Below are 72089 nucleotides of genomic sequence, written 5' to 3' on the forward strand. Positions count from 1 at the left end.
CAAATCTGTTGTGTGGTTCCACCGCAGAGATTCCGGGTTAAATGTAGTTGGGGTGATGAACAGGCACATAGTGACACAGGTATGCAACGTCATTACAAGACAGTGAACAAAGGACCAACATGGAACACCTTGTTGCCGCGCTGCTGAGGCATCCAAGCAAAACCATGAACCTCCGTTCTCTGTGATACAGTTTGAAAGACTTTTTCATTCAGGAAACAGCAGTGTCAGCACCGCGTCGGCACACCAGGCGGCAGTGGAGAGTTCACATTTCAATAAATCCAGTTACTGTAACAAAATAACCAGTGTCTGCAAAGCAGTGGATGTGAACAACACCAGGAGGGTTTTATATGGCCAATGCCCTATTTAAATATGGTGGGCTTGTCGAGAGTGACTATCATCACTGTCAATCAACAGATGATTGTGTTGAAGCTTCATCTTCAGGAACCATATCCATGTTCTCGGTACCTCAATGAAGGGGTCACAAATAACGGTTGGGTACAGTACTTTAGGGACCATCCACAACTTTTGGCAGTTAAAAAACATGAAAGCCCATACCGTATGGTACGGTACCGTACTGTACTGTAACGTACTGTGCAGTGGATACAAGACTCTATACAAGAAGTTAGGAAAGAAGCTTGTTCTCACCTTGTCTGAAGTTTTATTATTCCCAAAGGATCACCAGAGAATCAGCCCATTTCCTGAGAAAGGATTCACACACATTAAATGTTGCTGCTGATGGTTGTTGACTGCACAGCCTTTTCAGCTGATTAGATGAGTGCTTTGTCCAAACATTCTGAGGTCACGAGGTCTTTTTAGAAAGCACTCTCCAAATTCTAATTCTTTGCGCCTGTTATGATAAGAGCAAGATAGTCTATTCTCATGGCACTTCTTCCCAGTCAACCATGTGGTTTGGAGATATACTACCACGAAAGAGTCCTCGGCAAACCTTTGGGGTTTTGTCCCAGTTTGTTTCATCTGGTGCAGTTCCAAAAAGATGCAACCAGGAAATGAGATGCCTAAACCGCAATTACTGGATCCATGTGAAGTGGATCTTTGTAAATCCACCAGAACTGTTCTGTCAGGCCACTTGTCTTGTGAAAAAAGAAAAACTCCTGTGGTTGTGATTCAAAGTTTGCGAGGTAGGGATGGCGACCGACCACCTTGACAAGTCATCATTAAATACTGAGGGTAGCAAAATCCTATACTAACACATTTTAAACAGAAAACTGTCATTGGGTTTTGGGGGACTGTTTACATGACAACAGTACTTGGTCCCACTAAAAATGCAACTCAAGGTGGAACTTTTCGAAAACGCTCCTATTCTATGTCTGTGGAAATGAGGAAAAATGCAACTTTTTAAAATGTTGCGATGGCGCATGCGCCATGTTTTCACTTGAAAATGTTGTCATGTCGACGGGGCCTGACTTATGAGAAAAAGAAATAAAAGCCAAACAAGGGAAACAAGCCATTGTCAAAATGACAAAACGGCAGTCCAATATTACACACGTAACAGTGTTGCAAAGACGGACAAATAAAGTGGAATTTTTGTAACAAACTTTCACGTTATCATTATTCTGCTTTAAGTGAAGATGAGGGTGTGAATCAAGAGGTTTGTGTAGTCACTATAATTGTATGTTTCCACTTTTATTGTGGACACACTTGAAAGACATTAATACAAAAATAAAAACCCCACAATTGAGCAGCAGATGGAAAGCTCAGAATGAAATTATGCACCAATCATCTAAACAAATATTGATGGTACAAGAGTTACACAGCGGCACCTCACGTTTATAAGGCATCCTCTAAACACAACTCTACTAGATTACTTGTCTTTTGTCATTTTGCCACATTTGGAACACTATATATTTTAATTCCACCCACTTCCAGTCTTCATGTATATGAATTTTGAGCAGAACCCTAGCAAACAATGGCTCAACCTGCCCATGGCGTCATTGGGTAACGATTCTAGAAGTCAAATTTTATCCTTGCCTTCAGTTTCATGGCAATCAGTACACAGAAAGTTTTTTTTTTCTGAGACTCAAGAACACCTTGATTTTTTTGTCTTTTAATGTATTATGAATCTGGCTACAAGGCAAACTGTGACTCATGATTATATTCTGCAGAACGTATAAGCAAAAATCAAGAAAAATCCAACCTCTCTGGCTGCTTCCTGTCCAAATATGGCCAGTGTCATGAGTCAGTATATTGGAGGGTGCACTCACAAAGCTTCAGGTGCACCACGATGGAGGGAGGATGTTCTGTATTTATCCACCCTTCATCCCTCCTCCCCCCTTTGTACATCCCTGTGTTCTGGCATGTTATTAAAAACAAACAGCTCTATACTCCTTGGACTAACATGGTCCTTGCTGCTGCTGCTCCCCCCACTGCTGTCGGCTGTACATGTGTATGCATCAACACACACACACACACACACACACACACACACACACACACTCACACACTCACACACACATACACATGCATCACGTAAAACCGGTCACAGTAGCAGTCTGGGAAACAAAATCTAATCGGGGAATTTCATGACAATATGAAGGTACTTAACACAGCTGACACGGGCGAGTCTGCAGCTCTTGAAGGTAAAATAATGTGTTTATGTTCGAAGTTCTTCCTTTGACTTTGACAGCATGAGAATTTGACCTAAACTTTAAAGAAAACCAGTGAACCGATGAAGGAATTATGAGCCCGATTGCCTCTCGTAGAGTTAAAAAGAAAAAACACACACACACTGAGTTTAACGACTGTTAAAATTGTCATACATGTGAACTTAAACAGCAGCTTTTTGTTGAAATTATTCTATTCCTCTTTATCATTCACCTTAATTTGTTGGATCAGGTTTTTGTAATTTGACATCGGCTCAATCATCTTACTGGTCATTGCTGAGTCACAAAAAGTGACACAAGAGATCAGTTGGTCATGTTTCATCTGAACACTCAACTTTCAACTCATCCAGAAAAGAATGTTGAAGGTACATTGCCAAATCTTTGCCTGGCGAGAAAGAACAAGCAAAGGGTATAATAGACGTAGTTGGACTACGGTAAGCCTGTGTTCAGCTTTGTTCCACCCAAGCATCAATTACAAAGCAGGTGGAGAAGTAAAAAGTCCAATGCACTTTCAGGTTGTAGACGTCATCCTGCAGAAATGTTTTTCCAGTCCACTCACAGCAACAATTACACAATGGGATTCTAAATGCAGGCGTAATCCATCCATCCATCCATCCATCAATCACCCATTCAGGCCTCCACGTGGCCTTGATTTTCATTTTTGTCACACAGCAAGCGAGGCATTCACTCAAACTCATCCCAGAAATGCGACGAGTAAATCTGTCAGATTTAAGACTCCCATCATCCTAAATGTAGACCAGGATGCTGGTTTTGGTGCTTCCTTTCCTGCTTTGCATGTGGTGAATCCGACAATAGGAAGATTTAAGTTGCCCACCTATTAAAGTATGACCACTTAACACAGGGATTTCTTCCAGTCCCCCAACATCTTAAAGTGTGACTGATTGGCTAATGGAAGAAGTGGCTGCAGTTCTCTGGCCCCCACTTTGGGCCCTTTCTGCCTGTTCTTTATGCATTAGACCAGAGCACTCAGGACAGCTCATGCTAATTCTCTCCCTGAAGAAAGCAATTAGACCGGCGCACTTATCTAATGCTCAGAGGAGGAGGAGGAGGAAGAGGTGGGAGGGAGAGAGATTGAGGAAGGGTAAGGTGGGTGGGTGGAAGAAACTCAGGGACACTGGTGAAAGAAAGAAGCAAGTGATGCTCAGTCGGCTGCTACATTTCCAAAGCCCATTCATTCCTCATCCAATTATAAACGGTAATAATGATTTCATCAAGGTTTGCTCCTTAAAAACTGTTGGTCCTGTATAATGAGGGCACAATTATTTGACTCAAAGTACAGGGAATTGAGTCTAATGGTGAACTGTGTGGGAACAGAGTGTCCAAGCGGAGGCGAGCGATGCAGTGGCTTCAGTATTGTTGTGACACTTCTGGATTTATAATTATCACGTCAAGCCGGAGCCGGGTTAACCTGACTCCTCTTCAGATTGGAAACTGACAACATTGGAGCAGGATAGCGGTGCTGGATGAGATCACTGGACATTCTTACTGTGAGCTGCTTCTGGGATTTGCTCTCAAACACCTTTTTGGCCAGTAAACATTTTCAATTGCAACAGGAAACAAGGTACAGGTGGAATGATGGCAGGTCAGTGCCAATAAATGCTCCATTAAGCCAAGACAGTGCGGCAGGGCGTCTATAAGGAGTCAGATAACTGTCATTGCTACAATTGTGCTTTTTCTGCTGCTGTGCTTCAAAATGTCTAGAGAGGGTAGATTTAATAAGAACCTCAGCACGGTTCAACAAAGATTTAAACTGATCATGCTGCCAAACTCGCCCTTACAAATTTCTATTACTTTTATCATAGCTCCTTTCCAGCTCACAACGTATGTATTTGGTTTGGTTTCTAACCAGAGTAGCACTCCTTCCTTTTATATATTTATATACATTTGTAGACATTTTATGAATTCCCTTCTATTTTTCATGTGCTTGTAGTTCTGTGCTCCTATATTTCGAAGTATTTGCAGATTTTATGTATTGGATGGTTTTATTTTTAGTGTTCATATTCTCATGGATCAGGTTTTGTTTCTCGTGTTTGTTTGTGAGATTCTGGGACCATTCACACAGCAACGACTTCAAGTGAATATACAAAACCTTCGCTGTTTTGGGTGTCAGTTTACACAACAACGGTCCCCAGTCACTGAGAATGCCGCTTTTTGACAACAGCTCCCAATTTGGGTTTGCTATGCACACAGAAGCTGTATTCTTAGTTCCATTTATGTTTGATAATTAGAATGATTTTTTTTGATTTTGGCATTTTTTAATTGTTTTAGTTGTTTTGAGGTGTTTTGACACAATTTTTTTTCTTTTTTTATGATTTCTCAAGGGTTACACTTTTTGATACACGAGACATTTTAGCGTCTGAGGGGTTAGTTTACACAGCAATGGCACTCAGACCCACTGAAAACACAACTTTCTTGGAACGGCTCCCAAGATGGAACTTTTTGAAAACGCTCTCATTCCGTCTCCATGGTAACGAGGGAAAACTGAACTTTTCTGAAACACTGCTGCTCCGTGGCCGAAGTAACTCGTTGTTCTGCACATGCTCAGTAGATAGCAACAAGAACAGAGTTTCCTCCGTCGTGCCATGACTCCCAGTCCACATTCTCCTGGGACTTGATAGTTTTAAAGTTGCTAATTGCCATAATAACAATTTAACTGGGTCGTCTGTCCACTAGAATGTTCATGTTCTCCCATAGCATCAACCAATTTTGTTATTAGTGGTTTTAAATATTTGGTATCAAAAAGTGTACCCATACCTGCTTTTAGCTTCCCAATAATCTTCATGGCCTGTATGAACCAGTGGACTATTTTTAATATCTTGTAATATGAGATGCACCACAATGAAGCTTGATGAGTAGGTATTAAAAAAAAAATCCCCATCATGTGTTTGTCGAATCTGTTGCTGAACGAGCTGCTGAGAATCTGTTTGAATCTCGTGGTCAACATTTTTTTGCAAACTCACACGGCTGCAGGCATAAATCGTTCCAATGCAAAATATTCACCCATCAGTGTTTCCTTGTTCTGTGGCATAAGAAATAAAATCTTTTAAAGGTCAGAGAGGTCTGAGCAGGCCTGACAAGCTCCAGTTTCCTCATGAAACTGGAAAAAAAATTGAGTGACCCACACTGACAACCCTCATGCTGGAGTGATTTTAAAAAGTCTTCCCTCAACACTTGCAGAAAAGTGTGAAAACACACCGCATTGTAACTGCAGTAAATAAATTAAAGTAGAACTGTAAGAAGAAAATACATAAATATTCACAACCCAAGTTTTCTCATACGTGACCCAAAGTGTCGAAAAGAAGGAGAAACCCAGCACTTTCCCAGGATTTTAATATGCTGCAAGAATTACCAAGAAGTAAAATACCTGTGTTTAACATTTCCACTGAAGCAATAAAACAGTTTACTCATTAAGTCCTTCAGTGTCAAATCCCATAAAAGAGACTCTGAAAATGCTTTTTTCTGCCTTCTTGTTATGCTGTTGTGTGTTTTGTCTTCAGCATGTTAAGGCAGAATTGTCGGACTTCCTTAATGAGTTAATGGATTTCTGAACTATTAACATCGCTGAGTCCAAACACGCCACTTATGAAGATTGCGGATGCTTTCAAGGTGATGACTGAACCTGTGGTGTGAACTGAGCTCTTTCAATACACACAACCTCTCCTTTTTGTTGACAAAAAGAAAACAATCCACTAAATCCACTTTCTTTCTTTAACACACTCAAGGTCACTTGCTTGATTCCTTGGGCTTGATGAGCGATGAGTCATGTCATTTCCAAACGGAAGTATTCGCCTTCTATAAAGTTCTAGGTAATACTTTATTTCTATTTTCTACCACCGCTGCAGAGCTCCATTTTAATCCATGATTTTTATCAGCACCAGAAGTAGAGCACATGTGCATGTAGGTCGTGTCAATGTCACAGTAGCATCCAGCGAGTCCACCAGCTCATCCTCCACCTTCATGAAAAGGATGTTTAATAGCAGAATCCTGTGATTTCTACAGCGCGGGATGTTATGAAGTCTCCTGACCGTGATCCAGAAGCCAACTCAGGAAATAATGACAGGAGTGGAAAGAAAAAGTGCTTTAAAAGGCTGATTCCCATGTCCTCGCCACAGTGCTGGTAGACCTGCTTCTTTCACTGGAGACTTTCTCTTCCTCTTCATGTCTGATGTGATGTAATTCCCACAGTGGAATAACTGTCAGGATGGCCGAGCGGTCTAAGGCGCTGCGTTCAGGTCGCAGTCTCCCCTGGAGGCGTGGGTTCGAATCCCACTTCTGACATCACGTTTAGTAAATTTCTCCACTGTGATATCAATAAAGGCATATCTTATCTTAATGAGAGCAGTAAAAATGTTATTTTACTCACAACTCAATCCGATAATTGCTTTGTCTTGATATCTCTGAAAAGATTGTGAACATTTTAGTCATTGCACTGGATGCCTTGACTTGAAAGGAACATAAAAAGAACCCCACATCATCCATCTATCTTCTATAACACCTTTGTCTGTCTGTCTGTCTGTCTGTCTGTCTGTCTATTTGTTTGTTTGCGTCCATCGTGTATGATCAGATGAATATTTGGATGGAATGCAGAACCACAAACGCGACATGACAGGAAGTGAAGATCCCATCATGTGATTCTCTCTCTGTTTGTGCTGCATGCATGTGCCCATAATGAAGTAAGCAAAGTATTTGTTGGTGTCCTGCATCTTTCTTGTATCCCCCTGACCCATATCAAACCTGATTTGTGACCGTGTAAAAGCTAAAACCCCCATGTTTTCACACCACACCCAGGCCTCGATCGTATGTGGCACCAATTTGGATATTTTTCTACATGCGACTTCTTCGTCATTGACGTGTGACTGACGTCTCGGAAAAGCGCTGGAGGAAGCGGCTTCGCCAAAATGTTGGCGGAGCCACTGAGCTGTGCTCTCTTTTTTCTTAGTTCTCCTTCTTTCCCTCCTCATTTTGTCTAGATTCTGTCAGCTGGTATTAAACACCTATTCATCCATCCTTCTTCTATCCCACATGTCCTGTTCAGGGTGGTGAGGCGGTGCTGATCCCAGGGAAGTGTAGCCGAGGGCAGGGTACACATGGACAGATCTCCAGTCTGTCACAGGAGACATATAGACAGACAGACAATCACACACACTCACATACACATTTAGGGGCAATTTATGCATTTTTTTTAATGCAATTTATTTGCATGTGAGGTCACCAATTGACCTCATATGCATGTTTTTGGACTGTGGGAGGAAACCGGATCACCCAGAGGTAACCCACACACACACACCGGGAGAACATGCAAGCTTTGCATTGAAAGACCCCGGGCCATACTTGAACCCACGACCTTCTCGCTGTGAGCCAAAAGAGCTAACCACTGTGACACCATATTTAAAAACCACTTGAAAATCAATCTCCATGCCAGATATGGCAACACAGATCGGTCTCAATTTGGTCTCCCTCAATTGGGCAGCCACACTTAACTTACTTTTTGACTTTGTTTATTTTATGTATTTGTGTATTTATGTTGTGTTCTTTATCACACATATAATAGTTATACAGTTTTAATTCCCACACAGACTGAGATTTTTGCTGGTTTTTACTGAGGTCTGTGTGTTTGACGTTATTTGGGCTATTTGGGCTTCACGCCATGCCATGACTGTGCCATGGCCATGCCATACATATTTAATTCTACCAACAGCCTCTTCTGCACATGTGCTGTGGGGCCCGAACCTCTTGGGTTCAATCATGTTAACACAGCAGACTGATAGAGGTCACGTTTAAAATGTAATTTGAATGATCGTGCAGAAAAATTGGATACCAGAAAAAAAATCGGAATTAAGCATCAAGACCTGCACTAAGATCCCTGCCACCATTTTCATTCAAAATGCAATTTGGGAAATAAAAGTACTAATATGTGAAATAATGAAGCAGTACTTTACTGCAAATGATATCACTGAAGAAGATACAAAAACAAGTCCATATGTCTCAGTGTGGTAGTAGCACAAATTGTTGAACTTTACCTAAAAGAAAAATCCCAATCGAGAATTCTCAAATGTAAAGAACTGTCAATCTGCAGGATGTAAACAGTGATCTGGAAATGAAGGGTAAAGATAAGCATGCAAACATCAATAAGTTCCTGGAAAGCTGCGTGCTGGGCTGCAGGCTCTGAGGTCGGGCGACAGGAACTCCCTGTCCTGATGTTTGTTTGTTGGGTGGGGGGGGAGAGAGCGCTGGCCCTGAACCTTGATCACTCCAGGACCTGTCATTTCATTGTGTTCTGTTTACTGATGGATTGAAAATGATGGGATAAGATGGGAATGTGTGTGTTTGGCTTGCAATGTGCCCCCTCGGTGCCTCCTGTGTGTACTGGGGGTTGCGCTGGGTTGCAGCTGTCATCTCCTATTATTTCCTGACTGACATGGTGCTGGTACTGTAGGCAAAGGTAGAAAACACCCCAACAAAGACAATGGCAGGAGGCTGCAGAGCTCAGATGACTAAATCTATGGTTACTTGGATTTCATTGAGATATATTGGCGATATCATGAATCTCATTGTTTTAGCATTTATCAATGAATGATGATGTGCTAAAAGGTTGCTGCTACAAACCAAACACAGCAGTGATAACTTACGCCAGAGTCAAATCATCTCCTAAGGATGCTAAATCTTCCCGGGTCACCGAGTTGATTGAGCTGTTTCCTCTTTGTATTGCTTCAATCGTGCCTTCCTTTTTTTTTTTTTTTCATTTCATCTCCTCCTCGCGGAACAGCTGTTATTAACAACTGACGCCAAACGCTTTCCCGCATTTCCTCTCTGCCACATGCTGAGGAGGAACGATGCCGAGCTCACTTGGGTGAATAAGCAGTGGGAGGCCCGTGAAATATGAGTTTTGAGATGCTGCTGGTAAATAATCTAGATTAACAACGCTCCGATGTGACAGCCTAAATGGAAACGAGCGCTGTAAACAACTGCAGAGGGCCGACCAAATAACAAGAATGACAACAGATGTCAGAATATGAAAAAGAAAAAAAAAAGCTTTGAGTTATTGAACATCATAAAAGACATGTTCTGTAATTTACAGCAAAGTTTAGAGTTCTTGAACTTCATGTTTGCCGATCAACTTCAAAGTGTATTTTGGGGCAATATTATGTCAGTATATGAATATTTTACCCGTTGGGATTGTTTTCATGCTATTCCTGGATGGTGGAGTGAAATCACGAGATCTATAGGCTGTCACGTCTGTCCCATCCTGTTAGTGAGATTCGATTCTTCAGTTTGATTGCGTCTTTTGGGGCTCAGCTGTTGGGAAGTTTGTCACATCTTTAAGATATTTTAGTTTTTTCTGCTAAAGCTTATAGAGAGACAGAGAGAGAGAGAGAGAGAGAGGACAAAATATCTTACAGCTTCATCATCATCCCAATATCAACAGCTTTGAAAGGAAAGGTCAATAAATATTTTTTAACAGATTAACTCACATTTTCAGAGTATTAAAAACAAGGACGGCCATATTTAAAGAATCAGTGCAATGACTGAATGAATGATTGTGAGTTTTGCCTGGGTTCTTCCACTGTTGTTCTGGGCTTTTAGTGTTTTTTGTGGATTTTGTTGTGGATGTTCAAATCTGATATGTGACCATAACAGTCCAGAAGTCAGAAGCACAGAAACACTAAAAACTAAAACGTTAACGCATTGTTCTGAAACATTGCTGCTTGAATCTGCAGACACCCACGATCAAAAAAAAAAGAAGAAGAAAAACAATTCGACCTGGTTTAAATGGAGCAAAAAGAGGAAGAGCAATGTTATTTAGAAATACAAATCCACAGGCAAAAAATAACTTTGGGACGTAGCTTTGCTTTGTCGCTCGTTAGCGGGGATCACCTCCAGCGCCTCGCTGGCTGAAGCGCTGCAGAAGATGAATGGATGAACGCAGCTCTGATGCTTCCACCTCCCGACGCACTCGTATTGCAGATATTGCAATTGGCCATTGGACTGTTTTCGCTTGGTAATTAGATATATTTCCACACCATTTAGCATTTCAGCCACTGGGGTTGTTTCATGGCTGTTTACTCAAATTCTGCTCAGTTTTCAGCAGCTGAGCTGATTGATGTTTGTGATGATGGGAGTCTGGTAACGTCAACAATAACAAAAACTTTTTCCCCAATGCACCTTTCCTGTTGCCTTTCTTCCTCCACTAGCTATTGTTTCTAAGTTTGGTTATTCTCTCCTCTGCTTTTCTTTGTATTTGTCCTCTAACCTCCAACCAGAACATCAGAAAGTCTCACCTCTGGTCTGGTTCTGGACCATGTCTCCACTTTTGAATTGGGTTCGGCAGGTTTCTTCATTTCCACCGTCTCTCCTCCTTGTTCAGGTTGAATTGTTGGTTTTTTTTTTGTTAAATTCTCTTGAAATGATTGTATTTATTTGGCGCAACAGAAATAAAACAGAATTATTGCAGCATTGTGAGTGGGGGGTTGCCACTCAACATTAAGATCCGATGGACGCATGCATCATGACTCCTAAAACGCAAGTTCTGCAGCTGAATCTTGGTCAAACTAATCAAAATGAATCACAATTATCAGCAGAGGAAGAAAGCAAGATCTTCTCCATCAGCGAGAGACGCCGAGCGGTAATTTGCGCTGCCATCAGAGCCGACTGGCCTTGACTCAAACCAAACACATCGCCGGCGCTTCTCCCTCGCCCTCGTCGCCGCAGCCGGCGAGCAAAACAAAATGCTCTTATCGAGCAGAGAAGAGGAGGAGGAGGAGGATGACGAGGTTATTAGCGCTCTCTGATGAGTCTGCTGGCCTCGGCCTGAGCTCCTCCGGCTGATTCAATTACAACGGGCCAAGTGCGGTGCTCCAGGTGGTGTGGGGAAATGTAAAAACTCAAAGGTGGTTATATTGTTTGCTCCAGGTGATGACAGCGTATAGAAGACGGGCACGGCAATGCACGGCGCGACCGCATCTGTGGGGGGGGGGGCGGGGGGCAACTACACAATCAAGTGAACTCTGCAGCGTCGGCGCGGTGATAAACAGGCAGCCAGGACGGGTGAGGGTCGGCTACTTGTGAGGGAGGTCAAACCCCACCACATATTCACGGCGCCGCCACTTTCTCCTCCTCGATGAAACACGCATAGCCCGTGTGACGCTCTATAAATAATAGCGTGCTGTCAAGCTGTCAGGTGGATTAGCGCACGGCAAGCATACGAGATGGCCTCGGGGTGCCCCTGGAGACTAACTCACCATTCACTTACAAACGCGCTTTGCCTGCGAGATGCATTATATTACAATCAAATCCACTGATTTTCAGCATCATTTAATTTGAAAAAAAAAGAGAAAAATCCCTCTAATTTCTTTACCTTAACAACAACAGTGATTTGTGACTTCACCGTCCTTAGAGAATTTCTTTTCAAAATGCGAGATGTGCCTGTTCAGCAGAGAACAAGAAGGTATAAAAGAAAAGTGTTGACAAGCAGTGTTTTAGAAACACGGTGAAAAGGATTTCATATCCAAAGGAGCATTTCTTTTCGCTAATCTCACTTCGGAGATCTTTGCCAGCAACAGTGACGATTATGTTAACTGAAAAGTGTCACCGCAAGTGTCTTTTCTTTTTTTTTTTTAATCACGGTGTGTAGTATTTCTGGCACAAATATCGAAAGTTGTTTCTGCACTTCAAACGTATCTCATTTGTCTGTCGGTGAGTTTCCTTCTGTTCCTTTCTGCAAACTATTTTTATTTTCCTTTACAGACGGCAGAGCTACTTCTGCTCAACCTCGTGAAAAAAACCCCCAGAAAAGCTTATTTGTCAAACATGAGCAATGTAACAGCAATAAAATATCAGATCTACATGCTCTTGACCAAGGTAAAAAAAAGAAAATGCTGTCATCGTCATAAGAGTGTTCAAAAATAATCTCACTTTTACACGGGGGCAAAAAAAAAATCTGTTTTTTGAAATAACCTCAATGTAATTTAATGTCACTGACTTAAAGCAAATTGATAGTTTTGACATCAATCTGTGAAATTTGACCAAAACAAAACAAAACAGTTTAACAGATCAGGCAATATACAAAGAGACATATCTTTGAAACAGTCATATTTAGAATGAATTGGAAATTAATTACTATTAAGAAAGACCCCATTTACATGACAATGTTCCCAGCGAATGCGCAAAGTGTCTGTGTTTTTGTGTCTGAAAGTTTTGCGTTTACATGGAAAAGTATTGAAAACAATGCCTAGTTCCTACGGCCGAGCATGATTGCAGAAAAGTTGTGTTTTCCCCTGTTTCACTATTGGCTTCATGGAGATTCAAAGTTGTTTTGTGCAGCAGCTGAATAGCAAACAACAAAAAAAACAAATAAATAAGGCAAATAAGGTACACATACGTCAAGAACTCCACATGGCAGTTTGTTTTTATTGACATACACATAAAATGTACAAGAATAAAAGAGCAATTACTGATTTGTGCACTGGCTATTGTCATATGCTGTCCTCCTGACTTCATATGTGTAAAAATGAAATAGTGTCTATTTATCCATAAAAATTATCTAATTTATTCCAAGGTGCATGACATGGTCTAAGAACCAAATATGCATGGGTAAATATCTAATGATTTGTGTAATATTTGTGTGTCTGCTTCCGGGTGACAGCAGAATGGCCACTACCAGCTATTGATTTCTGGATCAAGAAATTGATATAAATAATTAGGGAAGACCTTACGTTTGGATTTATCCTGATGGTTTACTTGCCTACAATCTCCAAAAAAGACACAGATCTTCCAGAACAGGTCTCTCAGCTTGTGAAAGAGCTGTGATTGCAGCAGAGGTCACATCGGCATCGACCTCTGGGGGTGACGAAAAGTTTCATTTTATTTGTTATTTTTTTATAGAACAGTAAAAACAACAAAAAAGGAATCTCCCAATTAATACAATTTCAAACATTCTTTCTAAACGTTGCTAACCTTAACGACTGTTAATATTAAGCCTGAAGCTGCATCGTCCCGGTGATATGTTACAATATATATGATAATTATGGGAAATAAACCTTCAGGCGAAGCGCTTGTGCGCTGAATTCCTCCCGGGAGCCATTTTCAGCGTAATATTCTGAAAGTGCAACAGTGTCCGAAAGGATCATTGAGCTTGTGAGGGCAGATCATGAGCACGCTAATGCGCACGCTCACATGCACACGGCGCGCCGACACACGGCAGCACACGGCTGCCCACACAAGCAGGCAACAAGCACACTCTTGTACAGTGTTTAGACTTGACATTGGAAATCGATGTGGCCGGATCGATGCTCTCAGCTCCCTTGAACTCTCACACACACACACGCACGCACGCACACACACACACACACCCATCTCTTAAGACAACGCCATCGGCACAGATGGAAGTTTTGTGTGATTTTTTTTGGAACGCTTTCAAAAACTCTTTCACAAATCAGTGTTAGAGAGTCTATATTTGAGTCCTACCTGGGCACTCGCCACTGTGTGTTTTACCCCCCCCCCCCCCACCCCATCGTCTGCTCCATGGTGAGCTACTTTCTTTCTCTCCGTCACTGTATCCCGAGCGCGCCACGGCCGCCACCCAGGGCTGCATCTATCAAAGCAGTCAAGGCACCACAGCCAATTGATTCCCTAATCGAATACCATTATTACCAGCAATTAGTGTACACTACAGATTCACTTAAAATCGCTAATTAAGAAACGAGGGGCTGCGGCGTGCAGCCGGGACGTCGAGAAGACATCTCGCGGAAACGTGACATATTTAGGAGCTCCTATTAATCATTTCACCGTTGATCCGCGTGGCGACAGGGGCCCACCTGTTTGTGTTTGATGCTCGCTCAGCAGATGGCCCACCCAAGGCGTGGTGCGGGCTAATTACTGTTGATTCATACACATAATTCAACATGTTTGTTTAGTGGAGACGTGTACTCTTTATTGCTGACAGACAGGATTGGGGTCACCTGCAAGATTTTTGAGGCTTTTACAGTAATTAGTACAATTTAGTGGGCGAATGATACAATTATGAGTGTAACCCACTTCAAGGTATGTACACGTCTGGACCTCTAGGTTCGTAGGAGCTAAGAATATAGCAATAACCACCGCACACAAGTCATTTAGTTAAATATGAACTTCGGTTCAAAAAACTGAAAAAGTGCACATACATTTTTAAATCACAACCTATGGGCCCAAACTGAGAAAATAAAAGTGTCTCTGGCGGAAGAAAGTTCTTCCCGGAACTTGTTGTGTCCATTCAATGTTCAAGTCAAATATAGTCAGGGGAAATAGTCAAGTCAGGGAATGTGACTCTTGAATGTTGAAGAGTCTTGTTGGTGTCGGTCAGTGGGACTGACACAATCCTACCACAGCAGCCGCAGGACTGGGCGGTAGAGCTCAACATTCGACTGGGAGACTCGCCATCGATGTTTCGATTCCACTCCTCAACCTTGTTGGACTCCAAAGTTGAGACTTCTAGGTATCACGGCCTCAAACAAAAAAAGACCTGACCTGTATTTACAAAACAGGTTTTACAGTACAAATTCTTGTTGTAGTGTTGTACAACATATGTATATTCCTTCAAAAATAAAAATATAGTTAAATATACGTAATTACTGTTACATCCAAATAAAAGTGTTATTTAGTCAAAATGTATCATTTTAAGCCATGAAATGTCAATGAATTGTAATAATACAATCACATTTTACCACTGGATTTACTTATCGATGGAAAATACACTAACTTGGGTAGTATAATGTATAGAACATATTTTCTTAAGCATATTATCTCATTGCAACCCTATTTAACAAAGGATTTTTGATAGTACGGTAAATAAAATAAATGAAATACATCATTTTTCATAACAAAATTACAGCTTTTACCCTTTTTAAATAACTTTAAATGAAATGTATCTTGAAATAGCTTATTTATCTGACCCACATTCACATTCCATGAGTGTGACTAGTACAGTGTAATACATCCATATTGCACTTATTTCAATGACACAGTGTGTATCACCATGAATTTACAAATCAAGTAACCTAATAAACATTTCTTTTAACTTTATAGCCTTCAAAAATGTACTTACAAGTAACGAGAACGATACGCTAGCATGACCACAAGATGGCGGCGGCGTATATACAAGTCTATAGGAACGCGTGGTTGCTCGCTTACCAGGATTCTCTTCAGGAAATTCGGGACAATAAAAGCGCTTCCTCAACGTTTCTCCAACCTGTAAACGGGAGTTATAACCACATTAGATCAATAACTTCACGATTTATACTTCTCAATACATTCAGATTCGATTTTCATACCTTTTAAAGTGTTTTTCAACCAGCACGTGAGAAGAAACAGTGCTCCATGCGTTAATGAGCAAAGTAATGCTAGTTGCGTTTTCGCATGTTACTTCCGGTACCGCAACAAAATAAACTTCCATTTTTCAAAATAAAAATAAAACAGCGTTTCAACACGAATAATAATATTAAGCCTTTTAACCAGGCGGGTTACATCAGTACAGACATGACAATATCGTGTTGTATTTGTATTTTCAGTCACACTGGCCTACTATACCAAATTATGAACACTGCCTTTGGATATTAATATAATAATCTCCAATTGAAAGCCGACTTGCGCCACCAACTGCGCCACAGGTGCTTCCTGGTTCAACATACAATGAAAAAAAAATGTATTTCACTCTCTGAATCTGTTAAAGATCTCAAATCTTGTCTGAAATTGTGTTTCTTTCTCGGCTAGTGTTTGTCAATTTTTAGGCTTCTCAGTATCTGCAACAACATCATCATCACTATAGCTGTGATGAAGCATGTCTTACCAACGTCTGGCCTCAGCTTTGAGTCTTATGTTCAGTGTTAGGCTTTCATATTTGGAATTAGCGGGTTTTAATCTTTCCTTTAACTATAAAAACAAGCTTGAGCTCAACTATTATGTACAAAGCAAATGCATATTTTCTTGGCAGTGCATCTTTAAACTGCAAATAAAGAGTTTATTATCCAACATTCTACAGTCTAAGTTGTTTTAATTTCTTTATCCACTTCTTTGAAAGCCTCCAACCTTAACATCTTTTTTTTTCTTTTTTCAAGATCACTCCTAATTTCACAAAAATTAAGCACAAATGAAATAATAATTTCATCATTTTGTCAAGTCTGGATATGAATTCATCTCACCTCGGATAATTGTGCGAATAGTGAAGCTGAAGAGATGCTCCGTTGACCATTTATATTTTGTGTACACACACACACACACACAAACACACACAAATAAAGTACATCTACGGGAGGCAAAAGATGGCAGTGACCTCCATAATTTGTGTTGAGTCAAATGTCAGTGGAGTGGGGTGGTGTGGGTGGTGGTGGTGGTGGTGGGGGGGTGGGGGGCTTTTAGCTCCGCGACGGTGGTCCGAGATGGAGGTTGGAGAGCGGTCGCGGCCGGTGGGGGTCCACTGAGGTCTTTGTTAAAGCCCCTTTTCTCCATGACTGCGGGAGGAAACGGAGAGAGTCGAAGGCTGGCCGAGGAGACGGAGGGGAAATCAATGGAGCTGCTGGAGACCATCCTCTCACTCGGCACGACACTCACACTCACACGGCTCTCACGGCTTTCTGCCGCTCTCTATACCGCAGCTTGACCCTCTCTTTCCTTTTTCTCCCCCCATTTTGCTCCTCTCCAGCTGATAGCCTTCCTTGGCTTCTGTTGTCCTGAGCCCGTCTGCCTCTATTTGAGTTTTTTTCTTTACCGTTTTTGAAAGGCGTGCTAGTGACAATGCACACGGGATGATCAGCTGTTGAGATTTACAAATTTGTGGCTTTGTGCAAATGCAAATGCAAAGCTGGCGGATGGTTTGTGTTCTATGTCTGCACGACAACTGATATGAAAGCTTCAAATGGCCTTTTTACTTCCATGTGCCTGATTCATTGAAATTAACATTTGTCATTCACTTGACCGGAGGTGCCACTGTGTGTCACCATACAGGCCAAACACCAAGACGGATGGTTCTCTTAAAGTGAGGACAAGAATGACGGAAGTCAACAACAACCATTGAGGTGACTGCTGGAGGAAGCCCCAATATTGAGAAAGAGGCACAGTGAGATGAAGTTCTGGTTGTGAGGCTGTCAAACAGCTCCAGATGCTTTTCAGGATCTTTAGTGTTGTTTGGTTCTTTTTGGGGTTGACCTGCTCCTCAAGACAGTGTGAGGTTAGTTTGTGGGTCTAATGTTCTCCATGATTTCGCAGATAAAATAGTTGAAAACAAATCAATTCCTCAAAGGTATCCATGTCAGGTCTTAAGCAGCATTCCCACTGTATATGCCAGAATGTCATGGTATGGTACGGGTTTTTGTGCGTTTCCACAGGCGGAAGTTGTGGATAACACCTAAAGTACCATACCCAACCGCTACTATTTACCATAAGCACTCCACTGACGTACCAAGATCATCGGTATGGTTCCATAAGGAGGAACAACAATGCAGCCACTCTCGACAAACCCACAGCATTTAAACAGCTCACCGGCTTTATTAAACCTCCTGTTGCTTGCATATGCCGCTTTGTGCACACTGCTTGTGGATAGATTGGAATGTTGGCACTACGCTGCCCCCTGGTGTTCCATCAAGGTGCTGACGCTCCTCTCCGTAACAGGAGAGGAGGAGATTCAGCGGGAATGAAAAGGTTTTCCAAGCCGTGCCACAGAGAATGGAGGGTCAGGGCTTTGCTTGGATGCCTGAGCAGCGCCACAACAAATGTGTTCCGTGGTGGTCCCACGTTCGCTGTCGCATAATGACGTCACTTACCTGCATTCACAACCTCGCCTACTTTCCAACCATACTTGGATGGAACCACACGCACTTGGGTGTAGGTGTGCGTCGCCTTACTGCACCTTGCCATGCCATAAAAGGAAAGGAAGGCTTCCTTGGCCACTAGTCTCAACACTGCTCACTTAAAGAAACTGAGAATATTTCTCAATTTGCGTCAATTTCATCCATGTACAGTAGCTGTGGCCCGACATAGACCAGAGTACCGACAAATTGCTGTGTGTGTGCATCTGTGTTTGTATCGAACGTTGAGCATAAGCAAGCCTTTATAAAGAACACCAAATGATTAATAATGACCTCGGCAATAACATGCGCCTGCAGCCATCATCCATTGTTTTAGATTTTAAATTGGAAACAGAAAAGCGACCGACCCACGCTCCAGCCAACACACACACACAAGGTGCTTTCAGTCCCCTGGAGATCTCACCAAGATACATTTAACAATCTCTTCCCACCTCCATGGGGGAAGCAGGCCGCTCCACCACCATCTGTCTCCTTCACCCCCCCCCCCCTCCCCAAACGCCCAACCCAGGAGACGTCAGACTTTTCTCTTCGATTAACATGGTGTGGGCCACTAAGCACTGCTCCCTGCTAAAGACTGACCACTGCTTATCTGACTGAATATCAATAACAACACAACTTTTTTATTCGCTCTGCTTCCTTGAATTTCAGCCCATTAATCTGGATGGAGCGTTGGAGTAAACAGTGGGGAGAAAAGAAGGAAAACACAGAAATGCCTGAAGGTTTCATACAATGTCTTTGCCCCTTTGTGCCATAACTTGTTGAGAATAATGCATGAAGGTGCAAAGTGCATTCAATATCAGTTTCTCCGGGAGACCGAAGAGCTCCATCTCCACTTGATATAATAAGCGTTCGTGGAGTGAGAAAAAGCAGGAGGTACCTCGAATCAATGTGTTATTTAAAGAAATAGACCTGGGAGGATTTTCTATAACGCTCCACGTGCTCCAGCACCAGCACAAGCAGCACTGCCATAAATTAAATGAATTGTGGAAGCTGTGTGTTTATATTAAACCGTACATTCTTTCTACAAATGTCCGAGAACTCGATTTAAATCATTTAAAACCAAACGACTGATTTACAGCCATGAACTTCTCCTCTCCTCACCTGTTGGATAATGTGCAGTGTAGTTTATGATGCACTTCAGACGTGTTTGCGATGCTGTGGTATTTCAATGACATGAGCTGTCACTTAATAACAGGAGAGAACAACAATGGCAGAGTTGTTTGAGTGAGTCAAATAACCTTTAAGAGCTACGAAAACATTAAAAAAATTTCTAAAATATTGGAAAAATGCATTTTGAGTCAAACTGGGATTTCTGACTTTTACAACTTTTCCTGGAGCACAACGAGAACCAATTTCCAGACAAAGTTTATGTTTAGTTAATTTATATTTCTATCGGGAGTTTAAAAGATATAAGGACATTCACAAATGCTCAAAATCATATTGGTTGGTGGTTTTTCACATTTTGAAACAATATTCCAAAACATATCTGCTTTTCACAGTCATAGAAGTCAAGGACACTGTCTCAATCAGGGGTGTCAAACATAAGGCCTGTGGGCCAATCCGGCCAAACCACGAAGAAAATTGTAAAAACTTCCAAGAAAACAATTCTTTTAAAGAAAACGAGTGCAACACAACACTGAGACCAGAGCTGAGATATCGTGATGCTGCTGCCATTAAAGATAATGCAAACTAGCGTTAGCTCCAAGGCCATGCTGTCATGGTGAGCTTGTAAAAACACCATAAGGCAACAGCGATAGAGGTTTCCTGGACATGTCACTGTATTTTGCACCAGAAGGCTTCATTAAAATTGGATTCATGATGAGATTGTAGCCATTTTGAGTAGTTTTTGTTTGGTTTTGGTTTTTGTGATTCATCCTCACGTAAGCTCTATGCCACAAGAAAGAAAAAACTTCACTGTGCAAATTTAAAGGGTTGTTATGGCACTATTTTACCAGTCCACCCCACTGAAGATGAACTTGGGCTGTGGCCATGGAACAAAATTGTGTCGCCTCTGAACTAGAAGGAAAAACTAATGGCATTAAAATGACACAGTCTGAATTTGCTTGCAAGTGCGTGCGATGGTGTAATGACAGCTTTGATGGGGTTGTTTCTCCCGGCTAACGATGTATTCTCTGATGACAAGGCTATCGCACAGTGGTATGCTGATAAAGAACATAACTGCTTTAAGTGGAGTTATAGGGATTAGCCCATTAGGTTAAATCAGCTAATTACATGGAAATTCTGTTCCCGTTTCTTCAGCTAATTAATGGGAATGACTACCACCACTGTGTTGACAAAATGAGTCTCCTCACAGCAGAGGAGATGAAAAAACATCAGCGTGTGCACCTGAGAAGACATAAGGTTTATATCCTCTCAGATCTTCTTATTACAGGAAGGTAGGCAGGAAAAACACCACCTCCTCCACCAACTAATTTTCAGCCGACAAAAAGAGTAAAAGAAACACAAGAAGAAAATGTTTTATTCTCTAGTGTTTAATTTCACAACTCCATGTAGAAAAGAAGTGATTCGAGCACAAGAAAAGTTCTAAGTACTACAAACTTCATAATACAAAGAAGTTTGATCAGTATTTTTAACCACCAATGTTAGAGGACAGGACACAGGACAAACTTGTACATATAACTGAAAGACATATTATATCATTAGAACAGATTCCAGTGTGATTGTAGTTTTGCCCCACATGGATGGAAAGTAAACTTTAAAAAAAAAAAGAACATTTTCTCAACATTTCATAAATAGTAAGCATTGCTGGCAGATGATATTCAGTCGATGATGTGGTAATAATAAAATAATACAAATAAAAAAAATTAAAAAAACAATTCAATAAAGGGGTCACAATATCCAGCTTTTCAAACTTTTCACATGGTCTCATTGTTCACAAAATGTATTCAAACATTAATGCCCCAAATCCAGCTTTTCCTTGATTTTCCGCCATTAGAATATTGGATCAGGAGCTGCATTCAGAATCTGCTGCGTCTGTGTGAGCTGGACTGGCTCCGCCCACACACGCCCATCTATGGGAAGAGGAGGAAGTCCTTACTCTAATGGTGCCATGCGCCAGAGCAGAGCTGCCTGATTGTGGGAGGAGTCAAAGGGGAGGAGCCTACCTGGATTGTGATTGGCTAAACCCCCAATGACACTATAGGGTTTGATTTCTTATTGGCTGGTTGGAGCAACACACTTTTTAAAAAATGTAAACAAACCAGGGAGAGAGAGGACAAAGCTTTCCTCACTTTTGGGGACCTTGTCCGTTCTATAAATCTGATCCACAGATGTTGCAAACAAAGCAGATAAACGATTCTGTCTGCATCCGCTCTCAGAGTAACCTCTAAGATTAAACTTCGATGCTCATGTTTTACAGTCCGTTTCAGACCGGAGACCATTTCTGTTGCGCCACCAGCTACTAAAACCCAACATTGGCACTTTGTGCGAAACGCCATTTTCTCGATTAGAGGTTGCACCTGCGCTGAAGCCAATTATGCATCATACACTCCACCAACAAACGAGTCATTACCACATGCAGTGGGGCCAAAAACCCAATGTATTCAAGTGTTAACTGTTAACCTGGCTCTGTCGCCTGAAACAGCAGAGTAAATGTAGTGTATTTGATTCATCTAGGAAAGGTTTTAGGTTTGGAAGGAGAAATGAACTACTCTAGAAAGAGAGTGCAATTGTATTTCTGCAGTGCTGGGTTCATTACAGCCTCTTCCTGACCTGCTGAATCGTGGCCTGCGTGAGCCAGGTGTAGCCGTAACACTCTCACTCTCACAGCCTGGAAAGTGCCTGCAACCTTGAAGGCACTCATGCCGTAAATTGACAGTCAAAACACTGCCTGCTTCTAAGTAGAACCTTGTCTGGTCAGTTTGTTTAAACTTGTGCAAGACCAACAAAGATAAAAATGCAATAAACTGTACAGACAAGGGGAAAACAAAAATCAAGAAGTCCAGATTGAACTGGAAGAGTCAAGCAGATGGATGAAGGGATGAAAAGACCAAAACAGTTGGATGGACAAATGAAGAGAAATGACAGGAGGACAGTGTGTCGGAGACGTATAGAATGTGTAGCACAAGGTAATGGAATCATGATGAAAGCAGAAGGGGGATGTTTTCCAAGTCAGTGGAATTAAAGAGGGTAAAAATTAAACGATAAACCGGAAAGTCAAAGTCATGTTAGTCCACATACAGACCAAAAATGTCTGTCCATGCGAATGTCTGTTTAATCCCACTGTTAACGTTTATAGCTTATTGTTCTCAGCTGCATGTTTGTAGTTCCTTTACAAAAACAACTAACTCGTGGCCCAACGTAACTACATTGTTTTCGGTATCTGTGCTGTTTCCATGGAAACAGATATCATTTTCAGAACTTTGCCAAGACAAAAACAATGCGTTTTGACTTGAAATGTTATGGTAAAAACGAGCCTTAATGACAAATACTGTCCAATGAAATGTATGGTTACATCACACTAAGATACTTTTAATTGACCACAATCAGTCGTCCATGCTATTGGACGCATCAAGACCAGAATTCTGTGCCCCCGGGCAATGTGTGCTGTTCACCCTCTTCCAATAAAGTGCACATTTATGACACCACCGTCTGGGTCACACGTGGCGTTTCTTGCCTGTGCTACTTCCCCTTGGGTCCTGTGCCGTGTTGAACACGTAGATAGAGGCTGTTGGAATCAACGCCAAAGCTGTCCGGAGGTGGTTTGCAACAATGCATGACCTTCACATATCGTCTACGTGTAGACGATAACTCATGTCGCAGAAAGCAACTGAAGTTAAATACGGAATATAGAAAATACGGTACCTGTCACTGGGGCAGTGCTCAAAGCTGGACTTCCCGTCGCTTTGGATGATCTTATGCAGACGACTCACACATCTTTTCTTTGTTATCTGACTCATTGCGAGAACCAGCTGGATCCCCATCACAGATTCTCTCAGGTCTCTTTGTAAAACGTCTCGAATTAAGTTCAGTAGAAGGTACAGCTTCACAGTTGTGAAAGGTCCATAAATCAGGAGTAACTAGTCATTAATCATGTCGTTTTCAATCACAATACATACATCTGTTTGATTTAGTAAGTTGAATTAGTTTAGAGTGTCTAAATCTATTTCCCTGCACAGAGAATGAAGCTACATCATCAGACCGTACAGACATGTGAGTTCTCAAGCAATGAACAAATTAGAACCTTGCTGTTTATTTTTGCTACATTGTACTACGATGACGATTCTAAAACTAAAACATGAATTCGTGATGCTCTGCGATTCAATTTCTATTTATTTTATCTCACATTTGATCTTGGATGTAATTTTCTTTCATCTTGCCATAAATGTACATACGTATGGATGTAAATATGGAGAAATACATTGAGATGAAGAGGTAACTGTGCCTGTAGGTGTGCAAACATATGACTTAGAGATCATATCTGTGGAGATGTGCTGCGAGAAAAATACAATATGATTAGTTAAAATGACATAAACGGACTCCCACAGCTGATTCATGTCCTTGAGCTGGAAAAACTGATGGACTATAAACATGCAGATGGATGCAGAGATGGTGTGATGGTGTACAAATGTAAATAGAAGAAAGTTGTGAAGAAAGATGTGTCATAGATGTATTGTCACAGTGTGCAGAGCGACATGCAGGCAGGATGGATGAATGGATGGTTGGATGGATAGATGGATGGATTGATAGATAGATAGATAGATAGATAGATAGATAGATAGATAGATAGATAGATAGATAGATAGATAGATAGATAGATAGATAGATAGATAGATAGATAGATAGATAGATAGATAGATAGATAGATAGATAGACAAAGTGAGTTATTTCCAACTCAGACTTGTTCACAGGTGGAGGTGGAGGAGGAAAGACTGTGGGAGAGGAGGAAAAAAAATTGAAATGTCTGAGTTTTCACACCGTTAATTTAGCAGTGCAGAGCCACATCGCACCATTCTCTCACTCTTCCTCGCTCCTGTCGGAAACATGCTAATTAGGGGAGCCGGCTGACGTGAGCGAGGTTTAAAGGGTAATTAGCATAAAAATCCTACATGCTGTATTTTTACTTTCTCTAATCAACAACCTCACACGTACACGTTTTTCAGATGTGAGGAAAAGTGGTTTGACGCAATTAAAATGAAAATTAGCATCCAGAAGGAGGGAGGAAACGAAAAGGGTGGGTCTCTCTCTCTCTCACACACACACACACACACACACACACACACACACACACACACACACACACACACACACACACACACACACACACACACACACACACACACACACACACAAAGAAAAGAAAACTGTGTTCTCCTATTCCCGTTTTGTTGTTTTGATCTGTTGTTGAAAAACGTATAATAATGTTTTGTTTTTTTTAAATGGCAGGCATGTTGAGCGGCGGGGATGCAGAGTGCTCCACCTACCTTCTATCTCCTTCTCTGTCGTTCACTGATAATATTATCGTCGCCTCTCAGGAACGTGTATTCACTGCCATCATCACGGTGTGATAAAATATGTTTCTTTCTTCTGGAGTCTCTCGTGTCGTCTTTGTGCAACACAAATGTTGACTTACTCTTCACTGTAAGTGGTGCTTAGAAGGCATCAACACATAATTGTGATGGTCAATGAAACACGAATGTCAGAGGTCTGAAAACATCGACGTGTTATTATAGAGCATCTTCCTCCACTAACTGATGTTAAATCCGCGTCTACGTAAATGCACAATACAAAAGCCATTTTCTTTTGCTTCTGAAGATGATTACGTTGGCGGAGCCTCATATCTGTTTGCTTCTTCACCACAACGAAGTTCACGCTGAGTCCGAATCAATCAGCCAGCTCTGTCCTCCTCTGGGTTTTCCTGTTTGGGGGTCATTCTGCCTTCAACTATGCAATTCTGTCACAAGGGTTTTACCGCTGTTACCTCTAGTTTGTTTGAGATAGGGGGGAAAAGAAGAAGAAACAGCCTTTTTTGGAGCTCTGTCAAGCAGTTCACAAAAGGTCTCTGCAGGGTCAGTGAAAGACAAGCTGTGCTCCGGGTGAAAACAGTTAGTCTCCACCATTTCGGCAACTCCGGGCTCCGTGGTGGAGTGTGCAGAATGAAGTTTTGATCAGACCTGACGGTTTGCGGAGTGATGCTCTTCTCCAGGTTGGAACTATGTCTGAGCTCACAAGAAACAGCAGCCACAAAGTCGAATCCAGACAAATAGGATCATCTCTTCAATTAAACCAGAGGTGTCAAACATAAGGACCGTGGGCCAAAACCAGCCCTCAAGACGCTTCAATCCAGCCAGTCAAATACACCGAGAAAATAACCAACATTTCAAGGAAGTGCAGCACACACAACACTGAGACCTGAAATTGTAAAAGCATGCATCTTTATTTGACACCAAAAGGTTTCATTAAAATTACATTCATGTTCAGGTTGTAGTAATTTTTTTTTAAAGTAATTGTTTAGTTTTGTATAAATAAAGACATTTTCAGCACATATTCTCTTCGCCACAACAAAGGCTTTAAAACTTTAAAGTTTACATTTACGAGTTTACTGGTCTGATGATGTCAAGATGAAATTGAGCTGCTTGTGGCCCCGAACCTAAAGTGAGTTTGATGTCTCTGAATTAAATAGCAGGTTGGAAACTGGAAGCATTTTTCTTCACATTTTAAAAAAGACCTCTAAATAGGGCTATTAAAAATAGCTAATTGGAAACAAAAAGTTAGAAAATACAGATTTCTTTTCCCCCTATTCTTTCATTGTTCAGCTTTAGAAGTAGATTCAGACCAGCTGTCAAATAGCTTCTCATCAACCCAAATTTAATTTGAATCAACCGAGGAATTGTTGCAATATCTCAGGAGCCAGAAAAGTGATCAGACTACAGGATTTTGTAACATTTTGTGTTCTCGTTCTTCCTGCAGACAGGAGGAGGAGGAGCAGCTCCTGAGACCTCCTTCTCCAAGCACCATATTGGCCGACACCTGGGAGGCCCAGGGGGACGGGAGCACCCGTTGGCTGAGACAGCAAGACGATGGGCCCGGGTGAGGGTGTGGGAGTGGGAGTGGGAGGGGTGGGGGGTGGGAGGCACCCTGCAATGCCTTCAGGGATCCATATGCTCAGCTGACCCAAGCCACTGACACAGATAACTGCTATTGGTCGAGAGACAGTCCAAACTGGGTCATGTCATCTCGAAGATAAGCTGTTTCTTGGAGCAAAGGCTGCATTTCAAGTTTTATTGTATTCATTTCAGAAAAGTTTTGCATTTTCACAGCAAGTTTTGAAAATGATGTCTGCTCACATAGAAATGTTGCAAATGCTGAAAGTGATGTCGTTTTCATGTTGGGCCAGGAGTTGGTGCTTTTGGTCATTTTTGGAATGAAGCCACACACATGCAGCAGAGAACAATCTGCTCTAAACATTAACAAGGAGAACACAGACATTCGAGTGGACAGACGACCATGTTGGATTGTTAATTCAGTGACTGTCAAGATAAAACTACCAAGTTCAGGAGAATCTGGACTTGGAGTCACGACACGACGGAGGAAACATTGTTCTGATTGTCCAGCGACTGAGCATGTGCAGAACTACTAGTTATTATGACTGAGGTGGGCATGCGCAGTTGCAGCAAGTGGTTAGACAAAACTATACTGATATATATATATAACTTGATAAATATGCTAACAGAGATGTGGAAAGAGTCTGTTGTTTATCACTTATGTAGAATGTTTTTTCATGAGTTCACAGATGTGAGCCCCACCTGATGTGCAGGAGTCAGCCTAACGGTCTTATGACTGCAGCTCAAGGTGCTGATGACGCTCGTGCCAACACAACGCCGAGCAGCAGTTGCCAAGACAATTATCACCCCTCGCACCGGCGTCGGAAGTGTTGGACCCGCCCCGCTCTTCCCCACCGCGACTTAACGCGCAGGCCTCAAAGCCTTGCGGAGCTCGGAGAGGGTGGCTGCTTGTTCTTGTGCCCCCACCCTGCACACACACACACACACACACACACACACACACACACACACACACACACACACACACCCTTCTTCTAAATGCCACCAGCTTCTCCCCCACTGTCCCCAGTCCTTCTCGTCACCCCATGCCATCTCCCTCGGAGCTGAACGCCATCTGTGCTCCAAGAAATGCTCCCCATTTGTTTTTTCTTTGGATATTCCTCTGTCTTCCCACTTCTAGGGCGTTGCCTTGGGGGGGGGGGGGGGGGGGGGGTACTTTGACTCTTTCCTTTGAGAACCTGAATTCCATCCAAGGTGGCCATATGGGAAGATCTTTGTTGATTCAGTGTCAAGTTCCCCCACCGCGCTGTACATAGATGGATGGAAACTGTGATTACTCCCTTATATTTTCTCTAACTGGGGTCATTTCAGTTAAATTGAATTATAGTGAACTTTTTTTTTCTTTAAGGGGCTCCGAGGAGCCATTTGAAGGAGCCCGGGGGATCCCAGAACTCCACTTACAAAACCGGCTGCAGCTGTGTAGAGAGCGCGTGAGACAAGAGAGAGAGTTGCAACCTAAAACTAATGTTCCTTCTCTCCGAAGGGCGCAATGTAATAATAAGTCCTCGGGCATTTCTCTGCAGCTGTCAGAAAGATCAAGTTACAGCCGTGTGTGTGTGTGTGTGTGTGTGTGTGTGTGTGTGTGTGTGTGCGCGCGTGCGTGCGTGTGTGTGTGTCTGCTTAACATGCTGAATTACCATCTGCATATGTCTATTTATCTAATTTGGCAGATCCAATGAGGCGGCGGCACGATGAGCACAGGGTATCAGTAGAAATCAAATCCTCATCTTTCTCCTTACTTATCTTTACCCTTAATCTCCATCATATTTCATCCTTAACTAACGTGTTTCCCTTTCCCACTTGTCATTTTTAAAAAATCTCATCTCTATCCTTTGTCTCGTCTTTTCAATCACTCCCTTCTCTTTATCACTTCTCCAATGCCATCTTTACGGTTATCTGTGTCTTATCTGTTTTTTTATCCTCGTCTTGTTATCGTCTCCTGGGACGATGTGAAGGCTTTCACTTACATTTTGAGTGAAGGTGGACCCAGCGTGGGTTTGGATATCTTCCCTCAGTCACAAGTAAACAAGTGGAATAGACAAACACTCAACTAACAGCTCAGTGAGGCTGAATTTAATCACACTGTATCTGTCATGGTTCACGTTTAGTTTCTTATGTTGTTTTAAGATTCTGGCTCCGGATCTCTTGTTTCAGGCTCTTGGTTTCTCCTCCACGTGTCTGATTGGTTCTCCCCACCCTGATGTGTTTCACCTGTACTGAGTGTGTGGTCATCTTCACCCAGTGGCAGCTCTTTATGTCAGGGCTTTTCTTGTATGTCTTGTTTGATGGCTCCTCTGCTGGTTGTGTTCCTGTGATTTCTACATTCCTTGTCCTCCCTCAGTTCGAATGTTTTGTCTCGATGGCATGACTTTGAAAGTAAAGCAAGCTCCTCTGACTCAAACAACCTAATGCTGACCCCTGACATCTCTATGCAGATATTAAAACCAAAAAAAACAATAAAACAAAGCTATATCTTTAAGGTTTAGCTTTCTTATGTTGTTAAAACAAACCTAATTCTTGCAAATGTACTGATGTGATTGAATGGAAACATGAAGCTGAGACACCAGCTACAGTGCTGATGCTAATGCCAACTACATTGGCCTTTGGGAAAATTGGATGATTTTTAATCCAGTTACATCTTTAACTCAAGCAAGATCACGGAACAGAACTTGACTTGTGTAAAGTCTCTACAACTTCCTGATTTATAAGAAATGACGTTTCTTCTATGCCAGTGAGTGGTGTCAAACACATTCATGTTCAGGGGCCACATACAGACCAATATCACCTTGAGTGCGCTGGGCCGGGGAAATAGTGCCATGATAACCATGACATTACATTTGCTGTGGTGCAGAGTATATGTGATGAAATTGTCCATAGTCATGTTAAAATCAAACAATTACTAGTCAAATTGGCTATAATCTTAAAGTAAAGTCAATTGTGATGAACCTTTCTGGTGCAAAATACAGAGAAATGTGACTTATTGTTTAATATGGTTTTACAAATTAAACCTGACAGCATGGCTCTGAGGCTAATGCGAGTTGTATGGCAGCTTCACCGAAATCTCAGCTCATGTCTCAGTGTTGTGTTAGGTCATTACTCTTCTAATTGTGTTTAGTGAAATCTATGATTTTGTTTTGTTTTTTCACCACTTTGCTGGAATTTGCCGGGATTGTTTGACACCCCTGTTCTAAGCCATATGTAAAGTCAAGTTGCCTTCATGAAATAATTAAATGTTTCTAAAGGCGGTGTACAATAGAGATCAGCTTGTACCTTTATAAGTGGATTAATTTCATAAATTTAGAAAGATCTTCCACCTTCGACATTCACAACAGACATTAGCGATGTTACGAGCTAAATTTGATTAAAATATGACTGATAGGGATTAGCGAGCTGGAGCACGCATGCACAGCACACGTCAGTGCCGAAGTTTTGGCAGTGTGGCACCTACACAGTTTGGCCAGGACGGTTGGCACTGCTGAAACCAATTTGTTCGGCCAAAAGGAGCTCGCCGAAAGAAATTATGTAATTTTGTTTGGCAGGAATCTGCACTGCCAAACTTTTGTCTTGTTCTTATGGAGTATGAAGTGGCCTTTAGAATATGATTAATTAAAAAAAAAAAAAAAAAGGAAAGATACTGTCATCTTGGTGGATTTGGCATTCATGTACCCTTGAAACAAGTTATTGTATGAATTACTATAGAAATAAAGTGATGCAGGTCAATAGTTGTCAACACATTTAACCTCACTGCATGCGTGCGAACAACTTAAGGCCTTGTCTACACAGCGTTTCAAGAGAAAATGCATCGTTTCAGAAAGGCTTCTCATTCACACTGCAATGTTTTGAAAACTATGCTCGTCTGCATGGAAACAACAGAAACTTTCCAAACAGTTCCACCTTGCAGTTCCAAAAACGTTACATTTTCAGTTTTCCCCAAGTACCACTGTCACAAAGGAACCCGTAAACACTATTGAAGTTTCAATTAAAATAGCTAAGGCATGTGTGAAACAGCAAAATGTTGTCATGCGTCTCAAAAATTTTAAACCTTGACAAAATGAAAAAAAGAACAAAAGAGGTTAACACAGCTACAAAGACTAAAGCAGTTAAAACAATCAAAAAGGCTAAAATATAAAATAAAGTTAGAATTCCAAAGAATTGATTCTCATCATCAAAAAGTATAAAGGCAATGCAACATACAGCTTCTGCGTAAATATAAAACCTTAAAATCCAACTTTATATGCTGCGTTATCCTCAGAACAGAAACGGGCCAAATCATGATAAAGCACAGGGGGGAGCAGACTGAGACAGAATACTGTTAACTGAAATTAAATATGAATGCAAATTAACACACTATAATTTATTTACTGCAGCAGCGGTTGCATTCGGAGTAGCAGCGTTTTTTGAAATGTTGTGTTTTCAGTTGCTCCAACTTACGTTGTCGTATAAACGGACCCCCTAAAGAGCGACAAAGTGTTTTTTTTCACTTGATTCCTCACCCTGTAAAACCCTCAATGTAGTCACAGACAATTGAGAAAGAAAAAAAAACTCGACACTCAAATGCAGACCTAAAAATGTCCGACTGAGAGCGTGGAGCGGACTGATGCAAGGTCTGCTCTCACTCCTCTGTTAAATGACCAAAATGACACTTTCTCCCTTTTACCATTCAGCCATCAAGCTCACCTCCATCTTATCTTGTGCAAATGTGCTGCATGCGTGAATGCACAGGGGAAGAAAAGAAGGCTGAGCCATAAACATCACAGGGTGTACCGGGCCAAGCAAACATCAGAGTTATGAGATCCCATCCACTTACTGTAACTCTGTTCCTTAAGGACAGACGGCCTCATTCAAGTGCCGTCACTTCTACTCCGTCTATTCCTCTGATGCTCAGAGCAACGGCCAGTTAAATAGCCGGTAATGCCTTTTAGCCTGTTAGTGCTGGATGCTTGTGAGCCCAGACAGACTGGGACGGACATATGGAGGGAGTCTGGCAGCAGACTGATGCCAGCTCCTCTGAAACATCCACGCACGCTCGCCAGCGCACGCCGCCCACACGCCGCGCACACATCGGCCCTCCCTCGTATCCGTTGTCCAGAGCTCGGCCTCCCAGTGTCCGATTATCTCAGAACCCACTCCACCGGAGCGTCGTGGGAATTTTGGAAGCTCGCGGGCTTCACGTCGTTCCTCTTGAACCGAGGGCGGGCGTCCAGGACGACGGCAGGACGACTGGGATGGGGGGGGGGGGTGGGGGATAAAGGAGAAGGCGGCGGCAAGAGCAGAGCTTTGTTTCAAAGAACAGTCCGGCGCGGATCCCATCCCCTCCTCTCCTCCCGGCTTCGCTCTGCACGTCTACAGACTTGCGTCGCCGTGTGTCATCTGGAGCCCAGGACGACAGCTGGGATACAAATCCCTTCCAAGAGTCACAGGTTGCGTTCTGTGTGAAACAGAGACGCATTATTTGGAGACCAGTAAACCAGCAGTGAAACCGCTCGCTGTGCCGTGTTTCCATCACGCAATCGCACAAATGCAGGAAAGCTCTGTTTGGCGGATCAGTCGGCTGCAGCCCCGCACTCCGTTGTTCCATATAGACGTGGTGTCATTACAGCAAGTACGTGTTTTAGTTGAAGCTTTTAGTCAAATTGACATAATATAAAAAAAAAAAAAGAGAAGAAAAGAAAAGATAAGTAAAAATTCAATCCAACGTCACTTCAGCGCCATCTCAGGTTTGAAGCTTTATTTCTGAAACATTTCAACATTAATAAATCCTCATCATGTGACTTTTCAGAAATGATTTTGTTTACCTTTGAAAAATTCTCTCACTCGATGTCACTCGATCTGATTTAGAGGCGAGGGAGGGACAGAGCCCACACACTGACACACAGGGAGACTTCTGGATGGGAAAATGCAGGTAATTATTCACTTCTCATCTGGAAATTTAAAGTACAGATTTACTGCATCTCGTAGCAATTATGCAACAGAGAGAAAAAAATTTTTTTTTTTTAAATGAATGTTAAATGTATCAAACATTCATTGTTAATTTGTACCAACATTAAAAATGTAATCAAAATACATTATGTTTAAATTATTTTTCCCCAATATTCTGAAAAAAATAAATAAAAAAATAAATAAAAAAATAAAAAAATTATATATATATATATATATATATATTATTTTATTTTAATTATACATATATATATATATATATATATATATATAGTTGGGATTTTGTTGGGATTTATGGTTATGGTTATTAGCATTAAAATTACTGGAAGTAATTTATGAATTTTTTTTATTATTAATAGAAGTAAAAAGTAATTCACTCATTAACAACTCCTAGAGTAATTGAATAATTACTCAAAAGTTAATAAATTATCAAACATTATTTTTCAATGAAAAATTATTGATTTTAATAAATTGATTATTTATCAAATAATAATGAAATTGGGGCACCAGCAGCTAAACTTGAAATAGCTAATACCAAAATATCAGTCTCATTTGTAAAAAGGTTATTTAAGTGACTTAACATTCCTGTGCAAAATATAACAATCTTAAATAACAGGGAAGGTGTGAGATTCGAGCACATACTGTTACAGACCAGTGAATTGTCAACAATAAATACACACGAATTACCAGTAAATCGATCAAGTCAGATTTATTGTTTATTTACAAAAATGCATTAATTCATAAATAATTCTGAAATTATTTTATTAACCAACACAATCAAGTAACAAACGTCATCTAACACGGAGATCGAATCTACTAAAGAGCAAACACTATGTACAAAGAAAGGGTGTGTGTGTGTGTGTGTGTGTGTGTGTGTCTTGGGAGTCTGAGTGGGGATGTAATGACCATTAGTGTCCACCAGGTGGCGGTGGACCTTGGAGGGTCATCGTGAGTGGGTGTAATGATCTCGAATGGATGCCAGAGGGCGAGCGTCTAGTTCGGGGCGGTGACCGTGACGGAGCGCGGAAGGAGAGTCCAATGACTCGATGTGACCACCAGGTGGGCATAAAGAGAGATTGCGATGACCCACGCAGCCACTAGGGGCATTTGACTCACTCTTTCTGGGGACACAGTGGTTGCTCGGCGACCAGATAAACAAGCCGGCTGTTGTGGGGGACACTCAGAGCAAGAGGTCTCACCAAGGCTGAATCATTACTGTAACGCTGTAGTTTGACTCGATGTTGAGACATGCAGTCAAACTCCGGTGACGATACGGAGGTATCACGCTGGCACAAGTTAGCGGTTCGGATGCTAAATGTGGCTATGTGGAGAGCTTATCTCGATCAGTTAACACACGTGGCGGTGGGATACGCACGGGCCGCACGTGCACACGAGGGGTTAATGAAGGAGAGAGAGAGAGAGAGAGAGAGGAAACGGGAGAAAGTTCTGGCGAGGCTCGGTTCTCCACCCAGAGATCTCAGAACAGGATTTCTGAAGGGGAAAACCCGAGTCCCGAGCTTGCGATGATGCACGTGAACACACATGAAGCGGCACATGAAACATAATTGCGGGTTAGCTTCAGGCTAATGCGTTGTGTGGTGCAGCGTGGGCACGGCCTAGTCTTTCTGCCGGTCTGTGGAGCGCGTTGCAGCTGGGGGAAGGTGGGGGGGGGGGGATGTACCTTCGCGTCTGGCTCCCAGGATCCACAAAAAGAAAGAGGGAAAAGAGAAAAGGGATAGTACAAACAGTGTGTTCTGCTCGCCAGCGGCCTGAACCGTGGTTTGGTCCTTGTGATCCACTTTGTGTTCTCTTGATTATCCCGGTTGATGCAGAGAAGTGCTCTCTGCTTGGAGACCAGGTTGAGAAGTTGGTTGCGGGCTGGGCTTGACCAAGTTGCATTTCGGACACCTGTGGTACTGGGTCGGCTTGACCAATGATGGGGCTTTTCCAACCTGGCGCTTGTGGCCCTCTCCTCTCCCCCTGCTGTTTTATTACCTTCCTATTGTTCTCTTGGGGGAGAACTGCTTGGGGGAGAGCATGGACACCTGGCCCAACAATAGATATGAACTGATTGAGCTCCCTATTGGAACAAATCTGGCAATATTGGCTAAGAAATAGTACTAGAGTATGTCTGTAGTACGTAGCCTTGTGTAATCCTGTCATTCCTGGAAGTCCTGTGTCAAGTTCGTACGACTCGCAAAGTAGTTCACCACCATAACACTCGGGGCGCAGAAGGAACAGTGGAAACTGTGTGGAAGCGGACCAATCACAGCTGTTGTCGATAGAGAAAGTTGAAGGTTTGCATGGCGTCAACACTGAGGCTATGTGGAGGCGGTTTGGGGAAACACATTGCCTTCATTATCATATGGAGTAAGCTTACTTATTTTCAATTACTTTCTTAAGCCTAATTTTAAGACAAATAAAGACGACTTATGATGCCTTTTTGACAGACGTGACAAGTAGTACAGAAAATACGGTATCTGTCCTCAGCATATCATTTGGGGTATAATTTTGGCTTAATTCACACAAAAGCACAACTAATATATTTCTCACATCATCAGGGGACAAAGAAAAGCTGAAAACAGAAAAGAGAAGGAGAAATATCGCCTCCAGCTAGCTACCCAGCTAAAGTCAGCAGTAAGCAACGAGAAAATCAATAAAAGAAGAGGGGAGCAGAAGTGGTGTAACTTCACATGTACAGCAGGTCATTAGCCGCTGGAATGAATTTCACCTCCTTCCTTTTCTTCTGAGTCACGTCAGATCGAATTTAATCATCAGCTGTGTTTGTTTAATAATGAAAACGGCTCCCACGACCACATGCTAGCTCCGCCTTTGGAAGCAGCATTGTTAGGGCTGAGGGACTACTACTGGACAGGATGACACTGTGCAGCACTGAGCTTGTCTGAATCCCCCCTCAACTCCTGAATCTGTTGCACCAACACCTGTTTATGGGCAAAAAAGCAGTAAAAATCTGCCTCCATGGCTCCATCCAATGCCGGTGTACCCCCCCCCCCCACCCCCCACCCCCCCACCACCACCCACCCCCCCACCACCACCACCCCACCCCCCAGAGGCAGCAGCAGCAGATGGGGCCCGTTCCTCAATGAATAATGCATCCTTCTGGATATTGCGCAATAGCTGCAAAAATCTGTTTTTAACACCTACTTTTCAAAATAGTGACACTAATTTGATGCGACTGGACCTGCGGACGAACTGTCATTCACCCGTCATTGGCAGCCAGTGAAATCCATTGTTGTGTGGTGAGGGAGAGGCAGGAGGCAGGGGAGAGGGAGGGCTGGGCTCCCTGAAGGTTAGAGAGCAATGGGGGCCCTGCACAGCACGAAGGGGCACACATAAACATACAAAAGCACATGAATAAAGTCAGAAAAACACACAATCGTCCACTGCACTGGATGCGTCCACACATCACTGTCTCCATCAAATCACATCACCGTCTCAAGAAACAACCCAGAGTTTTCTTCATGGCTGACATGTCTGATCATGTCTCTTAATATGTAGGTTAAGATGAGGAAAATAGACTTTCATTAAATGGAAATATCATGAGGCTTTTTGTCGTCTAAATGGAGGCAAATCACTGACGTGAGCCCAGTGAGGATGATGGCTGCACAAGACGAGCCTGTCGGCCCCCTGGTGGCTGCACAGAGTAATGCTCCCACAGCTTCAAGCCTTTACTGTTTATAGAACAGCAGACTATATTTGTTATCATTAGTTAGAAATATGAAACCATGAGATTTACAATTTGGATTGAATTTTTCAAAATGAAGAACCTCAGCTGTTCTGTTTCCTAAAATGATGTCAATTGTCAACACACAATTGACATTTTCTCTTTGTTGAGCCTGTTAAAACTGCAGAGTATATTCAAATATGTATTTATAAATGTAACATTAAAGCATTAATACTATGGACGGGTGAATCCAGATCCCCTTAATTTGGAAAAAATGGAAACATCCCCCTCTTTGTCTGCATTTAAAGAAATTAAACTATTTTAAATGATACAATACTGTTAACCGAAAGCAAATATAAAAGCAGCCGAACACATTTATAACTGGACTGAGCACAAAAGTTACGAGCTTGAAAAACTAAGGTTTGTTGCGATATGATGCTTTATTTTCTCCCTTGATGCAGTTGTTATGTGCAGCTTGTGAGGTTTTTTTTTTTTTTTTTTTTTTTTTTCATCCCATCCTCACTCAGTCGTCTTTGGCAGAAGAGTGTTGTAATTCTAATGAGATTAGAGCTTTATCGGAGCACACATAAGGTGACAGACTCTTTATTATCCACTCAGAATAGACCTAATTTAATGACATTGATTTGAAGTCTGTTAGAAGCTCTGAGCCTGGCGAGGAGGTGCAGCGAACGTGGGCGTGAGGTCTGCGTGTAGGAGGATGTGTAACACTGACAAGTGTCTACTTTTATTGAATATTTCATTATTAAAGAAGAGATTGATTAGCTATACTGGAGGGTTTGTGCCGTGGAATATTTTTAGTGATAATAAGTTTGAGCACACACGCAGAGGCTCCGTGTTAATAAACTTAAATTAATCACATCAGAGTTCGGAGTACAGACTTCAATGGGAGGAAGCAGGGAAGGTGGAAATCTTCATCCAAGTCTTAATCAGTTTTTGATTTTATTAGTTTTCTTTCGAGTATGCTAGTTACCTAATGTCTTCATGATGGGCACAATCATTCACGTTGATATTGAGGAGACAATTTATGACCAGAATAGAACACAATGGAATATATAATACAAATAGAAAAGAATAGAACAGACAGAGCCTTAATGTAAAAGAACCCAATGTGGCTGAAGAGGGTGGAGAGCAACAGAACAGAGTAGAAAGGATCAGAATGCAGTCGACTTGACTGCAATCAGATCAAAGAGCATAAAATCAAACCAACAGAACCTAACTGAAAGCAGTCGAACACAATGGAAGATAGCTAGCAGAACATGCTAGAAAATAACAGAAGGGCCTGGAAAGCAAAATAGCAATATAGTAAATAGCATAAAAACAATACAATAGAACCAAATGATGTCAAAGAGAATAGACCAGGGGTGTTCTGCCTCTTGAGCCACATGTGGCTCTTCAGCCGTTCTGCAGCAGCATCTTCAAGCTTTCATAACATTATATCTCAAGAAACACTTTAGCTTATTTTTAGCTTATTTACCCTCCAGTTGGTTTGAAATGGACCCTTTACTCCTGATTTTACAAACATAACTGAAAAAATTGCTAAAACCACCACAAATAGGGGGGGGGGGGGAGTAAAATAGCTTGACTGAACTCGATTTACCAAAAGAAAATAAAGCTTCAAAATCTTTTAAAGGAGAGTCAAAATTGTAAAAAAAAAAAAAAAAAAAATTATAAAAATCTAAATAGTTAAAAAAATGCTAATAAAAAATATTTCCCACCTAGTATTTCAAAATTCATGAATGCTAATTTTTATACGTACATCAAAAGTACACCTGGAACGTTAAGCTGCATGAAGCTCATTTAACCGTTTTGGGGCTCCACTTAAACTTCATTTGGTGTAAAGTGATAAAAACAGCTCTTTTGGTCTAAAAGGTTGCAGACTCTTGGAATCGAAAAATGTAGAGAAGAATCCTAATGGGAGAGACCAGAGAGCAACAAGAGAACAATGTAGGACAGAAGACACAACAGAACTGAACAATTAACTCTTCTGCACAGGCTCGTAGACCGACAATAACAACAATGTTTCCTTAGGTTTAAAGCATTTGTTTGTGTGGCTTCATTACAAAAACAGACAACAGCACCAACTAGTGGCCCCATATGAAAACTACATAATTTCCAGCTTTTCTACTGCTTCTGTGTAATTAATCTGTAATCTGAAAAAAAAAAGCCAGAAATGTAACATTTTCATGGAACTCTGTGGTTTTGATTTTGGGGTCGGTTCCTCACGCAGTCATCTGGACACTCCTCCAGAGGATGCTGAGGAAGAGAAAGAACCATTAGTGTGAAAATTCCAGAAGTTGTTGGAGAACAGTCGGATCAGGTGAAAGTGACAGAACAGGAAAAGTGAAAAGAGAGAAATGTTTCTGAGAAGGAACATTTGTTCCAATCAGATGCATTTCATTCCCCGTCCTCACGCTGTAAAACCCAGTGTTGTGCAGGTGGGCGTGTTATCACGCAGTGCGGGGGTGGGGGTTTGGGGGTGGTGGTGGTGGTGGTGGGGGGGGATATATCTGGGCTCAATTAGTTGCACTGTCACGGCGGGTTGGTGTGTCGGTGGCTTGATGGTCGTCGCTCCTGGAGGCCGGCTGTAAATCAGACTGTGTTACAGGCAGTCTCCAGGGGCGTGTGTGTGTGTGTGTGTGTGTGTGTGTGTGTGTGTGTGTGTGTGAGAGCACAGCAATGGCTTCTCTGCATTTTATCAGCCGTTTGGTAATGACGGCGCAGGGTGGAATTGACGCGAGCATTTTTAATGGAGGCTGGTAATTTGTGTTAATGCTTTCAGCCGGGGCCCTTGGAGACATTCAACGAGGAATTTTATGCCTCCGAATGTGGGAAAGGTCAGGGCCTGCTTTATTCCATCGACCAGACGGGATCAATGTGGCTAATGTTCTCACCGTAACTTTGTTGTTGCGCCTAGTTGGAAAATCAAAACCGCATTTATGGTGCCCATTTACCCCCCCCCCCCCCCCCACCCCCTCTTCTCTTTTGACTACTCAAGCTATCGGATGAAAGCTGCATGTGTAGAAATCTTTTTTCATCCTCCACCATTTGAATTCCATGCTTTTTGTCACTTTTTGTCCCTATTTTCAAAGGAATATATTGAAGTGTGGGCGAACCAAAGAGCAACAGTTTGGTTTGGGTGTTATCTCTGGCAAGCCAAGCGCGGCACGGGCAATCAAAGAGCGAGCGGGGAAATAATGAGATGACAGACATCGACAGACACATCAATAAAATGAAAGGGATACTGTATGCGCCGGCCCGCGACGAGCGCCTTGAGGAAAACAGGAAGAGACCTCCTCATTTAGGAAAGGTCACGCATCCAATCAAAGCCCGGCACAATCGTCGGGTTTTGACGAGCATTAGCTGAACTGTAATTGGATGCAGATAAACAAAGGTTTGTGGTAGTTAACCGCACTCGCCGGCCACATTTCCCTGATTTATTCATTCCGAACAAATGGAGCGTCTGTGTCCTGCCCTCCGTGCACGCCGGTGTGAGACGTCTCTCTCTCCCTCACCTCTTTGGCCCGTGCGCTGATGCATGGCCGGATCTGTTGTACTCACAATTATGTGTGTTTGTGACGCAGCTGGCGGCAAGCGGCGTTGAGTGGAGGTCGAGGTGTGAAATCTGGGTGACGCTCATGTTTTTGTGTTGAATGTACATTTGTATTACAAAATGAAATAGAAAGTAAGAGATAAATAGCAGCTCGGCATGTTTTAAAAATGGCAACACAAGATAAAAACACATTTTAATCATTGATGCGGTTGACAGTTTCATATGGTGCCAGTGTTTAGATGGAACTGGAAACAAAAATAATAGAAGTCAAAATTGTGAGAAAATATTTGGATTTGTTGGCTTAAAACATCGCATCTCTTTTTAAAATTTTAACTCGTGAGAAAAATATTTTGAGTTCTGATTTTTTTTTTTTGTCTTAAACATGACATGACAACAACTAAATATTGAATTAATTCATAAAATAATCCCAGAAAAAGTCACAATTCTGTGGAAAAACTAAATTCTGAAAAAAAAAAAGTTTGAATTCTGAATCGAACCTCAGACAAAGAAAATATTCAGAGTTCTGGGACCAAAGTCAGAAATATGAGAAATAACTTGGATTTAGTCATTCTAAAATTCTGAAAAATTCAAATTCTGAGAAAAGTGTTTGAATTCTCAATTAAAAATTAAAGAAAAAAAGAATTAAAACTCATGACAAAATATTTAGAATTCTGGGGGGAAATATGAGAAATTACTCAGAATTATTACTTATTAATAAATAACTCTGTCCATAATATTATTTAAAAAAAAAAATCCACAGTAGAGTTAACCTCACAATTCTGAAGGAAATAATTTCAGAAAAAAGACTGAATTCTGGAGAGAATGAATGCTAAAATCTGATTTTATTCCTAACATTTAGAGAATTAAGTTTTTTGGGATTAAAGTCAGATTTTTTAATTTAATGACAGTCATTTATTTATTAATCTCCATGTTTAGTTTCTTGGGTTTTCCTAATCATCTTTGATTATATAAAAACTCAGCTTTTATTAATTGATTAATTTTGGACATTTTGAGCCGTCTCTTATGAGACGTATTCTCAGTTCAATGGGACAAATCAAAGACATTCATGGCTGACTGAAAAGCTTTGGAAAACCCTTTTTACAGCCATTGTGACTTTCCAGCCCACAGAGGATAACTCTTGAGTTCAATCTCATCATTCTTATAATTGATTATTCGATTGAAAGAAGGTTAATTGATCTTGATTGATCTATAAGTTATTTTTCTTTGAAAGAATTTTTCAGGTGAGAGACTCTCCAATCAGAGCTTATAAACATGGTAACATTTATGGTTATGACAGTTTGAGACATTTAAGATAGGCTTCATGGCTTGGATGAACAAAAATAAGCATTAATCAGTATTGATCAGTTCTATAAAAGAGCATGAGCTAACTGGATGATATTTTTTCCATCCATCCATCCATTGTCTACCGCTTTATCCGGGGCCGGGTCGCGGAGGCAGCAGTCTGAGCAGAGTTGCCCAGACTTCCCTCACCCCAGACACTTCCTCCAGCTCTTCTGGTGGCACCCCAAGGTGTTCCCAGGCCAGCTGAGAGACATAGTCCCTCCAGCGTGTCCTGGGTCTGCCCCAAGGCCTCCTACCGGAGGGACATGCCCAGAACACCTCCCTGGGGAGGCGTCCGGGGGGCGTCCGGAACAGATGCCCGAGTCGCCTCAGCTGGCTCCTCTCGATGTGGAGGAGCAGCATATTATTTTTTATATAACAAAAATCCATTGAGGAATAAAGGAAATGCATATGCAGAGTTCAAAAGATGCAGATCTGAAGAGGTCTGACCTTTCACGGAGACTCTTAAAACACACTTAACATTTAATACACACAAAGCAAACACAGTAGTTGACATGGTTACCACTTTCTACTTTTAGCATCTTCATTTCATCTCATTGCATTCATTATGTCTCCGCGTGTCCTTGAATCTATAATGCAAGCATCTGGAGGAGACACGTTGATGTAATGTCATTTAGATTGAAAGGAGGACAATTGATCTGTGGCAGTGGCGAGCTTCAATGGAAGCCGAGTCAAACGCCGACTGTGGCACTAAACGTGCTCGGTCAGATATCTGATGGACACGGGAGCATTAGAAACACATGGCAGCAGCAGTCAGGGATGAAAGTCAGACATCAAGGTCTGCATCAGAGGCGTACGAACCAAGGTGGACCCTGAACACAACATCGCAGAGTCACCACTTCCAGAAGCCTCAAGTTAATGCGTATGCTACATAAAAATACCACCAAATACACACAAAATGTTCAAAATATTAATCAAAATTAGACTTTATAGTGATGTGTTTGTTGCATATTGTTTCTCTTAGTATGAATTGATGGTTTGTTAGAATATTACACAAGTTCATTCTTCATTCTACTCCCTGTCATTTATAACTTTGGAAACTTTTGTTTTGCATTGAATCGTATAGTTTTGGGGTTTTATTTTCTCAATGAATGAAACATGAATGTACATACGAATGTCCGTGTTCTCCCAGTATTAATGTTTGGATCGGATTGTTCTGTACTGCATGTGTGTGTGGTTTCATTACAAACACAAACAACAGCCCAACAGGAAAACAACCTTGTTTTCAGTGTTTCTGTGGAAGCGTTTTGAAAACTGCAGTGTCAACACAAAACTATTTTGAAGTGAAAATGGAAAAAAGAAACAATGCGTTTTTACTTGAAACATTGTCGTGTGAAGTCACTACGAGCCACAACGTTAGAAGTCAAACCACCGCCGCGGAGGAAACGCATTATTTCTTCCTTGTTTGAGGAGAAAAAAATTACATTACGATTCAAATGTGTTCATTTAAAGAGGCCTTTTTAAAAACATCTCGGAGGCATCGGGAGCTGCGCGGCTCTCGGCTGTGGCAGGAAATGATAAATAATAAAAGGAGCCTTACTTCATTAGAGGGTGACATTATTTTGAGAACCGATATTGCGCTATGAGACAGAGTGTACAATAACACAATAACAACCACCGCCCGCCGCCGCCGCCTCCGTCGCCTCCCTGCTTGTTGACAACACAGGATTGGATATCTGCTGGAGTGCACTGGAGTGAGCACTGTACACAATACTGTACCGGCGTGCACAATAACACGAAAAGATATTTCCCGACATAGGCCATAATTATTTCTCCCTGCGTAATTTAATCTGCCGAGTGCATATTCAATTCCGATCCGGGTTTCTTGGTGCGCTGCGAGGTGCTCAGCCCGATTGTCTCTGAAATTGGATTATGATAACCTGTCACCGCTTTAATTCCATAAGATATTAGAGGTGCTGGTGGCGGAGCGGAGGAGCGTGGTGCGCCACAAAGGGTCATGGCGGTGGTGGTGGCGTTGGGAAAGATGTGTTTAATGCATGTTTCATTCTGCGGTTCTTTAGGGGGGGGGCCAGGGGGAAGGGGGGGGGTAATGCGTGTCTACTCCGACCCTTCAACACACTTGATTTCCTGATCTCTGCCATACCCTTTAAATGTCCAATAGCAGACACGGCGAGGGTGGAGGCAGGCCGGCGGAGGGCGCGGAGGCCCCGACAATCATCACTCGTGCTCGTTACGGAGTGTCGACGGAGGGGGGGGAACTCCTCGCGCCTTGCTAATGGACTGAGTCGGAGAGGCTTCTTCTTTTTCTGTCTCCGTCTGCAGCAGGGCGTCAAATCATTTTAGTTCAGTGTTTCACATGCGGCCTGATTTCACCTGGACTGTCCCGGACCGGTGAAACACTGACATAATAACATTTAAACTCAAGCTTTAACCTTTTTCTTGCTTGTGGCTCAGAGTGTACGTGATGGAAATGTAAATATTTTAACAGCAATTTCAACTTTCAGTGTCGGGATGTGGGAGAGAATCCCAGTGGGGTTATTTATAGCTGTAAGGCACTGAGGCCCCATTTACACGGCAACACTTCAAGTAAAAACATCACTTTTGTGTTTTCCTTTCATAAAAATGCCATGTTTACGCGACAACATTCTTTTTTTCCCACCCCTTGTCCTGTTCGGCAGCTTGGGCAGACAATATGATGTGATTGAGAGGTTTCCAATATCAGAACAGTTTTTGCTCTTGCAACAGGAAGAGACTAAGAGTCTGCCCATGTTGCTGCCTTTATTAGAAGTTGGCATGGCTGCCGTACACAAAGATTGAGAGAAGAGAGTGAGAGAGAGTGAGTGGAGGGTAGGGGGATGGGTGGGGGACAACATACAATACCCTTGTTAGTGCTACATATATTATTTACAGTAATCACACTGATCCAAATATTTTCCAACAGTTATGAGATTAAACCAACCTGAGCAGCTCTATCTATACAGTAACATGATTTTCTAGATTAAACCAGCATGAGCAGCTCTATCTATACAGTAACATCATTTTCTAGATTAAACCAACCTGAGCAGCTCTATCTATACAGTAACATCATTTTCTAGATTAAACCACCCTCTAGCTCTATCTCGACAGTAACATCATTTTCTAGATTAAACCACCCTCTAGCTCTATCTAGACCAGGGGTCGGCAACCCGCGGCACCGGAGCCGCATACCGCTCTTTGGTCCCTCCACTGCGGCTCCTCGAGCCTCCGTCCCACTGCAGTTCATCCTGGAGACGCCACCCAGAGCGCACTCCTGCTACAAACGTAGGCACAGCGATTATGCAACAATAATAGCATGAAGAACGTAGAATTGCTGGACAGCAGTTCAACTGGTACCTACAGCTGGGAGGTTCCTTTAGGTTTCACAGGAAAACTGTAGCGACAGTTCCAGGAGGTTTATTGTGAACGTGTTGAGAGTGACTCAATATATAGTGAATCACACAACAATTCAAGAACATTGAAAGCCACACCACTCACACTCATGGTTCTAAAAATCCCAGTTGACAGCTGCAATGCATTATGGGAGTTTCTGTTTGTCGTGTTTTAAATGTAATTATTGGGGGTTATATTAGATTTGTAGTGTTGGTAATAATTGTGTTGTGTTGTGTTTTTGTTGCTTAGTTCATGTAGTTTAGTTTATTAGTTGTAAGTTGGCAACAAGCAGTGAAGAAGGTTTTGTGTTTAGTCTCCTGGCGTGGTCTGCCAGTGGGACCGTCAAAATAAAAGCGTGGCTATTTGGGTGTTGCTTTCAGTGTGAAATGGGACCAAATGCCTCCTTGAGCATTAAAGGTTGCCGACCCCTGATCTAGACAGCAACATGCTTTTTTAGATTAAACCAACCTGAGCAGCTCTGTCTTGATAGTAACATGATTTTCTAGATTAAACCAACCTGAGCAGCCCTTGCTGGACAGATCCATGATTTTCCAGATTAATCCCAACCTAAGCATTCCCATCTAGACCAGGGATCGGCAACCTTTAATGCTCAAACAGCCATTTGGTCTGGTTCCCACCAAATACACTAACTAGAGAGCCACACACAATTTATTTTGACACTCCTACAGGTTGACCATGCCAGGAGGACACGACACACAAAACCTTCTTCACTGCTGGTTGACAACTTACAACTAATAAACTTAACTACATGCATTAAGCAACAACAACACAACCCAACACAATTATTACCAGCACTACAAACCTAACATAACCCCCAATAATTACATTTAAAACACGACAAACAGAAGCTCCCATAATGCATTGCCGCTATCAGCTCCTTTATTGCTACACACTATTAAAATGGAAGATAAATGTGGGAGATCTGGGATGTTTAGAACCATGAGTGTGAGTGTTGTGGCTTTCAATGTCCTTTAGTTGTTGTGTAAGTCACTATAATTTGCCGTCACTCTAAACAAGTCTGCAATGAACCTCCTGGATTTGTCAGCACTCCACAGTGCAGCAGTTTTCCTGTGAAAGATACAGGAAGCTCCCAGCTTCAGACACCAGTTGAGCCGTTCTTCATGCCATTATTGTTGCGTAATGACGTCACATCGCTGCGTCGTTCACCACCCTACATTTTACTCCACTCTTTGTAGCGGGACTGCGCTCTGGGTGGCCTTGCCTCCTTACGTCCCTCCGGGATGAACTGCAGTGGGACCGAGGCTCAAGGAGCCCTGATCTAGACAGTAACATGATTTTCAAACAGGAGTATAAATTAGCAGGTAGGCAATACAACAAAACAAACAAACAAACAAACAACAACAACAAAAGCAAAAACAAAAACATGATTTTAATAATTGAAAGAACAATAGCGGGAAACAACACGACACAACAACATTCTAAAACATGACATCAGTTCCCACAGCATCTGCAGAAACAATATGTACATAACATGTTGGGCCATGAATCAGTGCTGTTCGTTTTTTTTGTAATAAAACCACACTTTAAATATTCTCAACAAAAAGCCAATTTTATGGCCTCCGTTGCAAAACAAAGTGAAATGCCCAGAAAGCTACTCTGAGGAAAGTTGTTTACAAAGCTTTGTTTTCTTTGAAATGTTTACTATTTGCTTGGTGGTTTGGTCAGACTGGAGCCTCTTGCAGGCTTTCGTGGAGTTTCAATCATCTTCAGCAGGCAAAGAAAACGGTTTTGATCTGAGAGTTAAAGAGTCAAATGACTGAATTTTGAATTTCAAAAAGATGCCGTTAAGATGACTGCATGTCAAGTCGCAAGAAATCAACTTGGCTGCCTCCGAAGGAACTAAACAAGCCTCTTCACAGAAAAGTACAACTTAAATCCAGAATTTCAACTTTCTCTGAATGCAGGAAAAACGAAAAAAAAAAGAAAGTCTTTCAAAATTGACCAGTAGCACCTCTTTCCACGCATGGTGTAACCATTACTCCAGATAAACCATGGAATACACTAAAGCTACAAATACACAGATTTCACAGCTATATGTCACAGAAAAAAGGTTTTAATGATGCAACCTGCACATCAGGAGAGAGCAACAGGGCAACTGTCTTTTTAAGCAATTCATATGCAATTTTCCTTTTTTCTTTAATGCTGCAACAGGTTCATCTTTATTCAATATGGAGAGGAAATCAAATGGCTGATTTTATATTAGACTTAATGTAGAATCAGGAATTGTAGTGACTTATTTCCTACTACGTCTCAAGAGAACTTCAGTCTCTCAGAGAAAACCAAAAACAGTCCAACTTCAAAACTGTGAGGATCCATTGTTAAGATGTTATTTCATACAAATGGGAACTTAAAAAGGCACCAAATGGGAAACTCCCTTTTTTAGTGGGGGTGTCCACTCAGGAAAATGACCACCTTATGGGTCTAGGTTTTTGTAAGGGACAAAGACCCAGTTACCATGACAATGTTTCAAATTATAAACCATCGTTTTTGTGTTTTTGTTTCAGACATGTTTTGAAAACAATATCCCTTTGTTTACATGGAAACTGCAGTAGGGCCACTAGTGGGTGCTGTTACAGGCCTTTGTAGCAGTATTTCAGAAAAGTTGCATTTTTCTCCTGTTTCGACGGAGATGGAGTGTTTTCAAGAAGTTCCACCTTGGGAGAGGTTTTCAAAAAATTCGGTTTTCAGTGATACTGATCACTGTTATTATGTAAACTGACCCCCAAAATGCTACAAACGTTTTCTGTTTCCAGTTGAAAACCTTGTCATGTAAACAATGTAGGTCATGTTGGTAAATATTATTGCATAATTTCTATTACAGTACCTCTAGAACAATGTGACGTGTACGACTTAAAAACTTAAATGATTTCCCAAGACGAATAATTATCTTTAATATTATTTTTAATAGGATTATCAAATTGGTACAATTTTTAGCTTAATTACTCAGTGTGCCACGTATAACTGAGATATTTGTTTACCTTCTAGAAATCCACAACCAAAGTGCCATGTTACGTCAGATAATAATGAAATCTTATCTTTTTATATCGAGTGCATGTCAATATGTGAGAAACCAAAGCAAGTAGCTTTGATCGTCTGGCTTATTTACTGCTGGATATAAATGTGTTTTCAGAGGTGAGATGGAGAGTTGGAAGAAATAACAAGTTGTGCGACTCCTTTGACCCCAGCTGCTCATTATCTGGATGAGTGTGACGGGACCCTTCACCTTTTACTTCTGTTCTGGTCAACGCTTTCCTCCCTGGATCTGTGACTTTATGGCTTTATTTTTTGCTGGCTTTACATGTCTTCCTTCAGGAATTTTACTTCCTTCACATTTCCTTAGACATCGGCTGCGGCAGCATGTCGGAGTGAAACGACATCCACGCTACCTGTTTACATTGTGGCTCAGGGAAGAGCTCTCACGGTAGCTAACTGACATGCGCCGCACCTGGAAAAATGCACATCTGTGCCTGGACTTTGTGCCTGCTGTGCCTCCTCAACTGGGCACAAATGCAGGGCCGACATGGAGTGTCCTCGGTGGACTGGCCGTCTGCGATCAAACACAAACCACCCAGCTTGGCCTCCTGTCCTCACCTGCTTTCTTTTCTTTCGTGAAAAGCTTCCGCTGCCCACCAAGTCAAACGCCGACGGTAAATACTGCCGAGCGAAACTCCAAGTCACCGACCTCAGATATTTCTCTTTTATTTCTTCTTTCTGTCTGACTGCAGTTGATGTCTCATGCTGGTAATGGACCCCCCACTTGTCCAGATTTAGATGTCAGTTCCTGCCGTCATTTCTTTTTATTTCTTTCCAAACTACTTTGGGCAAAAGCTGTTTAAATGAGTCCGTGTTCATGGGTATTACTGCAAGGACTGAACATTTGCTGTGGAGATCTGTCAAATCAAGTCAATGACAACACAGTGCAACTCCACCTCATTAAGTACCACTAAATAACATCTTGTTCCTAGCCAAACATGTTCAATCTATACAAATCTGAAATTTGTGCATCTGTATATTTAACACACTATGAATACCACTTTTGATATTCACACGTTTCTCTTTGTCGTGGCACATGATCAGTATACGTAATGTAAAGGTCTTTATTTTGGGGTCGTCTGAGTTCAAAATAGTACAAGTCTTGGTCCCTCAAGGAGAAGGTATCACTGTCACTCGATTGGTATTTTTTTTCTTTTTTGATGATTCATCTTTTGCTGTTAGCTCGATGCTGGTTACACTTTTAATGCTTAAACTTGGAAGTTTCATGACATAAACCACAGAAGCTGTGATTAAAATGTGGGCTCGACGTTTGACTTCGGGACCTGCAACAGAGATGTGAGGTTGAAATTTGAAAAAGGCCACCACTAAATGCTATTTATAGCTCTTTGGGCTGAATTTCCCAGAGGACAATGACCACAAACACAGCTCATGCTTTGGATATTCATTTTGTAAAAGCCTGCATATTTCCCATGCCCACCTTAAAATCCTAGTCTCCTGATATGATCTAATACAATCATCAGTTTAAGAGCCAGATTTGAATGAAGCCCATTAATTTAGGTGCTATTTGATCCGATTCACTGCTTCTTTAAATCTGCATAAGCACTAATGATACATTTGTGCTCAATTTGCAAGGGGGACTGAGCTGAGCTGTGTTAAGAGGGCCTGCAGGCCTAATGGTCTGTGCTTACCTATGCTTCGATGTGAATAAATCCCACTTTCATCAGGGCCCTCTAATCAAAGATTGAGCTAAATGGAGGCATGATAAATATACTCTTACTTCTCTCATTACACACAGGCTAAAGTGGACCTAATGGCTAATCGCCACATAAAAACAAAAAAAAAAAAGTTCTGGCCTTAAAAAAAATAAACCCTATGAAGGCGTTAGACCACACTGTTTTCTCTCTGCTTGTCTTCTTTTTTCTTTCAAAAATCAAAAAACAAAAAAAAATGTTCTCGCTTCAAAAAAGCCCAGTTATTGCAAAGCTGCACAAAGGTCGTCAAGACAGCGGCATGCATAATGCCAACAGTCAGTCCAGATTAAAATAAACTAAAAACATCTTTGTGTCTTCCTCTTTCTTCATCATGGTAGATACATCACACAGGTGCTGGTGGCGCTGGGTCTTTCTCTTTACAGAGCCGATTTAGAAGTTGGCACCAATTCCTCTCTGCTGAGCCCCCCCCCCCCCCCCCCCCCAACCCACAGTTTGATGTCTGTGTCAGTGTCTCTCCGTCTCTGTGTCTTTCTCTAATTTAATAATCTGCTTTGAACTTTATCGCGCAAAGGCCTCACTGTGTTGGCTGAGCAGGCAGGCGAGGCGACACGCAGAGAGCAGGGGCCGGGTGGTGGTGGTGGCGGAGGGTGACAAACACATTTCGCTTTGTCCTTTATTTGCTGTGCAAAGGGAAGAGTGGGTGAGGACCCGATGCCTGTGCTCCCGCCGTCAAAACCCTCCTGCAGCCAATGCCAAACGCGGAGCGGCGGTGGTTTTTCGGCTTGATCTTGCTTCGCTTGAACTATGATACATATTAATTAAGCTGATGATGAAACGATTGTTTGAATTAATCATTGGAAGTTTAGAATTGTGCTTACCACTGTTCTGAATGGAGCGTTATGAAATGAATCATTACAGGATTAGTGTAGCAGTTCTAATGGGTATACTATTTTTGTCTTATTTTAAAGCAGCCCTGAAAAAAAAAGGCTATCTGGCTCACAGATACCTCTGATTGGTGCATTGGGAGGTGGTGGTGGTGGTGGTGGTTGGGTAATAAGTGGGTGTCACAATGCTGACTGAAACCGAAGTGGACAAATGCTGTAAGCCCTGGACTGCACGACTGGGACTCAATGAAATTGGTTGATCCACAGAAAAGATGATCATGAATCAGAAGGGGAAATTCCGTTATTTTACTTCAGGTGAATTTACACAGCCGTGGATTTGAGCGGACCAACCCTGAAAGATCCTGGAGATAAATGTGTGTTCATGCTATATATACAGTAGTTTCCCATGCTGTCTTCTTTCAAGTAGCTCTTCTTCATCATTTCTGTGCTTCACTCTCATTGGCTGGACTATGTTGTCATCATTCATTTTTATAAACAGTAGCTTGTAAGACTAGTCTCGTAAAATTCCCTCCAAAGTATGTGCTCATTGTCACATAATTTCAGTATAATTTATCGGTTATCAAGATGACCCTGAACACTACCCGCCATACCCAGCTTAGAGGCAGAGTCACGACTTCATCGTCCTGGAGGACAACATATGGGCAATCTGACTCGTAGACACTGGCTGACTGGTGCATCATGGGGGATTTTGAAAGTGGGTGTCCACAATGCTGACTGGAAAATAAGTGGATGTACACGGTGTATATCCTGCACTATACTGGGAAGGGAAACTTGTTTATATCTTTGTTTTCCACATATTCCTTCCGAGGGAGCTGTGTGAAAGTATGCGCAAAACAGGCTTCAACTGGAACAGATACACAGTAGAGTGCATACTTTCACCAATGGAAACAAATGGATTACAATGTTATTTTATCCACCACACCAGTCCTTTCATCATTTGTCGTGATCGATTAAATTGCTTCATGTTATCACTGTTTGACACTGACATACACACATTTTACAATTTCTGTGTGACCTCCCCCCCGAATCTGACCCCCAACCGCTAACCAAAGTAATGATTAGCGTATTAAATTGAAAATGGAACACTTTGTTGTTGGTTTGACATCAATCAGACTAAAACGAACCACTTTATGACAGAAATATGTTTTTTACCTTCCCGTGACCTAGACCTGGACCTTTGACCCAATCGCTCAATCGCTATTGACCAATCATCCTTGATTTCATGCAATCCGAGTGAATAGGCACTCAGTGGAGCACAAATCTTTGCCAACGCCGGATTTTGTTTGTAGAACCGAGTTAGTATTGCTCGCATGATGGCCGTTAGGTCATATTGACTCAAATTCGGTGGATCAGGTCACTACATCACTGTTGACATGCAGAAGCTCTCTGCTCAGTGTTTCACACATTAACATCCCAAAATCTAATCGATTGCTCCTTGCATGATGACAAATCCTCCCTGACAATTTCGTGCAATTGGGCTAAGTAGTTTTTGCAAAAAAATACATACATACATACATACATACATACATACATACATACATACATACATACATACATACATACATACATGCAAACCAATAAATAAATACACTTAGACAAAAACATCTTCTGGTGAAAGTAATAACATGCATCCCAATTTTGTTTGGTGAAGGTAACCAGATTGTTGAATTATGAGTGTTAAACAAAAGAACACCGAGGCAAAACGCTTAAAGCTGTTCTGGTTAAACAGTTGAAGTTTGGTCCCGCAGCATACATTTTACATCATAAACATATAGATATAGTAGTGGTAGGGCTCATTTGCCGATGTTGTTTAGTCTTTCCTGCGTTGGGTGGATTTCAAGTGAAGCCAAAAGCTTTTTATTTCTGGACTGCAAAGCACATTTACCTACATGTATGAAGAAAAACAACCTGACCTGGCTTTAACGTATAATGATGAATTGTAGCCCCATTGTGTAAATCCACAACACAAAATCAAACAGTAATGGCTGAGATTCAGGAACCTGCACATCATGAGAGAAAGGTCAGTCACTTAAACATTCATGATTTGGAACCGGTTTTAGTTTTTTGTTTATTTACGTTTAGTTTTTTTTAAGATAGATGGGCAGCAAATAACTTGCATTGTTTGCGTCCCGACACACAAAGTCTCAGCCTTCTCCACCATATGAAAAGCTCACATTCTGTCCCACAGGGCGATGGGGAAGCCAAAGCCTGAAGTCCCAAACTGCTGGCATCAGCAGCAGCTTCAGCATTAGCAGGCACACTCGCTAACAAGCCTCTTGTGGTGATGCTAGTTCAAACCCAACAGAAGCTCCATCAATGAAATCAGACCTGCAGCTATCTGGTTTCCATCACTTTCCAAACCACAACCTGATGATAACATGACAGCAACAATTTTGGAATTGGATGTCAGATATAATTCAATTCAAATGGATGTCAAAGTGTGTTTAAGCCAATTGGCCTTGGGTGTTTTTGTATTGATGCCTCGATGCGGGAGAGACTTGTGGTTTGTTCACGAGCTACTGGGAAATGGGAATGTTCCAAACTGGGAAGAAACCAGCCTGAATGGCTACAAATGTAATTTCATCTTTAACTTTGGGGAACAGATGCAGTCAAATTTGATCTCAAGTGTTCTTTTCTTTCTCCAGTAAAATGACATCATGATAACTTCTATAGAGAGATGAATCCAAATATTTGTAATTGTTTTAGTGTTACTTGTTACATTAATATCAATACACTCCCACTGAGCTTGAGTTAATCTGTTTTCTCTTCAAAAACATCTTAATTTGCTTAAATATCCCTTCAACTACCGCAATGATTTGAAAGGAAATGAGTGAAGGATTATTATGATTATAAAAATATACAAGCATCATTTATTCCATGTGTGGCGCATTATGATGTTTGTATTTTGTTCAATCTAAAAGCAAAGTAAGAATGAAGTTTGTGCTTTATTAGTCAAATCTGATTAAATATCTGTTGCTTGATGCTATTTCTGCTCACAGATGTCTCACCTTGGCTCTAAAACGGTGTGATCTGCAGTGAATAGCTTCAAAATAGTAGTTATTTTGAATAAATACAGTTGATGTATTCCTGATCATTTTACTCATCCAGTAGGATCTGCTTGTCGGCCAGTTTTGACCCATGAATGTTTGACACAACGATATAAAATTCCAACTTCGTTGAAGCAAGATCCAAAAATAAGGAAAAAGTGACGGCTATAAAAAGCAACTGTCTGTGTGAATGTGCGTGGAAATAACATCGCATAGCTTCATTTGTCACTTTATTTAACATATAATGAAATTCCAGGTGTTGCTCCATTGTGCATTAATAAGATAAATAGTGCTCAGACTATAAAAGATCATAATATAAAATAGATAAATAGAAAGTGTTTTCTACACTACGCAGTGCATAATTTCAGCAATAAAATCTAGATATTCAACACAAAACAATATCATGCAAAAGGAGCAGAGTGAGAAAACATGTGAGGAGTTTTGTTGTCCGACATTCAAGTCAAAGTAACTTTTTGAAAATTAAATTGAAATGTTGGCGACGTTTCAACTTCTTTCCCATCACTGGACTTTATCTCACCATGTTGTTGTTTGTTTGTGAAGCTAAACTCCACGCTGAGCGCCTTGAAAGGAGATTCAATCTTGCAAATGAAAAGTTCCTGTCAGGTCCGTCAGAACTAATGTGAACTGTTAATTCTCTTCTGCTTTGAAACTGCTGAATTCTAATCCGAACTGGATTTACTCAAGTTCTGGGTTTGATAAGCGAACTTGATAAAATGCGAGCAAACTCCCGGAGCCTATCAGCTGAACGCCATTGGTCTTTGAAACAGAGTCAAGAGATTAGTGTGGGGGCAGCCGGGGCGGCTGGTGTGAATACAGCCAATCAGGCCAATCTGCACCGAGGTGTGTGTGTGTGCGCGTGTGCATGTTTGTGCGTGTGCGTGCATGCATGTGTGCGTGTGTGCGTGCGTGACCTTTCCCCAAATCTGTGCGCATGCAAACGCTGCGTCTGCCGCCCGGTGTGCTCTCTGCCGAGAGGCCCAGAGATGAAAGGCGTCTGATCAGAGGTTTGAAGAGAAGGAATGAGAAAGTCAGAGTGAAGCAAAACAGAGACTTCCCTTCATGGAGGAAAAGGCAGAGTGACGAGGGAAGCGGCTGTGTAGTGAAAGAAACTGGGGGGGATGACACAAAAGTGAGACAGAAGGTTTGATATCAAGAGCTCTAAAAGGAGCAGCTTTTCTCTCCAAATAGATCGCTGGAATATTACCTGACAACAATACTGGCTGAGCTTTAATGTACACTTGAACTCGTTCCTACCCTGATGTTTCAGCGTGTACCATCCTCAAAGCTTTTCTTGTTGTCAATTCCAAACCAACTGTTGAAAGTTTAGCATGAAAAGTTAGCCTAAATCATGACTAACACCGGATTCTACTGAGGCTTCATCTGGGAAACAATCAGAATACTTTAGTGCCACATTAAAGACACACTGGCTCTTCAGTAATGCGTTCCAGTTGGACGCAAAGCAAGACGACAAAATGAAGCTTATGTCTGTTACCCATCCGTCGCCTTCTTCCAGTTTGGGGTCACCAGCTGCTGGAGTCAATTCCAGCTAACAAATACAACAGGCACTAGGTAAAGCGCATACCTTCACCACTGCCACATTTGTCACCATGGAAACCAATGAATAACACGGTTATTTGATCTTCCTTCCATCATTTGTCATGGTCGTTTCAATTGCTTCATTTTATCACTGTGTGACACTGACGTACACACATTTGACCTTTTCTGTGTGACCACCCCGACCTTTGGCGCCAGAACTGCTAACTACCGGCATACACGAGGATACAGAATTGAAAACTGAACATTTTGGTGTTGGTTTGACATAAATCGGATTATAACTGATCGTGTTATGATGGAAAATATGTTTTGGACTTTTTTGTGACCTATAACTTGACCTTTGACCAAATTGCTCTCGGAATGTAATGGAAGCATCCTTGAATAAAGACAAACAATCCCTGTAAATTCCATGCAATTTTGGGTCAGAAGTTTTTTCCAAAACATTGATAATATACATACATACATACATACATACATACAAACCAATAAATAAATAAATACACGCGGACCTTTCGTGGTGCATTTGTTTATGGTTACAACAATTTTTTGGGGGGGAGGGGAAGCCATCCATTTGTTCTCTCATCAACATCAACTTCAACCAAATTGAGGGTCTGAATTCAAACTGCCACATTATCTGGAAGACGTATGATACACCCTCTTCAAGCAGGTGAACATGATACAATAGCAAAGTTGAACAAGCCAATGTTGTGTATCTGGTGAGAGAAGCAGAGAAAAGGCCAAACAGCCATTCAACCTCTTGGGCTCTCGTCAGCATATTATGTTTCCAGTGTCACTGTGAAGATGCTGACATTCACTTTATATAACTTCAATAAACATTGTCGTTTCTTCCGTCTAAATGACCTCTCCTCATTGAAGAACAATCTACTTTGTGAGTGATTTGGATGACATTCTGCAGCTCCAATAAACAGCTCTTTAAAGTCAATGTGATGTGAATAACCAACTGGAGGATAAATGTCACTGATTCACTGCTGGCGTCAGCATTTCCCTCTGAATCTGGAGCACAGTCTCCAGCGCTGGAAGTTCATGGAAAATACACTGACAATGTGTTTGATCTGCACTCCAAAAAAAAATGAAAAAAAGTGCTGCTTTTGCATTTTTAAGAGCTGTGTGATGTTTCACCGTCCTCATCTCTGTCATGGTCTGGTTGATTATTAGTGGTCAGTTGGTCCTCTCTGGTTTTCTCCACTCTCTCACTTTGGGGTTTCAATGAGAGCACTGAGCCAAAGTAAAGCTCTGACTTTGTTTATTTTTCATCCAGTGAGGTTTAGAATTGCTACTCCTGTGAGTGCCGCCTCAATTAAAAGTGCAGACATATCACAGAAAACATGACGACCAGGCAGCTTTCAATAGGGACGATCCTGTTTCGAGGAACTGTGACTGTTGGGGAAGCGCAACGGTGGAGTTTCTATGCACATTGTAATTTGTCCCTGATCATCAGTTTATGCTTTTGCCTAGATTATAGTATCACTAGATGTTAATGTTAATGGTCCATTATAATGAGTTGTGTCTCTCTGTCTCTGCCCTGTATACTGCTCTCTTTCTATCTAAATTTCAACCACAACAGTAGAAAGTATTGATCTCTGAGTCTGGTTCTGTAGAAAGTCTCACCTCTGAATGCCGCTCTGTGATTTTTGGTAGTTGTCTCTAAATCGGTGGTCTTACGTCACACTGTGAGCTGTGTGGTCATTGTCAAAGTCTTTAACCAAAGACAACCTGTGATAAATATCAGACCGTGTCAGATATTTGGGGTGCTGTGACCTGTTTGATTGACTGTGACCTACATGTGTGTTTTGCGGGAAAATATAAGCCCATAATAGTAAATGCTGGTAGATGTTAATAAGTACTTACTTCAAGCTCCCTTTGCAAAATTGGCAACCCAAGTTGTCCTCTCTCTAAGAGCCATGACCCCATCCAGATTGTCTTTCTGCTTTGTTTTTTATATCTCCCTCACCACAATGGCGAGGGTTCACTTCATACTTACTGGACATATTATCACGGCGACTCATGTTGTCTGCGATTCAAGTTCCATCATCATTGTGCAGTCTGCACATGGCAAACTTTATGTGGCGACTCAAAGTTTATTAGATTGGTGTCATACAGTGTGGCTCACTGTGAACTTATAACGTTGTTAAAATTGTGCAGTCAGTAGGATATGGTTCAATCAGAAGACTCCACCTCTGAGTCTGGCTCTGCAGGTTTCTTCCTGTGGAATTGTTAATTTTCTTTCTCTTTGAAAGTGTCATGAGTAGATCATTATTGGTTTTATATAACTAAAATAGAATTGAACTCAATTCAATGGGGCCCAGTTGTGGCTCAGTTTTACTAGTAAATGACTCAGAATTATCCAATTAGAAGACAAATAAGTGGTCACATCAGACTTGAAGTCTCCAATAAGAAAAATGTGAACAACGGTAAAAAGTGCTTTGACAAAGCACTTTTTACCGTTGTTCACATTTTGCTTACAAATTGTAGAACACAACTGCAAAACCAGAATCAGATCTCTTGGAAAAATGACCTGCCTATTTCTAAATGATGGTGATTGGTGCGTGGGTTTAGCGCTGAGCTGCAGTTGAGCAGAGGTCAGAAATACATGTTTGACATAATAACCAGTTTAAAATATTAACTCACTTAAATAAACCTTTTTACAAACAAGACTGATATTTTGGTATTAGCTGTTTCCAGTTTAGCTGGTGGTGCCCTAATTTCATTATTATTTGATAAATAACCAATTTATTCAAATTAATACTTTTTCATTAATACATTTTCTTTGATAATTTATTCACTTTTAAGTAATTACTCAATTAGTTTAGGACTTAATGAATAAATAACCGTTTACTTCCATTAATAATTAAAATCTTTCATAAATTACTTCCAGTGATTTATTACTTTCAGTAATCTATTACTTACAGTAATTTTAAAGCTAATAACCAACCATAAATCCCAACATAATGGTGCCCTGTGGGCGGACTTAACATTAATATTCCAACACAAAACACTCACACAAGAGAAACTCAGCCTCAAAATAACTGGATGGAAAATAAACTAAAAGAAGAGCAGTGAGGAAGTTCATCCCAACACTTTTCTGCTGTGATAAAGTGAAAGTGAGTGATCACAGTGCTGTCTGTCTCTATAGCCGATGAATCAATATCATAGAATCTCACAAAGTCAGGAACGTTCTGCTTTGGCTGCAGCAGAAGTGTTGCTTTTAGCCTGCTGGATGTGTTTTAATTCTTCATATTCTCAGAGAATAACTGCTCTTTTATCCATCCATCCATCCATTGTCTGCCGCTTATCCGGGGCCGGGTCGCGGAGGCAGCAGTCTGAGCAGAGTTGCCCAGACTTCCCTCACCCCAGACTCTTCCTCCAGCTCTTCTGGTGGCACCCCAAGGCGTTCCCAGGCCATAGAGAGACATAGTCCCTCCAGCGTGTCCTGGGTCTGTCCCGAGGCCTCCTACCAGAGGGACATGCCCGGAACACCTCCCTGGGGAGGCGTCCGGGGGGCATCCGAAATAGATGCCCGAGCCACCTCAGCTGGCTCCTCTCGATGTGGAGGAGCAGCGGCTCTACTCCGAGCTCCTCCCTGGTGACTGAGCTCCTCACCCTATCTCTAAGGGTGACTGAGCTCCTCACCCTATCTCTAAGGGTGACGCCCAGCCACCCTACGGAGGAAGCTCATTTCAGCCGCTTGTATCCGGGATCTCGTTCTTTCGGTCATGACCCATAGTTCATGACCATAGGTGAGAGTAGGAACGAAGATCGACCGGTAAATCGAGAGCTTCGCTTTTTGGCTCAGCTCCTTCTTCACCACGACGGACCGATACAACGTCTGCATAACTGCAGACGCTGCACCAATCCGCCTGTCGATCTCACGCTCCATCTTTCCCCCACTCGTGAACAAGACCCCAAGATACTTGAACTCCTCCACCTGTGACAAGGGCACTCCACCGACCTGGAGGGGGCAAGCCACCTTTTTCCGGTCGAGAACCATGGCCTCGGATTTAGAGGTGCTGATCTTCATCCCAGCTGCTTCACACTCGGCTGCGGACCGTGTCAGTGCACGCTGAAGGTCCAGGCTTGATGGGGCCAACAGAACCACATCATCCGCAAATAGCAGAGATGAGATTCTGTGGTCCCCAAGCCGGACCCCCTCCGGCCCCCGGCTGTGCCTAGAGATTCTGTCCATATATATGATGAACAGAACCGGTGATAAAGGACACCCCTGCCGGAGGCCAACGTGCACAGGGAACAGGTCTGACTTACTGCCGGCAATGCGAACCAAATTCCTGCTCTGGGAATACAAAGACCGAACAGCCCCCAACAAGGGACCCCGGACTCCATACTCCCGGAGCACCCCCCACAGGACATCTCGGGGGACGCGGTCGAACGCCTTCTCCAGATCTACAAAACACATGTGGACTGGTTGAGTGAACTCCCATGAACCCTCAAGCACCTGGTGGAGGGTATAGAGCTGGTCCAGTGTTCCACGACCAGGACGAAAACCGCATTGTTCCTCTTGGATCTGAGGTTCGACTAACGGCCGGACCCTCCTCTCCAGTACCCTGGAGTAGACTTTCCCGGGGAGGCTGAGGAGTGTGATCCCTCTGTAGTTGGAACACACCCTCCGATCCCCCTTCTTAAAGAGAGGGACCACCACCCCGGTCTGCCAGTCCAGAGGTACTGTCCTTTTAGTCATCTGTAAACTGCGCTGCAGGATTTCTGTGTGTGTGTGATTGGTCAGATGCTGCAAACTCCGCCCCTTTCATGTGAAGGCACACATAGTGTCTGGGTTGAACTAGCGAGTTGATAACCTGCTTCGTAGTAACGTTAATCAGGATCCAAAGTGTCTGGATCCGTCAACCCAGGAAACCAAAAACATCCTGGATTTGTTGATCATGGTTTGTAGTACAGGTCGTACAGCACATGCATGACGTTATGACAATTTCAACATGGTGATCAACAGTAGGGATTTCTGGAAACATATAATGACATTATTGCAATCATCATGCAGCAGTGTTTTACCTTAGTCTCATTAAACCCTCCGTAATCAAAATAATCCGTCAACTGCACAGTTCTGTTGTGACATTTTGCTGTTGTGTTGTGCTATTGGCCCTTTTGGGCCAATACAGCTCTGAGATCACTGAAGCAGGGATAATGCATGATATAGGTGGATCCCGTTTACTATTTACATGTAATTGGAAATTAATGGAAGTTAAACAACTGCACTGTGGCCCTCCTGGACAAACATACACAAAAACATATTCATGACAGAACAAGCTGATCAAATGTGATGATAAAAGATTCTGATAACAAAGGAACGAAAAAGATGACTGAGTGTTGAACTCAGCAGACCTGTCGTAAGCAGAACTGATGTGAACAGGCGCCGCGATTCAACAGCCCGCGAGAGTGATGCCTTGAGGTAAATGAAAGGTGATTTGAGAGTGAATAGATTGTTTTGTCGGAGCCGAGGATCGACAGGCTCTCTGTAACGGGTGCCGGGTTCGTTCTCCCCCCTCACATCAGAGCCACACGTCTTGGAGTCGACTGTGAAATAGGTTGAACGTCTAGATTAGCAGCGATACGCTGGCTGGTGGAGGAAAAGGAGAAGTTAATACAGAGGAGACGGGGTAACTGGAGGTGGCTGAACCCTGAGCAAGACACCAATACTGACAGCGTGAGAGGACTATGGACTCTGGACTATGAGGACATTTCAACTGTGATGATGAAAAGGAGGGAAACACAAGAACAAATCGTTCGCTGTATTAAGACAGCAACAGAAGTTTAGTTTCGGTTCAGCACTTGTGTGTGTTTTCTGAAACTTTGCAGTTTGTGTACCATATCAGCATGTAGTCCGCCATTGTTGTGGTTATTAAGTGACATCATCATTTTCTGCCGGTGACTGTCCAAACCCCAAAGCCAAGACGGAGTTTTAGAATTTCTGCACTCTGGGAATTGTGTTATATGTTTTGGGCTCCTAAAACACTGCGTCATGTGGATTATCGGCCAATAACGAAGCGTTTACGTGAAACGGTGTTCTAGTGTGGACAGCCCCTTATTAATGAGACACTAAACAATAGCTTGCTTTCTTTCAAATGTTGCATATAAATGAGAAGATTGACATGGCAACGCTTTCAAGTGAAAATTAAATACTCTTTCTTTATATGACAACAGTCCTCGGAACCACTGAAAATTGAACTTAAATGGCTTCCAATGTGTAACTTTTTGAAACCACTCAGGTTCCGTCACCATGTAGACTGGCAAAAACGGGAAATGGTGTGTCTCCCATGGTAAATAGTTTGCGGTAAATAAAGAACAAGAAAAAACATCAACAGACAAAATGTGTCAACCATTGATCAATAACTTGTAAATTGTTGTTATTTTTTTGACTGTGAAAGCTAACACTGAATTTTCCCAGCTTTTTAAAACACCTGACTGCCAGTTCTCTGAAAGTGTTGATGTGGGAACACAGCGGCATTCTGAAAGGTGTCTTCCAACGGCTCATTGTGAAATAAATTTTTCTTCAGTGCGTCAAACTTAATATTTAATGTAATAAAAATCAAGAAAATCTGACTCTGAGCCCACTCATTTTACAAACATCTCTGGTTTGGTTGCTCTGATGAAGCTGGGTTACAGTAATATGTGACAACTTAATGCATCTCAAGTATGTATTGTGAAATTGGATTTCCGTCTCCCTCTCCAGAGCAGATTGCCAGGCGTATCACTTTCACTTGTCACACTGACACGCTTTAAAACTGTCTGTAAACACCTCGTCTCGCTCATTCCGCCGTCCTGAAGCATTTCTGACAAGGGTGTTACAATTTCAGCTGCCTGTGACCTCTTTGATTCAATTTGTTTGTTTGAATTGCGTCTGAACGCAATGTTTTCCCTCCACGCGAGAGAGAGAGGAAAGGAAAGGGAGCGCTGTGCGGGATGAACGGTGCTGCGGTGATGATGGCGGTTGCACTCATGGCCTGGACCGGGTTTCCAGCTCTTCCTTTAACCTTTCCATGCAGGTGCTGAGATTTCTGACCTTTCCACCACACGGTTCCCTGCTGCCTCTGAGTGCTTCTGATAGTTATGGAGTGGAGCTCTCAGCATGTCTGTGTTGAAAACGCACTTTTGTTGTGTATGAGTGTGCGCATGTGTGTTTCAAGTGTGTGACCTTGTGTGCCTCTGTGTGTGTGTGTGTGTGTGTGTGTGTGTGTGGAGGGGGGGGGGGGGGGGTTCTGTGGTGCTGTGAAGCCATTCGGGGCCTCGTGCAGGAAACTCGATTTGACACGAGCATAGTGAAGATTACCTGTGTCCAGACAGTTATTGCCTTACAGACAATAAGAACTGCCATCACTCACTTTTAAAGGTCAACCCGCTGAAACAAGGGGGCTTTGCCAGGCCGGAAATAACCTTACAAAAGACTCACAGAGGAGACAGAGGGAGGTGAGAGAGACGGGAGGTAAAGGTGAGGGGGGACAGAAAAGGAGAGATGGTGGCTGGCTAACCTCAACGCAGTGTGCTCCCATCAAGCGTCCAACCCCCGACCTGGTCGTACCCTCCACCCACCTCAGACAACATGTTTCACTTCCATTACAGCAACTGGCCTTGATGTCGTGTTATTCATGTGACCTTGGGGGTGGAGTGGGGTGGGGTTCTTGGGTCTGGTCCAGATGGTGCTTAGACAACTTGGCCATGAATAACTTGTCCAAAACTGCAATCCTGGACATCTCGTCCACAGGATTCTGGATAACTTGTTCGCAACTATTTTTTTTCAGCATTATCAATTGGAAGGATTGAATTTCAATGTATATTAAACACATTTGGAAGGATTATTAAGTGTATCTGACACAAAAACTATAGGTTACTTAATGTAACCCCGGTTCTCACGATGGGATACGCCCCATGCGTATGCTTCAGAAGCATTTATCTCATTACGCCAATCCTGATTGGCTGGTGATCGTGATGCCAACGGGGGGCGCCAGTGGTCTGGAAACAGGAAGCAGCCTGCGAGCCCCTTTCATGAAACGGCAGACCAAAGGATGCTGGCTGGCCGTTTTTCCTTCAAAACCCACATGGCATGCTGCAATAGCAGCCAGGCACACCTTAACTGTGGAGAAGGCTTTTTGTTTGTCAATCAAGCTCTGCAGGAATGACAAAATTACACCAACAGTGCACTGAAAGGAGATGTGTCCTCTCTGATGACACCACTCCTCAAACACCCTCCACTTACAGTCATAAAGAGACTGAGTGGAGGATGCCCAGGCGCTCTGTATTGTGTTAATCACACTTTGAGGGAGCCCTGAAGTATTTAAGTTACACCACTCACGGGCCAGGCCCATAGGGCCAGGCGCTCCGGGTGTGGGTGCAATACTGCTCCCCCTGTCTCGGACAGCATGTCCCTGCGCAGCGGGAGTTGCCATGGCTGCCCCGACAGGAGCTGATATATCTCCGCCAGCCAGTGCATAGCCGGCCAGTGCGGAGTTATCAGAATTAATGTATGGCGATGATCTCTGACTCTATTCAGAGTCGGAGGTATCAGGGCCAATGGGGGAAACGCATACAAGAGGACCGGCAGCCAGACGTGCGCGAGCGCGTCCACGCCGAGCGGCGCACTTTGATCGCGTATTGAGAAAACAGCGGACACTGCGCGTTTTCTCTTGACGCAAACAGATCCACCGCGGCTCCGCCATAACGGGCCCACACCTGCTCTACGATCGCTGGATGCAGTGTCCATTCTCTGTAGAGCGGCGTGCCCCTGGACAGCAGGTCCGCCCCCCGGTTCAGAACCCCCAGGACATGAGTGGCTCTCAGAGACCAGCGGTATGTGCTGCTCCACAGGATCAGTCTGCGTGCCAGCATGTATAATTGACCCCCCCCGACGGTTGATATATGCCACCGTCGTTGTATTGTCCGTTCTCACCAGGACATGATGTCCGTTGAGAAACGGGAGAAAGCGTCTCAGCGTGAGAAACACTGCTAAGAGCTCCAGATAGACTGCGCCAGGAGCTAGTGCTCGGCGACCGAGCGCTATTTCCGATCTGTGAACAGGTAAGCTAGCGCCTGTAAATTGAGCGATGCTACAGCACGAAGAGAGAGGTGTTTGAGTGACAATGCGTAGTGAGCGCGAACTACTTAAGGGTTGGTGGCTCCACCCTGACGTGGCCATCGCGATCACCAGCCAATCAGGATTAGCGTAATGAGATAAATGCTTCTGAGGCATACGCAGGGGGCGTATCCCATAATGAGACATCGAAACGAATGCTATGAATGAGAACACGAGAATTATAATAATTAATATATTTGACACAATAATAAAGTTAAAACGCCACTTCATAGATGACCGCGGTGATTGATGCATCCAGGTGCTTGTTAATGTGTCGGAAGCTGCGATCTGACACGTTAACAAGCTGCAGGGCTCCTACAGTAGCCACTTTATTTTTTTCAGCTTTTTTCAGCATTTTGACATATTTTTGATGGCTTATTAAAGGTTTTTGTCATGTTTTCCTCCTCTGAACTGCCGTAAACTCTATTTCAGCTGCCGCCAGCTTGGACGTTTTGCACTCTCCTATTGGACCAGCAGCTTACATGTGACTCAAATGCAGGGTGCATAGCAACCATATCATTATGCTAGTAAAAATAGTGCCGACTTTAATCGCTGGCTTTTTTTTTAAACTGCGGGATTACAAATGGAGAACTTTTGACATCTCGCGCAGGACTAATATATCTTTGTGACTTTGTGTAAAGGCCATATGATATCATACTAAATATATATGCACATATACTACAAATACATGAAACATATATAACATATCAATTCGAAATAATATGTAAAAGTACATTGTGCAGGATTTATTTTCTCCCCAAAATTCTGAAATCTCATTCATGGACTAGTTGTCTGCTGAGGGTGCTGTCTGTGGATGAGTTGTCCAGGGTTGCAGTTTTGTGGACGAGATCTAGACAGCCCACCACAGTGCAAATGCAAAAAGCCACCCTAGGAATGCAAAATAAGCACCAACACCTATGGAAAAGCCCAAAACATAAATGGAAAGGGCCTCATCTGGAGTACAAATGGATAAGCACAAATTCCTGCAAAATGGTTTAGCCCAATTTTTTATTGTCACCTTCTGACCTCATTTACATTTCAAGTGAAAACGCATCGTTTTGAAGTTTTGCGTTTCCACAGCAATGTTTTGAAACCAATGTCCATTTACAAGGAAATGGTAGACATGCTGAAAACTATGTAGTTTTCATGTTGGGTCACTAGTGGGTGCTGTTGTTTGCGTAACGAACGCACACACAGACATGCAGTAGAGAACAATACGCTGTAAACATTAACAATGGGAGTACACAGACATTTCCGGCCACGGTGCACCTGCACAGTAGCAGCATTTCAGTCACGACACAAATGCCTCCGTCTGAATGGAAGCTGAGTTCAAATACATGGTAAAACCTCCAATTCAAATGACACCATCTCCTGCTTGCTCATGTGGAATTGTTGAGTTTTACTCTGTAAAAGTACCTTGAGATGATTATGTTGTTACTGGCATTATATTAATTGTCACAGCCCGCAGATGTCTCCTGCTGTGTTTTTGTTTTTGTGTGTGTGTGGGCGTGTGTGAGCGTAGGTGGAGCGGACGGAGCAGGACGCACACCTGAAGCAATTGAGGGAAGCCAGTATTTAAGGACCGGGATCCCAGGCTCTCATCGCCAGATCGCCACGTTTACCCTGCGGTACCTCGACTCTGCCCCTCGTGCCTCTTGTTATGAGTTTGTTTGCTTCGTGTTGGGATGTTTGGAAGCTACTGAATGTCCTGACCTCTGTTCGTTCTCCAATGCAGTCCCGGAGTGCGCCGCTCTGCCCTGCTGGGAAGATCCCGTCTCCGTGATGCCCACCTCCGCTTCTACGACCCCTCGCTAAGGATTGCCACTCCGTTGGAGAGACTCAGATAAACTTTACTTCAATTTTCCATCCCGGTCTTGTCGGCGTTTGAATCCTGCACACCACCAATCCTGACATTAGTAAAGTTTAATGGAATTTAACTGGGCTGCATGGTGTTGCCAATGCTGCAACATTTGGCACCAATGCTGCAAAGCAAACGGACACAACAGATTGGAAACATTGCAGCACGAACGTGAAAACAACATATATAGAAAGACACCAACACAGATGCAAAAGTTGCATAATGAATCCCAAAAAAAGGCAGATAAAAAGTTTACAATTAAATGTGGACAGGCTTTTGCATGTTCTTATTGTTCTCCAAATATATACTGTTTATACACTCTGGCACTGCTGGAAGCACCAGTACTGACTACGTATGAAAGGAATATTCAACCAATACTAATTGTGTTTCTGGGGAGAAATTGTTCTTCTGCAAATTCACAATCTAATTTATGACAGAAAAGGAAGGAATATGAAATCCAAACTGCCAAATACCATCCAATATTTGACAAAAGTGAAAATATTTGCTTTGTTTGGATATTCTAAAAATACCTTATTTTGCAATCACAACCCCACACCTCAGAGCTAAATGTTTTTAGTTTCTTTTTGCAAAAACACAGTTCCCTTCCCATTACTCCCAGCACCCGCCCACACGCACACGCACACGCACACGCACACGCACACGCACACACACCCAGAGCCATGCAAAATCAATACGTCTTTCAGGCAGCTGCTGTTGTGACTTGAATGTGAATAAACAGTCATATATTTTAGCTGAGGATCGATTGGCGGAGACAGATGAATGGCACACAAAGACACCTCGGAACAGGACAGACTGGGACCTGTGTGTATGTTTGTGTGCGTGTGTGTGTGTGTGTGTGTGTGCGTGCGTGCGTGCGTGCGTGCTTTTGTGTGCGTGTGTTCTCGTACTGTTACTTAGTGTCTCTCTCCCTCCAGTGTCCAGCCGCTCTTTCACTCTCTGACGATCGATTGGTGTGATGGATTGCTGACAGGTACCACACGCTGGAGACGCACGCTATCAAGCAAACAGCACTTCCTATTCTGACCCATTTCAATCAGACTCTGCCAGTCACCACATGTTTTCTCACGCAGTTAAGACGCCTGCGTCCATTCTTGTTCTGCGATTAGCTGCTTGATTTCTGCCGTCAATGTTCACACACCTGCTTGCGCCCACGCGAGGCTGGACTGCTGACATTTGACTGTGTTTTTGTTGTGAAGTTCGCCGTGCCGTGTGTCTGTCTATCACAGGGTGGCGGCGACTGCCCAGACAATGGCCTGCCGACGCTAATCGATCGTATCTGAGGTGCTGGGCAACATCGGCATAAAGGTCTGGGGCTTACAGTCGTGGACTCCTGACTGCTGTCCATACAAACACATACCTACATGGTGGCTGAGGGGATTTCAGATGCACTGGATGTAAAGCAACTGTGTCTTTACCCACTGTGATGACTATGGACCTTTGGATAAGCCCCGCCCCTCTTAGTCACTGTTGTTGACTATGCGTTTACAGTGGCGTTTATTGTGTCGGCATGAGGTAATGGAGCGCTGCGTACAAAGTGTCAGACTGGACGTCGCTGAGAAAAACTGAAGTTAGAGGCAAAGATCTTCAGTGTTCATCAGGTCAGCGAGGTGGCACCTTGGAACAAATGTCCACATCCTTGTTTATAGTTTGGGTGGCCTGCTACATGGGAATTTTTGGGGGTTTGGGATGAAATACATCCTGTTGTTTATCCTTTCAGGATACCTCGTATAGCTGTTCCATGTGCTCCAAGAACGTCATTTCACAATTTCTGCATCTTGAGTGACTTAAATAGGCCATAAAACAACCAAAGTGCCACCACCTCAAAGTCAGTACGACATGTCCCTACAGCCTGCATGAAGCCCCAGAAGTAAAGGAAGTCTGTCTTCTTCCTCATTTCCTTGCTTTACTTTTTAGTGAAAGGCGAAGCTGAGATTTTCCCTCAATGACATCACCTGGGGAAACACCCACTCCCACTGGTAGTGGATGCTCACTTTGACCCACAACCAGGTCGATGAGCTTTGCCCTCAAAAATATCAGCAGGGACCTTTTTTTCACCTTGCAAATGCTAGGGGAAAGCAGACACAGCTCATTAGCATTTAAAGGTACAGACGCCAAAACAGCCTGTGCTCAGTCGATCTCACGAGGGGGACTTATAGTCTGGATGGAATTTACTGTGGGACCAGGGCTGGATTTTGGGAAATACACTTTGAAACATTTATGTGAACTTGTTGAAAAACTGAAAATATGGAACCTTTGATATGTTGTATGTTGTATGTGTGTATATATATATATATATATATATATATATATATAAAAGAAAGAAAAAACAACAACTCTATTGGCCTGTTTAGGTTCACAGAGGCCCAACCTCTTATATTGTGGTTGGGCCTCTGTGAACCTAAACAGGCCTATAGAGTTGGGGTTTTTTTCTACTTTTAGATAAACGCATTTGTGATTTTCTGCGACAGTGATGCGGAAATATTTTGTATACTTTTGTAAATGGGCCACAAAAAGGAGATGTGTGTTTTCTGGCATTTTGGAGGCTAAAGAAGTTATCAGTTAATTGGGAAACTAATTGGGCATGTTCGCTAATAATGACAACAAGTATCATTTAAACTGTGACGCCTAACATCGACACTGACATTATCGTTGCTCCAGAGCTTCTTAGGTTGGCTTATCTCCCAGGTAAAAAAACAAAACAATGAATCTAACTGGATTTATCAATGTAAGTAAAAATGTGGTCAATAAGCTGCTTGTTGGTTTGCAAGTTCCCCAGTTATTGTATCCTGCTCTGCTGGATTCTGAAGTTGATGTAACAATGAGTCAGAATCTAATTTGATCATATTAACTGGAAATGATGTCCAAACAACAACAATACAATGACACCCGGGATGATTCAGAGGATCTGTATCAACTAAATTTATCTCCTCACTTGCATTCATCCTCCTACATGCACACACAGGAATAAAGTGAGGTAATGATATTCATACGGCTCACACCAGGTGCTGGCGTTGCTATGCCCTAATGGCTGAAGAACACAAAGGCCTGTTTGAGGCTGTCACTTTGATCCTGGCAGCTCGGGGCTCCCGCGGCTCGCCCGCTCTAAAACCTTTATTAGCCATATGCTGGGGACATCAGAAACGAGTCAATCAGCATTTATATCAGCTGCACAGAGAGGGAATCAAACCACAGCAGAACCTAATTCCACGGTGCACATAACACACGCTGCCTGACCTATATTTACTCGCGACAGTCCAAAGGCGCTTTATCTCTCCCAAACTTTCCAGAAGTCATTCACAGGCAAAGTCCATCCCGAAGGAGGCATTACTCATTCTGATTTAATTGCTGAAACAGTTGTGCATGCTGAAAACACCGCTTGGAGATATTGTCTGATCATGAGAAGAATTCCTGCAGGATGGCAGGACAGTCTCAAACTCTCTGTGATACTTCGCTCAACTTCAGACGCCAAAAGATAACGAAATGAGTGTTGTGGAAATCTGTGACATGGATTTTTGTCACGAGGCTACAAATATGAGTTGGCTGACGGAGCCCCCATTTACGTGACGTCTCAAGTGAAAACACATTGTTGCATTTTTGTTTCAGAAAAGTTTTGCGTTCTGAAAACAATGTAGTAAGCATGCCTGGCCACGAGTTGGCACCGTTGGTTGTTTTAGTCGTGAAACCACACACATGCAGCAGAGAACAATCTGCTCTAAACATAAACGATGGGAGAACACGGACATTCTATTGGACAGATGACCAAGTTGGATTGTTATTACGGTGACTGCCAATTATAAAACTACCAAGTCCAGGAGAATCGGGACTGGGAGTCATGACACAACTGAGGAAACATTGTTCTGATTGTCTCTACTGAGCATGTGCAAAACAGATAGTTACTATAGCCATAGTGACTAGGACCAGTTGTAGCTTTTCCACCATCTACAAGGCAAAGGGCAACTAAGACTTTCATTTAAAAGTGTTATTTTTGCTTGTCTACACAGCGACGAAGGCCGAGCATTTTCTAAATGTTCCACCTTGGCAGCTGTTTCCAATACGTTGCACATACCGTTGTGTAACAAGCACTAGGAACAAGGCCGCAGATCAGAGCACAATTCTGTCAAACTCAGACCGAAAGGCTCTTTCATACTTTCCACCTCCACAGTCAGCATTGACTCCCAGGCGAACTGCAGATGCACACGTGATTCCATTCATACTGCATTTCAGGGTTCACATTGGTACGCGTTCTATAACTGCAAAATGATCCAGAAAATATTTTCACTTCTCGTGTTCTCCTTTCCTTAAGTTTATATTTCACACCAGGAGTTCTGGCTCTGGCACATGCCCAGTCGGTGATGCTCAGTCCGCGTGGTCACAATTGTTGGGCGGACCCTCATGCATGTAGTGGACATTTATGAACAAACACAGACCCTACGGCTACACGGACACCGAAAGTATAAATCGGCCTTAACTTTGGTCTTTCCTTAGCAAAGCCCCTAGAAAAACATCAGTTGTCTTTCCATGGCACCTGGCACCTGCATACATCTTCTAATCAGAGTTTATGATGCCTCATGAACTCTGATGTGAGATCAGTCTCACCCTTCTGACAGTGCTGACTGTTTCGAGGATGCTTCAAATCCAAACATGCCACATCACGAGGACAATTCAGTTCAATACCAAAAGCTGGCAGAGAAAAACTGGCGCAGTCAAATGAAATATCTTTGAACTGTCAGCTGTGTTTAGAATGTAAATAGATTTCAAATCTAACCATTTTCAACATATTTTCTTATTTTGCTACTCTCACACTTGGTTATATCTTCCACATGAAGAAAATCAACATAACTCTGAATCATCAAGAAATTAGAGGGTGTCGTTTTCCTGAAGCCCAGATGAATGTGTCCAATCACCTAGAACTGTGGTAGTCATGCCAGATACTTCGGTGGAAGGAAAGTCCTCACAAGGATGCACAAAGAGCTCCAGATTGCATGATTACTGGCTTATTATGATGGGCACAGGATTAGGGAAGAAAATGCGTGTTCGCAGCCCTTCGTCACACCTGGGCGGCGAGGATGCGGTGAACGATGGAGAAACGCCAGGGAGGAAAAAGAAAAGGGAAAAGAGACATGGAGGAACAAAGGCATGATAATAGAAGTCCCTTGATATCTCTAATGGGCAGCTGATTAGAAAGCAGAAGCACCAAAACAGGTAATTCTTCTTCTTATCGTCAGTACCAATAGTCAAACTCGCACTTATCTCCATAATGACTCCAACTATAATTAATGAGCCTTTGGAGAGTACAGTGACTGAGACTGCAGACAAACAGGTGCATGCACACACGCACGCACACACACACACACACACACACACACACACACACACACACACACACACACACACACACACACACACACACACACACACACACACACACACACACACGGATGAGACTCCATCCATTCACAGGGGGCTTTGAATTGAATGGAACTGATGGAACTTCTCTGTCGTTTATTCTGTTGAATTTTGTTGTCTTTCAGTCACTTAAAGAGTCCATCCAAGGACAAGCAGCAGCTTGGATAGAGCTGGCCTCTGATTTTTGTTCAGACACCAGATGGAAAGAGCACGTTGAGTCGCCCTCAGATGTCAGGACGCCCCCCCCCTCCAACAATGCCACTGTGTTTATGCGGGGAGTGAGGTGAGGGGCTTCGCACGCATCCTTTGAATTTCCTCCACGGTGGATATCAAAGGGCAGAGGCATCAAGCATCTCACAATGTGATGACAGGTTTTCTAATGAAAGCTCTTATGAAAGCACAAGGAGGTGGAGGTGGGCGTGGAGGAGGGGCGGGGGGGCAACAGGAAGGACTGAGTTCAAGAGCACTGGACAGAGGTGAAGGCTTCATGTTACTGAATGATTTATTTTATTTGTGCATTGATGTTACATGGGCCATTCCCACCTTGAGCCACCGAGTTGAGCAGTCAATGGAAAGTAGCAGTGACGTGATAACTAAGCACTTTCATTCTAAACACTACAGGAGGGATCACTTCAAGTTCATTCCCATCAGTGGTTTCAGTGTTTTGGGACTCTTTCTGAAAAAATATAGCAAATTATTGCAATTATTAAAATATTTTCCCATTTCAAAACAGAATTCTATGACTAATTTGATTTTCAATTTAGCTGCAATTTTCACTTTGTTTAGATTTATGCAAATATTTCCATACTACTATTAAGATAATCCACAATATTTTCTTGTCTGTGAATAAAACGTCCTCTTATTCAGCACATAATTACTGCATGAGGACTCTACTCCCTGGTTATTGGTCTCCTCTTGCTGCTTCAGGCTTTGT

This window comes from Blennius ocellaris (genome assembly GCF_963422515.1).
Source record: "Blennius ocellaris genome assembly, chromosome: 22".
Lineage (NCBI taxonomy): Eukaryota > Metazoa > Chordata > Actinopteri > Blenniiformes > Blenniidae > Blennius > Blennius ocellaris.